The following is a 68,190-nucleotide window of genomic DNA, read 5'->3' as shown; positions in this document are numbered from 1 at the left end:
TGATTGAACTTTGAGTAATAGAGGAAAATTCATATTTATGGTCAGGGTCAGAGCAGGTATTGTTAATTGGTTGGGTGAGGGGATCTCATCTAGTAATATCAGTAGTGGCCTGAACATGACTATAATTTTCCTTTTAAGATAAATTTCCTAAGAGTCAACCAATTAGAGCTTGGAGTGGATAAATCCAGTCAAGTAACCCAGAAGTACTAGACATAGGTAATTGGCCACAAACCCAACAATTGGACGGATTTTTAAAACTAGCACATAGGATCATGCCTATGATAGAAAAACATTTGATTCATATGCAAAGGTCCAAGAAGTCGAGAAAACATTATAGATGAGCATATGAGTCAGGTCCAGAATCTTGGGTAAGCTCTCTACTTCTGATGTTGTCTTTTTCTCATCCTGGTGTGGGTGTAGCTTCTCCTCTGTTTGAGCGTTGTTTTAAGGTGATTTTGAGGTCACCAGTCCTCTCTATAGGCCAGTCCAGTGCAGGGGCCCTTTGTGAGTGGAAATTAATCCAAGAGTGAATTCCCTTTAGTTTTACTGTGTATGAGCTAGTTAAGAGTACCTGATAAGGGTCCTTCCATCCAGTTTGGAGATAGTCCTTTAAAGTATGTCTTTTCCAGTATATATAATCCCCTGGTTGTAGGTCGTGGGCCATCTGATCTTCATCCAAAGATAGATTACTGAGATAAGCTTTAGAAACAAACTTAGAGTGTCCTTTAATAATGCAATTAAACTTTTTAGCAATATAACATAACAGCAAGGAACTATCTGGGAAGTGAGTCTTGGTAAACACAGACCTTAATTAACAAAACTAGAATTTAATATTCAGTAAAACATAATTTTTTTACTTCACTGTGAGGGCATTAACCCTGCAGCCAGGGAAGGCTTTATCCCATCAAATAAAAAATGAGGTTTGTCATGGAGCCGGAAAAAGCCAAGCAGCTGTCTTGGATTTTCCATAGCCCTGTTTGATTGACAGCTAATGTTTACCCATTTTAAATTCCCTGATTTAGGAGTAGACTGTTGTCATGTTTTAAGGACATCAGGATGGCAAAAGTCTGACACTGAGGGGTTAATTTTTGTAGAAGCAGAATGAACTTTACCTACATGTGCCATAATCTTCATAGATCATTGTGAAATAATACTTATTTACTTTACCAAAGTAACAAAAGATTTTAAAAGCAAATGTAAATCACTTAAAGGCAAAGAAATTTACATAGTCTGTTATTGAAGCAGCATTCCAAGAAAAGTCTGTTCTCTTAACAGAGAGGGAGAACCAAATTTCAGACTGGTCTCAATAAACTTGGCCTGATGATTTATATAACTGTAATTGATCATATAGGCTTTTTGCTTGCTGAAACTTTTATAAGGAATCTCAGACTGAACTTTTAAAAGACCTCTCAGGAAAGTCACACTAAGGGCTTGTCACAGATTTCGCTTACCAGATCTAGGTGAATTCCTCCCTTTTCAAGGTCTCAAAAATACCTTGAGATTTCTGTACCTGTTAGTGAGGTAGCCTTCCTAATTTGTCTGATAAAGGTGCTGGGGACCTAAGAGTTTCCAATCTCTGGAGGGAGTAGATAGAGAGAAAAGATAAATGTTTTAATTTTACCCATAGGTGTAAATTACCAAGTTGCTGTAAACCATAAGTAGCTTGAGGAGAAGAGCTTCTTTATATCCAGTTTAGCATTATGGTCTGAAAGTCAGAAACTTGTATTTATCCAAAAGTCCTTTTTATAAATCTTGAAGAGGAAGCATTTTTGCAAAGGCATCAGAGTGAAACTGTAAGTGTCTATAATGACAAAAGACTTAAGGCAAGTTTAAAATCTGATTACAATGTAATTAACAAGGTAACTTGGTTACTGTTGTAACATATGACACTTAAGATAATAACTAGAATTATGACTGATAACATTTTATCAGGACATATTAGAATTTTTTTTTGAAACTCCATATAATTTCTAGAATATTTATATTAGTAACAATTATCATACAATATAACCTAAGAAGATTTATATCCCACATGCCACGGAGCAGCTGGGCCCGTGAGCCATGGCCACTGGGCCTGCGCGTCCGGGGCCTGTACATATCCCACATGCCACGGAGCAGCTGGGCCCGTGAGCCATGGCCACTGGGCCTGCGCGTCCGGAGCCTGTACTCGCAACGGGAGAGGCCACAACAGTGAGGGGCCCGCGTACCGCAAAAAAAAAAAAAAAAAAAAAAAATCAAAAGGGTTTAAAACACTCAGTCAGATAAGATGATACATCACTGTGAAACAATAGTCATTCCCTTAGCCAAAGTAACAATAAAAGATTTTAAAAGGGCCTTCCCTGGTGGCGCAGCGGTTAAGAATCTGCCTGCCAATGCAAGGGACACGGGTTCAAGCCCTGGCCTGGAAAGATCCCACATGCTGTGGAGCAACTAAGCCCGTGCGCCACAACTACTGAGCCTGAGCTCTAGAGCCCGCAAGCCACAACTACTGAGCCCACGTGCCACAACTACTGAAGCTCACACGCCTAGAGCCTGGGGTCCTCAACAAGAGAAGCCACGACAATGAGAAGCCCACACACCGCAACGAACAGTAGCCCCCGCTCACCGCAACTAGAGAAAGCCTGCGCACAGCAACGAAGGCCCAACTCAGCCAAAAATATAAATAAATAAATAAATAAATAAATGAAATTTAAAAAATAAGATTTTAAAGGCAAACATCGAACTGATCACTTAAAAGGTAAAGAAGCTTAAAATCTGTCATCCAAGGCAGCTCAACGTCTTAAGAAAATTTTTACCATGCATAAAACTCCTTTCTCAGGGTCCACTTTCCACAAACTTTTTTATCACTTTCTGTATCCATCACTTTATTTTCCCATTCAGAAACAACCACCTGTAAGTTAGACCTACCTCCTTTTCTCTTAATAAACTGCAATTCCATTCCTCATACCTTCTTTACTAAAAACATACATCCTACTTTCCTTAAGCAACCATGAACTGTCCTTTATATCAGCACTCTGTAGATTGGTAAACATACATCCAAATAATAATTTCTGAAGAATGTGCTTTCTTATAGAAAATATCTCAGTGTGGCACCAAACACATTTTTTAATAGTTCTAAACCTTTTGTTTCTCTGTAAAAGGAAGCCAGTGTTCAGTAATTAATGTTTCAATATCTTATTTTATTTGGAAATGGCTTAGTTATTTAATAAACTTCCACCTTTTAACTTAAGTTAGCACAACTCTAAATTTTCAAGTTGTCGAATATCTGGAGAGATCATTCTTAAGTAAATATTCCTAAAACATAATTTTTCCTAAAAAGTTCACCCATAGCTCTTATCTCATTTGCAATTTTTTTTCTTAAAAGTTTCTTCTTATCGAGTTATTTTCATTGCTGACAAATTTGTAACAAATATAATAAGATCTTATTTAGTTTATCTTAAACCTAGGCACAATGAAAGTATTATACTTAATGTTGATGGCTCGAAAGACATGTCTATATTAATTAGATCAAGAAACTTAAATATTAATACCAGGTATTAGGGACTTCCCTGGTGGCACAGTGATTAAGAATCCACCTTAACGGGTTTGAGCCCTGGTCCAGGAAGATCCCATATGCTGCAGAGCAACTAAGCCAGTGCGCCACAACTACTGAGCCCGCGTGCCTAGAGCCCGTGCTCCACAACAAGAGAAGCCACTGCAATGGGAAACCCGAGCACTGCAATGAACAGTAGCCCCTGCTCACCCCAAATAGAGAAAGCCTGCGCGCAGCAACGAAGACCCAACACAGCCAAAATAAATAAATAAATTTACAAAAAAAAAAATACGAGGTATTAATTTAATATTGAATATTTCCCAGTTCACGTGAACCTGAAATTTATTTAATTTTTCTTGTATTTAGAATTGTTTGATTTGTAAGCGCTTACTTTTCTTTTAAGCCAATTAAATAGAGCTCATTTACAAATTAACCTCAGCAACATTATCCAAAGACAAAAACACATACTGAGACATACACATACATCCAGACAGACAGAGATCTCATAGTTTCCACTTGAGATTTAAAATGTCTCTTTGCCGTTTTTTGTTGTTTTTCTTGGCTTGAAGTTCTACGAATTAACCCAAGGCTGAAGTCTCAGGCAAAGTGGGCTATGTTTGTAGCTCAGGGACATGATAAGAGTTAACTTCAAGCTCTGTCCTAGGCATATTTTTGTTCTCTCAGGGTCAGAATTTTGAAGAAAAGTATTTTAACAAGCTAGCTTTTTCTAATTGCGCATGCAAAAAGAATTCGTTTTGCAATTTTAAGAACGGTTTTATTTTAACCAATTTTCTCCAGAGTCTAAAAAATATTGTGGCCATACTGTCAAAAATCATCTTTCTCTTTCTGTGGTCATGGTTTCATAGCTAAAATTTAAACCAGATAGTGCTCAAATTGGCTCTGATAACAGGGGCAGACGGGCTGATAAAATGTCCCAACAGGGATTGTCCCTCTGGGGAGGTGGGGTCTTAGTTTGATCAGAAGAATCTGAGGAGTGAGGGAACTTGCAGGAGTGGAGGAAGCTTGGTTCCCCTCTTCCCCTGAGAGTTGGGAGAAGTTAGAAGAGGATCATTTAGAATGTCAGGAGAGTTTTTTTTGTTTTTGTTTTTGTTTTTTTCTGATTCCTCAGGCTTTTGATTATGGAGCCACCTAGAGCAGGATTATAATAAAAGGGGCATAAAGTCCTGAATATAAGGGAACCTCAGTCCATTTTTCCCATCCTGTGGCAATAAAGATCTAATTGTAGGAGACCCATTTTCAGGCCATTTTTCTTTGTCATTGGATCATAGCTATTGGTCGATTAGTCATTTAAAATTTTCCGTAAGGGTTCGCAGGTTGGGGTGGAACCTTAGAGGAAGCGCTTCCCATTTTGGCTCCAGCAGTTGGTAACAGACTTTAGACGTTAGGCGTTAGCGCGCTCAAATCAAAACATAAACCTTCACCTCTTCAGCTGTGTCCCCCCTTCTGCCTGGCAGAAAAATAAAGCCATCTTTCTTTTCCTCCAAAATCTCCGTCTCCGTATTTTTGTTCGGCATCGGTGCACAGGGAAGCCGATATTTCGGCAACAACTCTAGTCGGGGTGGTGTAAATAGGAATGGCCTTGGTCTTGAGGATGGGGTTGTTTGAACAAGTTAATTTTCTGATTCTGATAACACCTTTCAAGCCCCAGCTTTAATGAAAGCAGAAATACCTTTTTTTTCCATGCAATTATTTTTCTCAGAATGGGGAATGAAAGCTATCCAAGATTTCAGAAATTAGAAACTGGCTTTATTCCTTTTCAGGCTGCAGACTCACATGAGGCTTAGTTTCAGGGACGAATTCAGGAAATCTGAGAAATAGATAGTGACTTCTGCTTGCTTTGGTTTCTCAGTTTCAACTTCTGCTTCTAGCCACACCTTGTCCCCCTTTTTCAGAAGCATAATTATAGCACCAGAGATATTAACATACTCTTTTTTGGCGATCAGATCCTTTTCCAAAACTTGGCTTTGGTTCATCATTAGCCAAACCTTCACCTTGCAGTGGCGAAGCTCTACATCAAAGTCGAAATAGTAATTTCCAGGAATCCTGCAGGTCCTAGGAGGAACACAGAAGAGTCTATGAGAAACTGATACCTTAGAGGAGCATGTATCCTTCCAAAATGCACTGGTGTGATTTCACACACTGAACTTGAGATGCACTGCTCTGCAGGTTGTTCTGTCTAGACTCTAATATCTAGAGTTTCAATTCCTGTCCTAGCTCCCCTGGTGCTATCAGAGTCCTCAATACAGTGTCCCGTTGAAGGCAATACTTGCTCTATTTTTGTCTGGCATTCCTGGATGCAGATGCTGAACCTTCCCTGGAGCGAAGTCTCGAGGACTGCTATGCTATACTTAGGCCAGTACTGACCACTTCAGGACTGTTTCAGTTTTGTATTTGGTGATCCTTATTCAGAGCTTGGAAACTTGAGCTTGTTATCCACTAGCCACCCCATCCCTGCCCCCCAGGGAACTTCTTTCACTTTTATCTGAGCAAGCTATGCGTCAATCAGAATGTCAATTTTACATTAGCCTTCCTGTGGGGATGAAGATGCTACCTTGGTTAAGAGTGTAAGCTTTGGCTTTTAAAGGAAATAGTGCAGGTCATATCTCATCCCTGGTCAAGTTTCTTAACATTTGTAAGGGTCCATTTTTTTCATCATCCACAAAAGCAAGTCATGATATATACTCTCATTGGTCTGTTCTGAAAAAAAGTTAGCATTAAATATTATGTTTGCCCTTATGATTATAACTGCTGGCCTCTAAGTTTGGGACTGTGATCTATGCTCCTAATAAGATTTTAGGATAATGTCATAATAAAGAGGCAGTGTCAAATCATTTTAATGTACTTCTTCTTTTCCCCTTACTTTATGGGTCTGCAATTTACTTCATGACACTATTCTTTTTTTTTTTTTTTTTTTTTTGTGGTACACGGGCCTCTCACTGTTGTGGCCTCTCCCGTTGCAGAGCACAGGCTCCGGACGCGCAGGCTCAGCGGCCATGGCTCTTGGGCCCAGCCGCTCCGCGGCATGTGGGATCTTCCCGGACCAAGGCACGAACCCATGTCCCCTGCCTCAGCAGGCGGATTCTCAACCACTGTGCCACCAGGGAAGCCCCATGACACTATTCTTGAATCCAAGAGCCTGGGTCTCTTATTTTCAGGAAAAACAAACCTCTGAATCACGAAACCTTAGACATTTGATCCTAGGATAGGGGCCCGTGGATATTCAATGACACTAATGGCCCTATAAGAAATTTTTCAAAATATGTGAGATTCTCTGGGGAATGGGGGAGCCTTTGACTCAGTCTTACTCAGCTGCAAGCTGCAGTTTATAAAGCCTCCCCATTCTGAGTGGTTCTTAAACTTTGGCATGCATCAGATTCACACGGAGGCCTTATTAAAACACAGATTGCTCACCTCCAGAGTTTCTCATAGACTAGATCTGGGGTAGAGACTGAAATTTGATTTTATAAGAATTTCTCATGTGATGCTGGTGCTGCTGGTCTGTGGACAACACTTGGAGAACCTTGACTCTGACTCATCCACTCTGAGCCTACACGGCGAAGCAAGCAGCACACCAGGGACCCCACGTGTAACCAGTGAGAAGGATCTAGAGCATAAGCATACCCAGGGCTTACTGAGTGCCAACTTTCCCATCATATATGGACTTGGTACAGTCTTTGTGATCAAATGCACACCTTCTCATATAGTACTATGTGCTATAAGGTTCCACTAGCTCCTTTTTTTCTCTCTTAACTAGAAAGACTGTCCTGATGCGTGAGTCCACCTCTGCAACTATGAGTTTTCTTGACATCTCCACTACCCTGACTTACCCTTATGGAGCAGTGTTGCCTTAAGTAACAACCTGGGTCTGGACTTAGGTGAGATTCCATAGTCTTCATAAGACCTGTGGTTTGGGCTAACAAACACTCTGCTAAAGAAGCCCTTTGTGCAGTCCATAAGTTTCCCCAGATTCTTTCTAGTCTTACTTGCTATCAATACCATGAAGATTATGACATTTTACCCAAAGAGAAAGGGGGAGGGGAAATTAAGAGACAGAAGAAAAGGCTTTCTTACTTCTAGGACCTGGAACTCCAAGAGGCCCCAGAGGTCCAGGAGGCCCTGGAGGTCCGTAGCATCCAATTTACTCAATGAAAGTATTCGCTATCAGAATAGACATAGTGAATCTCCACACACCTAGAACAAGAAAGCAAAGAGGAGTTATGTGCTCATGCAATCTGTGTGGGTAGAATTAAAGCTTGGTCTGTCAAAATTATACATTGGCTCTGGAATCAGACATACTTGGATCCAAATGACAGCTGTGCCACTTACCAGCTAATTGAGCATGTTAAACTCTACAGTTTAGCTGGCTCTTTATTAATTCCTCTGTTCTGTTATGAACCACCAGACTGAAATCACTACTCATTTACAAATGTTATGTCACTCAATATTATTTATCTCCTTTCTTATCCATCTCTTTATCAACTGAACATAATGAACACTCAATAAATAACATTGGCCTATTATATGAATTATTATTAACAGAGGCTCCTAGGTATTGCCAATTTTGCACAGGGCACAATACAAGAAACAGTATTTTTTAAATCAAATTTCCATTTCAGTTATATAAGAGATTAGTTCTTGGCCCACAATTACAAATAAGAAAATGGAGATTCAGAAAGTTATAATGACCAATCCAAAACCAGAGAGCCAGAAAGAAAAAGGGGTAGGATCTGAATCCTAGTCTGCGCCTGGACCGTTATTTGAATGAGTTAATAAATGAATGAACGCCTATACTATATGGTCCTGCCCTTTCCCGTCCCCAGGTGCTCAGCCTTAGATCCTTTAAAAAAATGTACCCTTATATCCTTTTTGTAAACATGCCTTATATTTAAGCAAATAACAAAAAGCAGCCTGGACTGTTTGTCTTTTATTTATGTATTTTTCCTGTCCCCCAAAGCAGAAGACCCTAGAAATCATATGTAGAAAATTCCATGATCAACATTGGAGGTTTCAGTGCCCTATTAAGTCCAGTTATTCCTAATCCACCCTCTCCTAGGGACCAGGCAACTGGACCATCCCTTCCTGCGGCTTGCATCAGGTCCCTACCAGTGATTCTCAGACAAAGAGACTTAGTTCTTCTTGGGCTGGCTTCTCCCAATGTGAAGGATCTCTGTGTTACTCCAGCTGTTAAATCTGAAGCAGGGGCCCCTGTTAGCACTCCACTGTAGCAAGAACTTCTTAAAGGTTTGAAGTCACCTCTTCAGTATTTAAATATTTTCATGCAATCCAACCTGGGTTCACAATAAGATTAATGTTCAACCACAAGCAGGCTTTGAGGTCACCTACCCTGACTAGCTCCAGAGTTTGGACTAGGAAGATTTTAGAATCCTGGTCACCCCCCGATTTTCTATCAGAGATATCTCTTATGGCAATAGCTGCTGCTACAGGTAAAACCAAACCTCAAGAGTGTGATTTTCCTTGCTCCTTTACTACTTTTTGAATACTTTCTTGCTGTATCTAATCTCAGATCAGGAGGCAGTGAAAGCAAGCTCCTGGATGAGAAATCTGTGCAGGTCAAAGAACTGGGAGCCGTGAGAACTTAATCACCGGGGACAGAAACAACCATTATTTGAAGTCCAATGTGTAGTATACGTAACTTAGGGTCGTTAATGTTAATACGTGAACACCACATAGGAAAAACAATGTCTGTCTAGCTATTATTATTACTCATGCATCATCTCTTGAAATCGCCATTACAATACCATGACTATTTTTTACCTGGCTTTTGTTGATTACCCACTCATCATGCAGGTCACAATATTTCTCTGTTCTCTGTGTACCACTTACACATTAGTGGACGAATCCACAGGCTCAACCAGACTCAGGTTCAATCCTTTTGACAACACTATAGATGGTATTATGTTTCTTTTTGTGATATTAGTAGGTACTGATGCTAGGTGCCCAGATCCATTAATTCATTGCTGTTTCAAAACAGTGTTATTCTGTGTTCTATATGATGTTTTTTCATGTATTAGTTGGAATAACTTGATAAAGACAGTCAACTCTTTGTCTACTTTTTGATTGTCTATTATCTTTTTCATTTGGTAGTTGGAATAATTTGATAATGAGACTCTACTCTTCATCTAGTATTTGGCTACCCAGGGGTATAATTCATATAAGAAAGGCAGAACAAATGCTTGACTGTTTTTCTTTTATTTGCCACTTTTATTGATTGCCTTTCATCCTCCAAAGGTGGTGAATTCATTTTGTTTGGTTTTTATTTTATATTACATTAACCAAAGCCCAAACTTTATTCAGGTTTCCTTATTTTTTTTTTTTCCTAGAGTCATTCTTCTTTTCCAGGACTCCATCCAATATACCACATTGCATCTAATTGTGTGTCTCCTTTAGGTTCCTCTTGGCTGTGGTAGATTCTCAGACTTCTCTTGTTTTTGACAACATTGACAGTTTTCAAGAGTACTGATCAAGTATTTTGTAGAATGTTCCTCAACTGAGATTTGTTTAATGTTTTCCTCATGATTAGAGAGTCTTATGGATTCGGGGCAGGAAGACTACAAAGGTAAAGTGTCATTTTCATCACATCCTATCAAGGATACATATTATCTACATGACTTATTCATAATAAGGAAGTCTGAGGGAATTCCCTGGTGGTCCAGTGGTTAAGACTCTGTGCTTCCACTGCAGGGGGCACGGGTTCGATCCCTGGTCGGGAAACTAAGATGCTGCATACCACGAGGTACGGCCAAAAAAAGGGGGGGGGAGTCTGACTCCATTTTTTGATATTTGCTGATAGTTTTTAAGCCTCATTCCTCCCTTTTCTCTTCCTGCTTCACATCTGGGAAAGCTGATAATAAAGTCCAGATGCTCCTTTCCTCTGGTGCTAGTGGGAGGTACAAACCACATAAGCCTCTCCACATGCAGCCACACTGTCTTGTTTATTGTAGCTTTATAATAAGCCTTGAAGTTGGGTAGCCTGAATCATCCAGCTTTGTTTTGCTTCTTCAGTGGTGTGTTTATCTATGTCTTTCACCTTCTATTACAAACTTTAGATCAGTGTGTTGATACCCAAATGATAGGTTACTGAGATTTGGGTTGGAACTATGTTGAATTATAGATCAAGTTGGGATGAATTGACATCTTAACAATATTGGGTCTACCAATGCATGAACATGGAATATTTCTCCATTTATCTTCTTTGATTTTTTTCATGGCAGTTTTGTAGTTTTCCTGATATATATATATATTATACATATTTTGTCAGATTTAACCTAAGTATCTCATTTTTTGGTACTACTGTAAATTCTACTGTGTGTGTGTTTTTTTTATTTCAAGTTCTGAACGTTCATTGGTGATACAAGGGAAAACAAATTTTTTGTTTTTAAAATGTTATACATACACAAACATGTCTTCTGCTAACAATGACAATTTTACATCTTTCTTCTCATTCTCTATTCCTTTTATTTCCATTTCTTGTCTTAGCATCCAGTTTCTGACCAATAAGTATATTGCTAGCTGTAGGTTTTATAAAGATGTCTTTGATCAAGTGGAGACAGTTTCCCTCTGCTCCTACTCTGGCTCTGATATTTTGTTGATACAGTACTAGAATGTTTGTAGTGAGGAGGCCCCACTTGATGAGTTGAGAAAGTGACCATACAAGGATCACCAGTGACAAAGACCACATGTTCAGAGACTGAACCTTGACCAGTCCAAGTAAATCAGCCAGATGTATATGGATGGTATTGCCTCATTGTGAATATCAACTGCAGCAACTTCTCTCTGGTTAAAAATATAACCAGGACATTGGCCTCAGGAGAGACCAGAAGACCAAATATTTAGGGAAATCAATTCTGCAAATCATCTAATCTCAACTTGAAAATCAAACCAAGTGAGACGAAAACAAGATAGCTGAGAAGCCCATTTTCAGTAGGCTTCCCTCCATAATATCAGAATGACTGGACCAAGAAAAAGCACTCTCTCCATGGGAAATCTTGGTAAGTGTAGCCACTCTTAGTTACAATAATGAATTAAACCTTTTATATTACTTTCCATTACCCTTCTTTCTTTTACATGGAAAATATTATATCAATATATCTACCCTGGGAGACCATATTCTCATAACTTTGTCAAAGGTATAGATTTTATTTCTGCCTTACTACTGGTGAAAGTGGGTAGGAATGGAAGTCAAATGGTGACCGTGAATGATGTCATTATTATTTAATTACTCTCAGTTATGCAAATTAGTACAGAGGACTTATGACAGAATGGCAGGGGGTGAAACATCCCACATATGTACTTTTGAAATATATATTCAACTTTAATACTCTGATGCCCAGAGTCTAAGTCATCAGCATGAGACCTGTCAATACCTGCCAAGACTCTTTCCCTTCCTCTATATTTGCCTCTGATTCTGGCGTTCATGTTTTATCACTATCCAGCTGAGTGTTTCTGTGCTACCTCTTGGGTTTGTTGGTTTGTTTATTTATCCTTTGATTCATCTTTTGTCTCTTTTCTATCTCTCCCTCCCACACAGTTTCTTACTATATTATGTCCATGCTCTCCTTTACCACCCTTACTGTTTTACTAATAATAGTAAGATATTAAAGTTTACTACTGATTTCATTCATTGTATACAATTTAAAAGCCAAAGCTATTGTATATGTTTCATCTCTCTATCCACTATCCCCTCTCTCTCCCCTCTATCTCTGCTTTCACATTAGACCATAGCATATTTGAGTTATCTTACATAAATTAATAGGACAAAGTAGAAAAATATAAGCAGGTAAAAATTAGGAGTAGACAAAAGACAAAAGCAAAACCATAGTAAATGGTCAATTAAAGTGCAGATGTGTGCACCCACCCAGTTTTAAAATTTTAGTTGGAAATATGAATCTGACTTTCCTAGGGGCAAAACAAAACAGAAAACAGGTCCCTTATATAATTCACATTGTCCATAATGGGAAATATGCATTGTCTTTGGGGATTCGCAATATGGATAGGAAAAAATAATTCTCAAAGATTTCATATAGGAACATTGCATGAAATAAATCAACCGATTCTTTAATAACACCTTCCAGTGGTGGTTATATTTTCTAGTCAGCTGAAGTATTATCACAATATGTGCTGAGGACAGTGCTATAACATCTAACAAAAACCTATTAAATTTACTCTTTGTTGTACTAGGCAACCTGTATTGAATGATTTTGTGTGTATGAGAACTTTCTGTTTGAGTGGCGAGTGGGTATATGTCTGTGGATGTTTATTTGGGGGCAGGGGGTGTGGGGTATACTTTAGACTCTGAACATACAAGGTGTTCCCCACTAATCTCCAGTCATGTGAGATCCCAGCCATAATTAAATGAAAGCACAACCACCTAAGAGTAAACAGAAGAATATTCCAGAACAAGTTCCATCCTGTAAAACAGTCTCAAAGGAGTCCAAATACTTCCATTTTTATGGACCTCAATTTCTTCTTCTCTCCAATGAGGAATGTAATATTGAAACTCTCCCAAACTCACAGAGGGGTCTAGAAAATTACAAAAATAAAATGAGGGCTATGCAAGTGCCTGAACACTTGGGATTTTCTCATAATCATCTTAAAATTATTTTAAGATGCCCCAAGGCTTTCATATGAGAAACCATCAATAATTTCTAGTCATAAAGATGCTCAAATATGTACAGTGTTTTCATTAGAACGTAGAGAGTAGGGGCCAGGGGCCAGGAGTTAATATATGGGGACTGTTTGATGTACCATGCATCATGGCAGGCACATTTATTACATCATACTCTTTCACTTCTAAGAAATTCTGTGACTTAAGTTGGAATTCATAGCACCACTGTATAGTTGAGGCTGAAAAAGAGTTTAGTTAATTTCTCCAAGGTTGCACAGTTGGGAAGTGTCACAGCTGGGATGTGTGAAACCTTGTCTGACTTTGAGAAACAAATTCTCGGGACTTCCCTGGTGGTCCAGTGGTTAAGAATCCGCCTTCCAATGCAGGGGACATGGGTTCCATCCCTGGTGGGGGAACTAAGGTCCCACATGCTGCGGGGCAACTAAGCATGCATGACACAACTAGGGAGACTGCATGCCGCAAACTACAGAGCCCATGCACTCTGGAGCCCACATGCCAGAGCTAGAGAGAAGCCCGTGCCCCGAAACGAAAGATCCTGCATGCCACAACTAAGACCTGATGCAGCCAAAAATAAAAATTAATAAAATAAATAAATATTTTTTTAAATTCTCAGATTTTTCTAATAACGATTTTATTGACTTACTTTCATACTTACTTACTTGACTTACCATTTTGTAAGTCATCAATGGGATCAGAAATTAGAGCCAATTTTATTACCAAGGATATGATTGGTGGCTTAGTTGTCTTCTTTTTTTTTTTTTTTTTTTTTTTTTTTTTTTGCGGTACGCAGGCCTCTCACTGTTGTGGCCTCTCCCGTCGCGGAGCACAGGCTCCGGACGCGCAGTCAGCGGCCATGGCTCACGGGGCCAGCCGCTCCGCGGCACGTGGGATCTTCCCGGACCGGGGCACGAACCCATGTCCCCCGCATCGGCAGGCGGACTCTCAACCACTGCGCCACCAGGGAAGCCCTTTAGTTGTCTTTTAAAGCAAGTATTAAGATGATACAAAAATTAAACTTGTAAGGTAACATTTAGGACCACTCTGCTACAATAGGTGATTTATCAGGACAGACAGTGCTTTCAGTCTCTGGGGGACAATTTCCTCTAGAATTTGTATGTATTGGTGACCTATTGTTTTAGATTTAAGTCCATGTCCAAGCTTTGCTTTGTTAATGGGAATAAAAGGATGTCAATCAAGGAAAACTTCTACAACCTAGATATATTCAAAGAAGAGCAAACGTCAGGACAATCTTATATTGGGAGTCAGTCTTGTGCCTTCACTGTGCTAGATACTTTATTATATTATCCCCAAACCCTATGCTACCCTCTTAGATAGGTGTAATTATCCCCCAATGTATAGGTGGGAAAACTGAGAGAAAAAGAAACTAGGCAATTTCTCTATAGACACAACGTTAATGCTTAAGTGAGTGGACTTCAGATACCAAATCATCACAACTAACACCAGGTATTGAATGTGACTGCCAGAGACTATTTCGAGGCCGCAGAGGCGTAAGTTGGAAGAGGCCACACTGGATTCCAATAGGAGAGATCAGCAGGTCCCTTTTGACTTTTCTGTGCCCCATCTGGGGAGGGTTCAATAACATGGAATAATGGCCTTGGAACGTTCCTAACCATCTCTGACCCTAGCCCCAGCATTGGTGTGCATGCCCACAGTAATGGATACTCCTTGGGATTGTGAGGGTTTGCATCCCTTTGACGGGGTGGGAACATGATCCTTCAAGAGCAGCAGCAGCATTTCCCAGTCTATGTGAACTTTTCCCGTTATTCTTCTGCCCTAGGTTTCTGGATTTGGGCCCTGTCCATAACATCAGCCCCAGCTGATCTCAAGACTGAAGGAAATGCTGAACCCTGTGAACCTCGGGGACCCCCCAGGACCCCCAAGCCCTCCAGGCCCTTTGGGAATAGCTGGTTAAAAGAAGGTGAGAGATTGTTTTCTTTTGCTTTTACTGTTCTTTCCTTTCTCTCTTTGATTGTGATGTTCACAGACCCAGTTCGACTCCTAAATGAGCCTGATAAGATTGCTGAAGCAAGACATTTCTTCTTTTCAATGCCTATGAGTTGTTTCTCAACTCTGATTATGCATCAGAATGTCAAAACTTCATCTTACAGTTACTGAATCAGAAACTTGGGAATAGATGCAAATTAGCCATATGTTTAGAAAGCTCTCAGGATATTTGATATACCACTGGAGTGGAGACCCAAAACTATAACTCTGGTTGCTATTCATACACAGCATGCCATGGGGCAAGGACAAAAACATATATTAGGTTCATTCAGTGTATGTATAAAGAAATGTGGGAGGATTCTTATGGGGAAAAGTATCTGTAGCACAAATTCATCCCCATCCTCTCACCACCTTGCTGAGGAGCAAACTGGGTTTGAGGCAGTTGGTTTGTACTTTGAAAAGATCTCCAAGAAACGGATTCCATCTGCATACTACTATTTACAGTAGGTTAAACCATTCAAAATTGCTGTTTCGTGGGGCATAATCAGGGAAGTACTGACACTGTAAACATTTCAATCTAATATACATAGAGAAATTGGCAATGGGACAGGTGACACATAGTCAACTATGCAACAAGAAGTGCTCCCTGAATGAAGAATTAATGTTTGGCTGGAGCTCAGTGGAATTCACACACCAATACTGCAGCTTTTGGCTAGAGACCCAGTGTTTTCCCACTAGTTAGCTCTTCCTCTAGAATTGGAAAAACATAGTAAGCTCTAAATTGAGATACGTTTTGATTCACATGGTAAGAAAGATCACTCAGCTACACACATGCACGTGCACACATGCACACACCCACAAACATGCACACACAATGTGAAAAATAACTCATTTGTAAAACATTTAGAGACAAATCTTTTTTGCTAGATTAGAGAAAATGGTTGAACCTGGTGAATTTAGAGAGCACACCACACAGAACATGCATGAATACTCAGTTTGTTCTTTAATTTTGAAGTTCAGTCATGTATTTGGGAGAGTAAGGTAACTTTGCATTCTAAAAAAGACATCAGTGGTGCTTATATGCTTGGTTATCAGTCAGGATAACTAGCCTGAGAAAATAGCTTGAATAGCACTTAAGTAGATGTACTCTTACAAATATCATTGTTATTTCTGTGCAGTGTGGCAGCACATATTTCACAATGAAGCAGTGATGATTCCCACAAAATCAGGGACAAGGTGGTATCATGAAAAGATACCAACAGGCTCGGGATTAGATCGCCATTCAGCTCTGAACACTCGCTCTGCCACTCGGATACCTGAGGACAACGATTTCCATCAGAATTGACCTGTGTACATCATTAACCTGAGCTCCACATCCAGGGATTCAGATTTAGAAGAAGCAGAGTGCAGCCAGGGCATCAGTGAGCCTTTTGAGCTCCACGGGTGACTGTAACGCTTATGTGGGTTTCAGTACAACTGATCTGTGCTCTTTTAGCTATAGCACAATATGATTTCTGGATTTTTCTGCATCAGTTCCTACAGAAAGTGGTCCTTAGTTATATGGTTTATAATAAAGAAAACATATGGTTCTGCCTTTGGGATAAGTTAAGAAAAACAATTCATGCACTTATGCATTCAGAAAACATACGCTGAATGCTAACTACAAGCTGGGCACTCTACTGAGGCACAGGCATAGTCAAGGACACAAGTGCTTAAGGAAGGGGTTACAATTCAGTGTGGTAAAAGCTACGACGACAAAAGTAAGCACTGGATGCTATTCCCACAGAATAGAGAAAGAAACTTTAAGAGAATCTTTAAGATCATAAGTAAAAAAGGTGGATGGGAGGGAGGGAGACAGAAGTACGCTGGTCATAAAATGCATGAGTTCAAAATTACCTCCTCCCTTTGTCTGTATATCTTGTGTAAAGGTCCTCAAGGTCATCCAGGAAAAATGGGACAAAGAGGGTCACCTGGAGCTATTGAGAGGTGCCCATTGCCACCAAAATCTGCCTTTTTCGTGAAGCTTAGTGAACCTCTCCCAAAGCCCTTCCAGCCCGTTGTTTTCAAGGAAGCCCTGTACAACCAGCAGGACCACTTTAATCTGACCACTGGAGTGTTCAGCTGCACCACCCCTGCTGTGTACAATTTTGCCTTTGACAATGAGCTGTTTCAGAGATCTGTGAAGATAGGACTCATGAAGAATGGCATCCAGGTCAGATGGAAGCAAGCCCAAGCCAAAGACAGTCACAAACATGCTTTGGGAACTGTCATTGTGCAGCTGGAGAAGGAGGACAAGGTCTGGCTGGAATCCAAGCTGAATGAAGCAGAATATGAAAAAGGAACGACTCCAATTATGTTCTTTGGGTATTTGCTTTACGGAAATTAAGATGGCTTGGTGTTAATAGCACTCCTTCCTTCTTCATGTAAGTCTAAATTAATGAGCATAATTTCCCCTCTCACACATTTCCTACAACATCATAGAATGAAGGGAAGTCCATAAAATTGAGTGCCCCAGTAAGAAAAGTGAATTTGACACCAATCAAAGGAACATAAAAACAATCCTTGCCAATGATAAGTAAGTGAGAAAGGCTTCTGAGAAGTCTATTTAAGTGAAGGATCAACTGAATTTACTCTTTGGCTCTTGGCTTTTGCCCTTTGTCCTTCCCTTTTCTTCTTCCTTGGTCTACAGGTATAATAGCAGGAGTTGCAGCAGCCATACTGTGATCATGAGAACTAAAGCTCAATGCTTTTTAAAAAGTAGAGCATATCCTAAATTAAAAGTGCACATAGGGCTTCCCTGGTGGCATAGTGGTTAAGAATCCCCCTGCCAATGCAGGGGACACGGGTTTGAGCCCTGGTCCAGGAAGATCCCACATGCCGTGGAGCAACTAAGCCCATGCGCCACAACTACTGAGCCTGCACTCTAGAGCCCACGAGCTACAACTACTGATCCCCCGTGCCACACTACTGAAGGCCGCGCGCCTAGAGCCTGTGCTCCACAACAAGAGAAGCCACCACGAGAAGCCCGTGCAACGCAAATGAAGAATAGCCCCCCCTCGCTGCAACTAGAGAAAGCCTGTGCACAGCAACGAAGATCCAATGCAGCCAAAAATAAATAAATTAATTGGTTTAAAAAAAAACTGCACATAAAACATCAGTACAGTGTAAACAGTAATAAAATGAATATCTGTGTATCTAACATTCAGGCCAATTTTAGTAGAAATTTTGTTATACACTAGAAGTATCTTATATCCCCCCATTTGCAAGGTGGGCATGAATATAGAGAAAAGTTGCTTCCTTAACAATTACCTTAAGCAGGTGACCCAGCCCTGGACTTCCTTCTTCTAGACATATTGTTATGTGAGACAAATAAACTTCTCATATAACTTCTCATTTAGTTATGCCATTGTAGTGAAATTTCTGCCATACAAAGTCAAATATAATCCTGACTAATTGTGGGCTTGCTTTCCCCTGGGGTTATTACTTTCTCCCTCCAACCCTTCCTTTTTCCTGCTTTGCCTCTGTTCAAAGTCAACAATGAACTAAGCAATGTTCTGTTACTGGGCATATAGGAATTTGCGGAACTCAGTTTCTACCCATGAAGGACTTAAACTAAGTAATATACAATACATAAATATAAACTTTCTCTCATGAGAGCTCTAGAGGAAAAAAATAATTATCCAACAATGATGAGATGAAGCTCAACAATGAGTTTCCACGGGTGGGAGCTGAATGCATGACCTCCCTCTTCTTTCCCATCTCATCTTTTTTCCATTACTCCACTTCCAACAAATACCAAGACCCTCAACCCCGACATGCCAACAGTCTCTTTCTCCCTCACCATGCTTGTCCAATGCAAACCTATTAATTTTACCTTCTAAGGTTCCTATAAAATCAATTTTTCATTTTTCCCATGTTTACAACTAATACCATCTTCTGCTAATACATCCTCCATTCGCATGGGCAACACATAGCCAGACCGTCTGCCAACTACTTCTCAACCTGGCAGTCACAGGAAGCTTTAAATATGCAGCTATAATTACCTTGACACTTGCCTTTACACCTTCAGCGGTTTTCCATTTTTCAAGTTTTTTGGCCACTTTTCCCTCCTCTTCTCCCCTTGGTGGTTGGACTTCAGCTACAAACATTTTACTTTCACACATTGCTGTATTCTCTCCTACTTCATGGTTTTGGATATGCTCTCCCACTCCCTGGAACACCCATACCCCACCACTCCCATCTCTACCACCTCCACCACCATCTATGACTTCTCAGAGGGCTCAGGGGATGCCTTTCTGTGCCAGAGATGATTGGGCTTGATTGGACAACCCTCTTTCTTACATTCTTAATGCACCATGCTCCTCTCCTATGTTATTACAATTTAATTTATATCTCCTAAAAAATTATTAATGTTACTATCCACCTCTAAATTACAACTTCCATGAGAGAAAGACTGCAACTTTTATTTCACCCTGCATTTAAATTCCATAGCCCAGTATTAGACATTAAGGGGCTCAATAACATTTTGAAAGAATGAAACAATTAGAATTTATCATATCCACTAGCACAAAATGACTATTGGCTATTATTATTGCCAATTTTATTGCTACAAATTGATCTCATACTCATACCCATCTAAACTTATAGGTTTCACTTACTTGACATGTTCAGGTCCTTTATTCTTTCATTTATTCGGTAAATAAAACTTACTGAATGAGATAGAAGACATTAATAGAAATAAAGTGACATTTATCAAATATTTTATATGCCAAACATGCCTCCTGGTACTGCCACAATTCACTTATATTATACGTAAGGTGGAGACTTGTCTTAGATGGCTTGGAACAGTCCCAGTTTATGTATACTGTGCTGATGCAATTTCATATTGTAGCATTGCAATTATGACTAGTGTTCCTTTTACACTTAAAATTGCCCCCTTTTATAAGAAAAGTCTATAATCTACACATTTATATTTATATATAAATAATATATATTATTGGAACCATAAAAAGGCAAGAAATATTTAAAGAGAAAAAAATCATTTTGCCATAAATTTTGAGCCCTTTATGAATACAGCAGGTAAGATAGGGGAGATCATATATTCTGTCTTCATATTTTCCAAATTTTTTTTCTAAGCACCAACACCACCCTCAATGATAGTTAACTTCCACAGGAACTTTAAAGTTGCAAAACCCTTCATGAACGTTTTCCTGTGCAACGTTCAGAGCAAGCTTTTGAACAGCTTTTTTTGCTTACTTTCGTATGATAAATTGTTATGTGTCCAGCGATTAGGATGTGGCTATCTTTCGGAGCCATTATTCAGCCTACCCATCCCTCATAGAGACCTTAATCAGTGAAAAAGAGGAAAGAGGGGGAAACCAGGAAGATATATTTCTTCTCATCTCTCTCTCCAATGGATGGTTCTGAGCTGCAGTAGTTTCAAGGCCCCTTTGTGCTCCTGTGGAATCTAACATGAGCTGTGATTACTGTAAAGCTTTGATGGGTATGGGAACGTACCATTATTTGCTCTCCTTCTTTTGCCTAACTTCCAATTTCACGCACAGTTGGTGCCCTGAGGTTGCACCCGCCAGTAAGTTATTCATACATAAAGGTTCTTCCTCAGCCTGGGTTTTCTGGGGATCTGGGATAGACGTTGCCATTAACAAGAGCACTTTTACACAATTCACATGCAGAGAGTTCTTCCATCTTCCCCGAGGAAAACAACGTGAGAATGGAAGCTCTTCTGGTAAGTGATTCCTCAAATGCCCTGTTTTGTCTCACTTGTTTGTTTTTCAAGGTTTTGAGTGAGATGCATTATTAACCAATTTGCTTTATTATCTGCAAGTCTAATCTCTCGCAAGACGATACATGCAAGTTAGAAGGCTTTGCTTCTGTACTAGGGCACATGTCTAGATATCCAATTCTGCTAATTAATGACCATTTATACTGATGATCAGGGATCTTTTATAATATCCCGATTGGGGCTATTTTCCATCTTTGTGTTGCCTAGCTTCCCAATGGTTCCAGGACAATAGTGTGTAAGAACAGAAAGACACCTTGAATATTGCACTCCACCCCGATAAACTAACAGATGGAGAGGGTGAGGCTTAAGAAGGAAGTGAGTTCCCACATTTAGATAGCCTCTTATAATCCCTTCCTGCATTCCCTTTATCCAAATAACTACTATCCTAAAATTTGCATTATATTTTTTTCTTTTATTTGTAAATAAAGTTACTAAGTACATATTTGTGTATTTTCATAGTGGACCCAGGCACTCATCTTGTATGCACTCATCTTTCTTGTGTATAATATACCTAAGAGTGAAATTACTGGGTCATAGGGTGGGCATATATTCAGCTGCAGTAGTAATTGCTAAATTAGTTTCCAAAGGGGTTATACTATTCTATACTGTTACCAGCAATGTATGAGAATTCAGATTGTTTCACATTGCCACCATCATTTGGCATTAATATTTTAAAACTTGGCTATTTTGGTAAGTGTGAAGTGATATATCATTGTCATTTTAATTTGCATTTATCTGAAGAGTAATTACTTGAGCACCTTTTACTATCCTTCCTGGCCATGTGGATACCCTCTTCTGAGAATGAGCTGTTTGTCCATTTTTAAATTGGGTTATCTTTTTCTCACTGATTTCAGGAAATCTTTATGTTTTACTATTACATGTTTTATCAGATACATATAAATTTTAAATTTCTTCTCTAATTCTCTGGATTAGCTATGTACTCTGTTAATGGTATATCTTGAACAGATCTTCATTTAAATGAAAGTCTAATTTATCTTCTTTTATAGTTAGTGGGTTTGTGTCCTACTTAAAACAGTTGCCTAATTCAAATTAGAAATAAATTCCTCTATGCTTTCTTTGATAAACTTTACTGTTTTAACGTTCTCACTCTGAGAAAGATATTTCATCCTTTTCTTTCAGAAATAGATATAAATGTTCTGATTTCTGGTAAGTTAATAACTCTTGCTAATTATCCAAGGTGTAACGATCCTGAAGTGGGTCTTATTACACCTTCCTCATTATTACCCACCATAATCCCCTCTCTCCCCTATCTTCTGACCCCTCACACTCTTCCCCTCTACATTCAGGAAATTTGTTGTTCTTCAGGTTTATTTAGTGACGGGAATGATGTGGAACTTTAAAAGAGTTGAGTATGAGAAAGAACTGGAGATTAAATATTTGAAGATAAATTTTATATTAAAATTGCATTCTGTGGTTCACTGTGCTTGGATAAGTTCTTCTCTCCCTTCTTCTGATAATTGAACAGGATACGTTGCCTAGATGGTCCAAGAAGGTAGTTCAGGCACCATATTTAGTGATTTCCTTGGCCCTGAGTCTTTGGCCTCTTCAGAATTCACTAGAGATTCAGTTATTGTCCCATTGAATGTACTCCCAGCTGACTACCCATGCTCAGGAACAGAAAGGATTTTTTTTTTTTCTGAATCCTGTGTGGCTCTTTGTCTTCAGATCTCGCTGGGGGTTGGATATATAAGCAGCCAGAAAAGTGCGTTGGTAGGGAGGAGTGGGTTAAGAAAAGCTGGATCCTCCATCGCTTGTTCCGTCCGCCCACATCTCACTTTGTTCCTGGCACATTTCACGTGCACCAGCAACTGAATGATGAGAAAAATCTATCTTCTCTCAAGTGGAACAAATCCCTCTATTGTCCCTAGAGGGTGCTCAGAATCCACCAATCTACCCTCAAGCAGCTTCCGGACCTAAAGTGAAGAACACTGGAGAGCCAGAGAGAGAAAGAATGCAAAGCAGGAGCAGAGAGAGCTACAAAAGGACAGAGCAAAATCCTCCTCTCCTTGGGGAAAGAATCAGTGACCAATGATTCTCTGACTTGCTGGGCCCCCATATTTCAATTAGCATTTGGCCTTCACCCAACAGGTATCTTTGGAGACAGAACTGATCCATGTATTCCTTAATGCCAGACTCCAAAGGGATCGCAATATATATATGCATATGGAATAAATATAACTACCGTTACATGTACATCCATTTTGTGTGTTACTTTGTTCACGATGCTTTACCCACACACTATAACTTATCCTCGCAGCGACACAATAGGATACATTTTATTCCATTCGTTTTGTAGATGTGGAAGTTGAGTTGTAGAGAAGACAAAAAGCTTGGCCAAAACGAACACAGCCTATTGGTATTGTAACAAATTTCAAATCCATGTTTTCTCTAATACACCATCCAGATCTTTCCTCAGGCTCTCAGGAAGTCCAAAATTGACTTAAGGAGCAATGATTTTCACACATAATGCAAAATAGCAATGTGTGATACAAACTGTTAAATGCCGTGTATAGAAGTTTATAAAATAGAATTTCAGGGCTAAACCTGACCTCAGAGGCCATTCAGTCCAAAGCACAAATCAATGAGTCAATCTTCATCATACGTTGAAGGGTCCTCTCCAGCTTCTACCTGAATGCCTCAAAGAGAAGGAATCCCCTACTTTGCAAATACATCCTTCCACTGATAAACTACCATCAGAAAGATTTTCCTTGTGTGAACCCAAGTCTGTTCCAGCTGTATCCTAAAGGCATCTTTTGTGTCCACACAGTACAAGACCACTATTCATTTTATATAACAACATCTCACATATTGCATGTCCATTAATCTGGCCCTATTCCTAGGATTTTTCATCTCCAGGTTTTAAAGAAAATCCAAGTTCCTCCTCTATTACCTTATGTGTTGCAGGTTTGAGGTTTACCCATAATTCTAGTTGTCTTATTCTGGACACATTCATAAAGATGGGCCCTAGAATGAGCAAATATCTATTCATCACACACCAAAAAAACCTCACATATGTCCCATCTACTGCAACTCTTTCCCAGACATCTCTTACAATGAGTTAATTATACACTTCTCAGAACCACTCCTCTTTCTAAAGATATAATGGCATGTAACATTTCTGGGTTGTGATTTTATGTTCATATCTTTAACAAGAATTTGAAGGCAGGAACTATATTCATCTTTACAACCTCACAGAGTATGTGGTACATATTGGATGCTCAAACAAATGTTTCAGTTCTCTTCAGAGATTTTGTTCACTGATGTGTACCCAACACCTAACCAGAGCCTGGCTCTAGTTCTCAAAAAATATTTGCTCAGTGAATGCATGCATAACTCAACGCAGTGTTCCAGAAAAAACATTAAATCATGCATTATTTTAAACAGTATCTGCTGAGCACATACTACGTGCCTGGCATTATTCTATCCAAAAATATTCTATAAATGTAATCCAAAGTGTCATTTTATGATTTTGACAACTCAGTATGTTCCAACAGTCTAACGTTGTTTACCATAAAGGCAAGACCTTAGTCTTTTTTCAGAGCCTGCTATTAAGCCATCCCTCCCACTAACCCTCACTATAGCGTTTGAAGGTTTAGAGGCAATGTTTTAGATTTATTTCTAGCACAATTCAACTTGCTCTTTTCTTCCCTTCATGCCAGGCTATTGATAGTTTTCTGAATCCTGATTCTATTATGGAATCCATTTGTTCTTCCTCTCAGCCTTGGTGCATCCTCAGATTTGATTAGAGGACCATAAATGCTCTCATATGAAACATTGATAAAAATGTGGAACTGGACAAGACCAAAGCCAGAACTCCTCAACAGAGACCTTTGTTCCAGGTTGTCATTAATCCATTAGTCAGCAATCTCAGGACACAGCCATTCAGATTTGATACCACTCAGCAGTAATGCCATCAATATTTGGTCATTTGTTCACAAAGGCATAATGAGATTTTGGAAAATGCCACACTAAAATCCACATGCCCATGTCTCTAGTCATCTTCCCAATAATTCATGTATAAACAAACCAACAAAGAAGGTGAGTATGGCTTGTTCTTAGTAAACCTCTGATCCTTCTTTGTAACCACTGTTTTATCGTCCAAGTCTTCATGTGCCATCTTCTTGGCATTCTTATCTAGAAACTCTCCCAGAATTTCCACCAAGCTCACCAACTATAGTTCATGACTTCCATTTTCCTCCTCTGTTTGAAAATGGAAACATTCTCCCATATCCCCAGGAATTGTCTCCATACCTCCAAGATCCCTAAAGCTATTCAAACAAATTAAGCTCCCGGTGAACTCTTACATGTTAAAAAATAATAGGGAGAAACCGGTAGGAGCCTGCGACGGCGTGCAGTTGTCTGAAGATTCTTCAATCACTATGTCAAGTGACACAGATGTTTCTCTTTCTTCATACGATGAAGATCAGGGATCTAAACTTATCCGAAAAGCTAGAGAGGCACCATTTGTCCCCATTGGAATGGCAGGTTTTGCAGCAATCGTTGCATATGGATTATATAAATTGAAGAGTAGGGGCAATACTAAAATGTCCGTTCACCTGATCCACATGCGCGTGGCAGCCCAAGGCTTTGTTGTAGGAGCAATGACTCTTGGTATGGGCTATTCCATGTATCAAGAATTCTGGGCAAAACCTAAACCTTAGAAGAGGAGATGCTGTCTTGGTCTTGGTGGTGCTTGCTTTAGTTAGACATCTCATATTGAGGTTATATGTTTATGTTGAAAATAAATTCTGTGGGTCGGACAATAACATGGTAATTTGAATACTGGCTTCCTTTCTTGCAGGCTTGATTTGCCTAGTGACTAGTTCACTAGCTAGGTCATTCAGGGGAGTCAGATTAGCACAAATGCATGTCACTTTTAAATGCACCTGATAGTGGTACAATGTCCACCTTCTTAAACTCTTCTGATAAAATTAGTTGTAAAGAGGACAACATGCCAAACCTGAAAATGCTCCCAGTTGCTGCAGAATATCATATGCTTTTGATGTAATGTAGGAATCCTATTTATCCCAGTTAATTCAACTCTTTCTGACTGCCTTGTGGACTGAGTACTGTTTTTAAGGTCTGGTTGGCTCTTGAAGAACACTTTGAGAACAGTGCACGGAATACAACATTATAAACCTCCCAGCAACTATGTGTGTGTTTTTAAACCAAACCTAAAGAGCTGGTAACAGCTGCTTTGAAGTAGTATCTGTTTCAGAATCATAGTTGTAAGCATGAGAATAACTTAACTGCAGATCCCCGTTTAGCTGTTTTGTAATTGCAGAATTATAGTTTGCTGCTGTTATATTAGAATAATTTTTAAATGGCATTTTGAAATAGAAGTGTGTATTTTAAGTGCTAATGCAAAGGTAAATGAAAAATACTTTTTAAATGTGTGCAGTCTGTTTATTTTCTCTGAAAGAATCTTAAATGTTAAACTAAATAAATTGCCTATAATGGAAGTGATTTATGAGCAAGCTGGTTTGGTCAGACATTATACAAACTTTGGTATACTACAGAATGCTTTGTTGTACTTGTGAAATTCTCTTGTCTAACCTGAATTTACATTCCATGGTGATAACATGGTAAATGTAGTGTTATTAAAGTAAGTGAACACACACACACACACACAAAAAAAAAAATAATAGGGGTAACCTGAGAAAATTACGTACAATATGTATGACCAAGGGTGCTGTATGTGTCCTTTGTCCAACATCTCTTACTCCAAAGATCTGCACCAGACCATCTGTTGGCAACTCACTGCCATTTGTCCCTTCTATATGCTTCTCTGTGTCATAGAGGCCAAGAAACTGAATGCAAACCTTATCTCCCAGAGTGCCTGACAACTAGTTTGCTAATGTGAGGAGTTTTCACAAGATTTGGAAGATAGGGATACACAGGCAGATAGATAGGCAGGTTGATAGGTAGATGATAGTCACTGCTCCTTTAGAAACAGAAAGAAGGTATGTGGGTTTGAACTCATGACCCTGGGATGAAGAGTTCCATGTTCTACTGACTGAGATACGTAATCTGAGGTACTGTTACTACCCCCATTTTAAGGAAGAGGCACTGAGGCACATGGTTATGTGATTTTCCCAAAGACATAAATTAGTAAGATGGAGAATCAGGTTTTGAATCAGAGTACAGGTCGTGTCTGAGTGCACACTATGTTATTATCCCCACTAAACAACTGGGAGAAAAAAAAAAAAAGGCGTAGGGAAGTTAAGTAACTCTCCCAAACTAGCAAGTCATAGAAATAGTTGTGTGACTCCGGGCAAGTCACTTATCCTCTTTGGCCTCAAATTCATCAGCGGTAAAATGGTTAAATAATACTACCTACACAATAAGTGTGGGGTGATAATTAAATGGCATAAATTCATATAAAGCTCAATGCCAAGTTCCTGCCACAAAGTTAGTGCTCAAAATAGTCCCTCTCAACAGTCTGAGAGGTTTAGAATGAGCACACATTCCTTTAAAACCCACAAAACAATAAAAACATTCCCATTTTGAAATGAATCTTCACATGCCATTTGTCTGAGCCATGCGACTTGAATGTATTTAACAGAGCAAGACACTCTCTCACCATCTTTCCTTCTCTCTTGGATTTTTATTTTTTTATTTCCTCCAACCAACTTCAGCTTCCATGCTCCTGACTCAATGATTAATTTTCCTGGCAGGGAGGGTGGAGGCGAGGAACACTCAGGTTACAGCTTATACATCTTTCGTCGGCTTCTCGTACCAAACTAAAAACAAAGTAGCCATTTCACCAACCTGGAGGTTTTTTAAGCTTTCTTTCCCAACTCTCTTCAAAGGGGTTTCAGCCCGCTCACCCCACCTGCCACCTTTGGGACACATTCTCTTTCTGTTTTAACTCTCAGGAGAGCTCACAAAGCAGGCACACTGACCTCTTTAGACAACAGCCCTCCTCCCCTCTCTACTTCCTTCCTCACCAGGACCCTTTGTACCTTTTAACCAGGATTTCATTTTTGAAAAGGGCTTTTTCTGGTACCCGCTGCCCATGTGTTTGTTTCGTTTGTAACCCCAGCATTCCCTGAGAGCATCCCGCACTGTTTCCAGGACCCCTGCTACCACCACCAGCGACAATAACAATCGCTTCCATCCTGCCAGCACTCAGTGTGTGGCAGTCACCATGCTCCGTACTCTGCATGCATGATCTCATTTAATCCCCTAGCAACTCTGGGATGAGGATTCTGTTATTATCCTCCATAAACAACTGAAGAAAAGCTGAGGCTTAGTGAGGTTACCCAAAGCCACAGAATGAGCACGTGGCACAATTGTCCACTTTTCTCTATACCCACCTCCATCTCCCCATCAAGGATGCCACTCTATCCCCTGGACTGGGTCACCAGCCTCCCAACTGGGCTGCTTGCCTCTGGCCTTGACTCTCTGCAATCTTTTCTTTACCCGGGCAAAATGAAGTTATAACAACATAAGTCATGGTACTTCTTTGCTTAAACCCTTCAGTGACACCTCATTTCTTTTATGATCATGTGCTAAGTCCTTATAGGGTTTTGAACTATCTGGATTTGCCTGAAGTTTCCAGCCTTAAGTTACTTCCCCTCAATCCCTTCCCCGTAGTTTATTGGCAGTCCAGCTCTATCTGACTTCATTTGTCCCTGGGCCTTGCACTGTTTGTTCCCTTAGCCTGAAAACTGTTCCTTGTCTTCCACTTAATTCCCTGGGAGAAAATGAAGGTATCTCTCTTGCTTCACTGCCTCACACTTCCTTCAAAAGCATATGAATTCCCAGGTAATTTAATACATTTATAAGGTTTCTATTGCATCATTTAATTCCTTTCCAACCCTCCACAGATGAGCAAGCTGACCTCAAGCAACCTGCTCAAAATCCGAGTTCTAGCAAGAGAACAAGTTGGGTTATGAACACGTCTGTCTGACTTCAGACACTGTGATCTTTCCTCTGAGCTTTGTTGCTATGATGTTGTTTGAGGTTAAAAACAACAGCAGGTAAACGTGGCTTGGGGGTTGGGATTGTGTATGAGGCTGAAATTAATCCAATGAATGGGGAGAAAAGGAATCTTAGCCTATGCCCTTGTGGGTAGGAAGGTCAGTCACTGGGCTCCAGCTAGAGAGTGGTTTTCTCTGTTTTTTGAATCAGAGTAATTTCTTTGCCTACCTTTGTGTGGCTATAATCACAGGAACTGTTTTATTAATGCCCTTGGCAAAGCCCAGCAAGATGATCTGTGCTTAGCAACGAAGAGGTAGCTGAAGTCAGGTCTACAGAGCCGGAGGCTCAGCAGGGCACTTGCAGGGGAACAGAAAGGAAATCTGCTAAGGAGACAGGGATCCCAAGAAACCAGGTTTTCAGAAATGGGCTCTAAAGAGTTCTCAGCAACTCTCCCTTACCCCTTCTCCACCCAGCACTCACCTACTCACTTGAAAACTCACTAGGGTAGGGTTGGTTCTTCGTGTCTGACAAAAGTCTTTGAGTTCCTGCTCTGCTGTGTCACTTTCTCCATGTCCTTTCACCTACCCAGCTTCAGTTTCACCATTTGTAAAATATAATAAAAGTACTACCTACTGCACAGGGTTGTTTGTGATTTTATTGAAACCATTGTATGTAACAGGGACTCATACAGTGCCTGACGCATAGAGAGATTTTTTAATAGTTATCTTTGTAGTCACTGCCCTATACTTAGAAAAATGAAATTAAGAAAAATGCACGAGACTCCTGCGTAGAACGGCTCCCCTCTTGCCTGCAGCTTTTGGCCTAAACACCCACCCGATTGCCTGAAAGACCAAACCTGATCTGAGTTCAGCCTCCTCTCCTTCCTGAGCATCAATCAGCTCCCTGTCACTGAATTCCCTGCTATTTGCCAGGCACTGAGAAAAACAGAGATCAAAGCATCTGCTCCTTGCCTACAGCCCAGCAGACGGACAACTCTGTCCTTCTCATCCACTAAGGCTGTTTCATCAATTAAGCTCCGTGATAACAGTATCTAAGATCTACAAGCTTTCCAAGGGCCTAGGGAAATCTTTGAGATCTCAAATACAAAATCGTTGGTCCTGAAATATGAAAGCAGTAAAATTAAATTAATAGGTGTTTCATTTAGTGTGTCTACAAAATGCATCATATCAACTTTTATAACTTGTTTACAACTTATAATTTTTACAATTTATCATGTGTAAATTCCATTTATCATGGGATGTAGGGGGCATTTTAACATGTCTGAGTGAGGAACCAAAATGAGAAAGCCTAAAGCTAATGAGGGCCTTAAAGCAGCCTGTACTAGCACCACACAACAGACAAATTCCATCTGCTTCCTGATAGATCTTCACTCAGAGTTTTCCTTTTCCCAAAATGACTCCTCCCCTCTGTGCAGCTGGTGCTGACTGGCAACTAGGCAGGGCCCTCTACCTCCTCAGAGGCTGTCCTCTCTGTGGTTTCAACATCCCTCTATCACTCTCTGTCTCTATGGTACAGCCTTACTACCCCTGATTGTTAGGGTCTCCCTTTGTCAAAGAGAGAGAGCTTCTACGTCCCTAAGACCTCACTGTGAAGCAGGGAGGCGAACAAATCCACATAAAAGCACAGTGTTAAGCCAGCTTTCCAAGGTACGGCAGATTTCCTCTGGCTTTCTCTGCCTTGAGAATTACATGAATTTGTAGGACCTCTTATTAAAGTTCTAGGACCTCTCTTAGCTGGACCCAGGCCCTCAGAAGCTGTCATGATTAGGGCATTTCTATGTAAGGTCCTCTGTTGTGGGGGGAAATCAGGGAAGTTTGATAATAGCTACAACCAGCTCCTCCTAATTAATAATCCGGTTGCAAAGGGAACTGGTGTCTAGTGTGTGATAAAAGGCTCGATGCCTTGCCCCTGTCTTTGGCCTGATCCTGTTCAGCTTTTTTTAAAAACATGCCAAACATACATGGTACAGCTTTACCTTTATACAAGCCTTCTTTTTTTAGCAGAGCTTTTTTGTTTATCTCTGCCTCACATGGAATTTTCCCCTTTGTTGTTTTTATTATCTAAGCAAAGCATATTTATTATGAAAGAATTAGAACAACAGATAAACAATGACTCAAACCACCATCCCTTTGGCATTGTGACTGAGGATCAAATCTGCCACTACAGCAGAATGCCAAAAGCCTCCTGCCAGATGGTAAACAACTTGAGCAGAAGAGCCACGTCTGCAGCCAGGCACTGTAGGAAAGCGTGGATTGGGGAGTCGCCCCGATTTGGACTTGGACTTGGACCCCAGCTCCCTGCCTTGCTGGCTGTGCAGAAATCCTTACTCAGACTGATAGGAACAATAAGGACATCCATTGGTCTCTATCTGAATCACAATTAGGATGAGTACCTACTGAGCACCGACTGTGGTTACAAATGACAAATGTGCAATTTAGATAAGCTTAGATGGAAAAAGAGAAGAATCTATAGGACCACATAATCTGATTGGTGGTTATATAGTATTTGCTTTATGAGAATTTTAATAGTAGATAATATATTATATAGATTTTCTTCCGTCTTCTGTATGCATATGTTCTATTCATCTTCTGTATGTGTGATATCTTAATTTTTACTTATTTTATTTTTAAATCTTCAAAACAAAAGCCTGAAGGCAAAAAATCTTATTAAGGAGAAAATCATAAAACTAAATGAAGCCTCATGGTACTTGAGAATATTAAAATATGTAACTAAATTTTAACATTTCCTTTAAATGTGGTTTAAAATGCAATGTCATAAATATTTTTTAAATGGTTGAAAGACATTTTGGAAATGCTGACTACGGTAAATATATGAGATGATGAGCACAATAGAAATAGAATTTCCACTTTAGGAATTATTCAGTATCTTACTCTCGGTATTAGAACTGGTTTCTCAGTTGAGTGGCCCCCATCACTGTGTGTGAATTATTTGTCTTTCAATTATGGGGAGACTCCAGGATGGTAACCAATCCTGAATTATTCTTGCTGTCTGGAGAAAACTGTGTGGATGTTTAAATGTTAAATCATTGGAAGAAAATGAATTTTGAACCTCTCTGGTCATTTCATACTGACCTCTTTCTCAGTAAAACTTTAAAAAAAAATTTTACTGGAGTATAGCTGATTTACAATGTTGTGTTAGTTTCAGGTGTACAGCAAAGCGATTCAGTTATACATATACATATATTCATTCTTTTTTAGATTCTTTTCTCATACTGGTTATCACAGAATATTGAGTAGGGTTCCTGGTGCTATAGTAGGTCCTTGTTGGTCATCTGTCTTATATATAGTAGTTCGTGTATGTTCATCCCAAGCTCCTGATTTATCCCTCCCCGCCCCCCATTTCCCCTTTGGTAACCGTAAGTTTGTTTTCTATATCTGTCTGTTTCTGTTTTGTAAATAATTTCATTTGTATCATTTTCTAAAAATTAGATTCCACATATAAGTGATATCATATGATATTTGTCTTTCTCTGTCTGACTTAATTCACTTAGTATGATAATCTCCAGGTCCATTCATGTTGCTGCAAATGGCATTATTTCATTCTTTTTAGTGGCTGAGTAATACTCCATTGTATATATGTACCACATCTTCTTTATCCATTCACCTGTTGATGGACATTTAGGTTGCTTCCATGTCCTGGCTATTGTAAATAGTGCTGCAATGAACATTGGGCTGCTTGTATCTTTTGACTGAGGTGGGGAAAATCTAGTAACAGAACTGAATTCCCACTGAAGCCCACTTGGAATGTTGTGGTCTATTCCTCATTCTGAGCTATTAATACTTGCGTGTATCATTCAATCAGGGATTAGCAAAAGAGTCTGTGCTGCTGGTCATCTTCTTGTTGTCCACATCTTCTTTTCACACCCTCATGTGGTAGACAATGAGTCCTTGAAGGGACCTTGTCTCTTTCTCCTCTGTATCCCCAGCTGTTTCCCAGATGCCTGGCACAGTGGTGGTGCCAGAGCAGTGGGTGCCAATGGAGCCTGTCTCAGTCGAACAAAGGCTGCTGAGGGCCATCTCAGAATTTCATTCTCCATCTTTAACATCCCACACCTGCCAGCTGGGACCTGAGAATGAGCTTGGAGACCTGGCACTTGGGGAGTTGCTCAGATAAACTGAAAGAATGCCAAAGCCAGAGGAAAACTTGAAAATCATCTGGGCTTACATGTTTATTTTGCAACTGAGAAAAAGGAGACCCACAGTGGTGGAGGGTGTTACCTGACCTGACATACCTGGTAAGCAGTTAAGCTGGGACTAAACCTCATGTCACCTGGCTTCCGGCCCAAGCACCTCTTCCTTTGTCATCAGGCTTCCCCTGCTCAGAGGGGTGTGTGCCTCTCCTTTTACACTGGCACAGAAAGTTTCCAGGCTATGAAGCACCATGCCATCTCCAGGAAGAGGAGCCTACTGCCAACCTATCTTAGGGGAACTCATTTTTCAGGCTTACAGCTCTTGGCATAAACAACTCAGACTCAAGGGGGATGTTTCTTACAAGGAGCAGCCATGCAGCGATTGCTCCACTCTAAGAGCTGACTCACCCCTGCCTCAGCCTCTGGGTTTATTTTAGCCCCATGTTTCTGGAGGAGGAAATGAGAACATAATCAAGGATCCTGTGGGAAGAGGCTGGGGCCCTGGAATTCTCACTGGGGGACTCAGGCAGCACCTCACAGCTCCAGCTGCTTTAGAAACTCACAGCCAAGGGCTCCTACTGAATTAGGGCTGCCAGCCTGGCCTGGTTATGGTGTGCCCTGCTTTAAGAAAATCCACCATCTGGAAATGAGAATTAGGTAAAAGGATTAAATTTTGAGGTTGATTATTGACCTAGCAAAGAGTTTCTTCCCTTTCTTCAATAAATGTGGAATAGTTGAACAAGTAAGGCTGTTGGATTCCCAGCTTCCATTATTGAGCTATAAAACCTTGGGTTTGGGATTAACCCTGCTGAGATTGGGAAGTTAGGGGGTGGGCAGGGGAAGAGTTTTGGGCTGGGTCTTGAAAGACAAGTGAGAAAAGGCAAAGGGCATTACAGACAGAGGAAGCGGCATGTGTAAATTCCTGGAGGTGTGAAAGTGCAGGGAAATGGCTGAAGAAAAGGAAGGGGGAAGCCCGGCAGGGTACTCAGCAGCCTCCTTACTCTTCCTGCAAGACATCTTCACATTTTGCATATTCCTGCCCACACACTTTTCCTTAGATCAATCCTCTTACCTGAAGGCTTTCCCTTTTCTCTCCAGCTACCCAACTCTACCATCCATCACCAGCACGTAGTCCATTTCCCACTGTCCCAGGCCACAGGTCCCTCGAGTGGCCTCTGTCAGCACTTTCCATCAGTGCTCCTTTCAGCCTTTAGCCTTTGCACTGTGTGACCAGTAATCTTTTTATCTAGAACCGCAACAAAAATGATCCATCTATGAGCTTTCATATCTTATCTGTCCTCCCTTTCCCTCTGTGTTAGTTTTCTATTTTAGTTGCAGGTAACCATTTACTGCAAACTTAGAGGTTTAAGACAGCATCCACTTACTAGCTCACAATTCTCTACGTCAGATGTCCAGCGACAGCATGGCTGGGGTCGCTTCTCAAGGTCTCACAAGACTGACATCAGGTGTCAGCCAGGCTTTGCTCCTTTTTGGGATGTTTTGGGGAAAGAATCCACTTCCAAGCTCATTGAAGTTGTTGGTCAAAATCAGTTCCTGTAGTTGTGGGACTGAGGTCCCCGTTTCCTTATCAAAGCCTTCTCTTAGCTCTTAGAGGTCACCTACATTCCTTGCCACGTGGCCCCCATAGATGGTTCACAACATCTTGCTTCTTACAGGTCAGCAGGACCACACCTCTCTCGCTTCTTCCTAGTGACCAACAAGAGAAAACCCTCTGCTTTGGTCTGTTTTAGTTTGTTTGCTTTGCCATGTGGTTTATTTTTTTAAAAAATAATGCACATTATAAATATAAACAAATGCATATTATATATTTATATAGATTACAATTTGAAAATTGTAAATTATATATACATTAATTTTAATAGCTATTCAATGATTTGTTTCTAAAAAAGTTAAAGCAATTCCTAACACCATCAGCAACGTTTGAGAGGATGTTTCTCCCCACATGCAAACTAACAATTAAAGATGAGGGTTTTAACTGAGTTATTTGTAGTGAGGTGGATGGACCTAGAGTCTGTCATACAGAGTGAAGTGAGTCAGAAAGAGAAAAGCAAATACCGTATGCTACTACCAAACATAAAATAGATAGCTAGTGGGAAGCAGCTGCATAGCACAGGGAGATCAGCTTGGTGCTTTGTGACCACCTAGAGGGGTGGGATAGGGAGGGTGGGAGGGAGGGAGATGCAAGAGGGAAGAGATATGGGGATGTATGTATATGTATAGCTGATTCACTTTGTTATACAGCAGAAACTAACACAACATTGTAAAGCAATTATACACCAATAAAGATATTATAAAAAAAAAAAGAAGGCCTATCCTATTTTCCCCCTATTTCATTGGTTAAAATTTGTTATTATTGATAATTGTTAAATTTTATTCATCTTCAAAACTTGTTGATGTACTGGTGACAAACTTCTGGCCATCAAAAAAAAAAAAAGATGAGGGTTTAAAAATTTTTTCGTCTGTTTGGAGAAAAGTGACTGTATTATTATTATTTTAATATGCATTTCCATATTTCTGTGAAATTTATTATTTTCACATGTTTCTTGGTTATTTGCACTTATTTAAATTGCCTATTCATATCTTTTACTCATTTTCCTTTTGGGTTATTTATCTTTTTTGTCTACTTTTTAGAGTTCATTTTTTATTATATATATTAATCACTGAAGTATCATTATGTGACCATATTTTTTTCAACTTATCTTTGGTTTTATTGCCATGAGATTTTAATTTTAAAGGCTCACATATATTTACATGTTTTTAATAACTTCTGGGTTTCCAATCTTGGTTAAGATCTTTCCTGCCTGAGATTGTACTCATAGTCTCTTAGATTGTACTATAAGACAATGATTATTACCAAACTTATGTGTATAATATGCCTAGAAGGTTTCTTTTAATGATTTAAGAGCAGGATCCAATTTTGCTCTTGCATTTGGATAGCTAGTAGTGTCAGCATCATGTATTAAATTACTCAGCCTTTTTCATTTGGTAAAATCACAACTTTAGTCAAATATTAAATTGCCATATATACTAGGACCTACTTTTGGATGCTACATTCTATTCCCCGACTAATAAATAAATCTGTCCATAGCTATGCCCATGTCATATTTGTGAAAACCCTCCGCTTTTAAAGTGCTCACTTGATTAGGTCAAGCTCCCCTGGAATGATCTCCCTTTGTTAAAGTCAGTATGCATGTAACAAAACCTGATCACAGGAGTAAAATCCAGCATGCTAACAGTCCCAGGCGTTATCCAGGGCATGTACCCCAAGAGGCGGGGATCCTATGGGACATCTTAGAATTCTGTCTACCACACCCTCCAAGCTTCTCTCTATGAAGGAAGAATTTTTGCTTTCAGGGTCAGTTTCTGAACTCTCTTTTGTAATCTGAGGACTGGACAGATTCCACCCCAAAGTGGTGAGAGCTAGAATTACACTTCCTCTCCCAGCAGGTGGCAAGATGTGGAGCAGGCCAGGAGCATGAGCTTTCTGGAAGGCAGTGGGGCCTGTGAACATCAAGACTGGAGGAAGAGGAAGCCATAGGAAACAGTTTATGCATTAAGGGATGGGCAGATGAGAGAGGCAAGGTTTGGGCCTACTGCACGAGTGGGAAATTGGGAGAAGAGGCAGGAAAGAATCACAAGGTTTATTTCAGGTAAAGATTTGATAGGAAGATGAGAATGAGACAGGGAATTGAAGGAATAGGGAAAACAGATTTTAAGAAGCACTGCTTTGAGCTGTAAGTTGCATCCTCTGGAACACTCTTTAAGAGAAGCCAGTACGGGACTTCCCTGGTGGCGCAGTGGTTAAGAATCTGCCTGCCAATGCAGGGGACATGGGTTCAATCCCTGGTCTGGGAAGATCCCACATACCACAGAGCAACTAAGTCCACGTGCCACAACTACTGAAGCCCGTGTGCCTAGAGCCTGTGCTCTGCAACAAGAGAAGCCACTGCAATGAGAAGCCCGTGCACCACAACAAACCTGCTCGCCACAACTAGAGAAAGCCCACGCGCAGCAACAAAGACCCAGTGCAGCCAAAAATAAATAAATAAAAAAGAGAAGCCAGTAAAAACATAAATTTGCTGTTACTAATGTTAGTTACTTGCCTGTCTTTCCTTGGATATGACTCTGTGCAGACCTGGTGACATATATTCCAGTTGCATATAAAGGTACCTTATATAACTAGATAAGCTGTAAGCAGGGTTGCCCTATAATATCAACAGAAATACTGAGCATCAAGGTAAAAGAGAAGCATAGATCCTTATAGAAATGTTCCATCTAACATCATGAGACATCTTTTTTATTTAGCAAACAAACTACATAACATCTCATTCCCAAAGACCTATACCAACGCCAGACATCTACAATTCTACCTGGGAATGCTTCAAGGTCAGGGGCTGTCTTGATCATATCTATATTTCCTAGTCCCTAGCACAGAGTAGATATATGAGAAAATATGCTTTGCAATCAAACCTATTTGATTAATAAATATAGTAGCTAACATTGATAAAGCACTTAGAAAATTTCAAACAACATTACAAAATATTGTGTTTTTTCCCTGTTTTGATGATAGAAACTAAGGTACAGAGAGGTTAAGTGACTTGCTCAAGTTTACACAGCTAGTAACTTCTAATGTCAGGAATTTAACATAGGCATTCTGAGTTTTTAGCCCATGGACTTGTCCATAAGCTGTGAACCTCTTTTAAGGGACAATGGGATTAATATGCTATATGTCTTCTTCCTTGAAGAAAGAAATAAGACCCAGGATGGGTGTGGAAGGAGTTATATAGAAGCTCCCTGGGCACCATCTGTTTCCTACAAGCACTGGAGAACTTGCCCTGAGTTCTAAGTCCTTGTTACTAAAGAGTGGCTGGTAAATAAGAAGCACTGATGCCAACAGGGAGATTATTAGGAATGTAGAATATTAGGCACCACCTTCAGACCTAATGAATCCAAATCTGCTTGTGACAAGATCCCCAAGTGATTCACATGCACATTCGAGTTTGGGTAGCTTGAGTCATATTATCTAAGCCAGCACAGTCCAATAAAGCTTTCTGCAATGATAGAAATGTTTTACATCTGCACTGATCAATAGAGTAACCACTAGCCACATGTAGCTATTAAGCACATGCAGCTAGTATGATCGAAGAAGTGAATTTTTTATTTTACGTAATTTTGATCAATTTAGATTTAAATAGCTACATGGACAGCACAGATTCTAGACTTGTTCCCCTGTGTTTATTTCCCTATGATCCAATCACCCTTTGCAAAGTTTCATTAAGAGAGTCTTATCTTAAAACAGTCTCGTCAGGGAACACAGTGGAGGACTTTGTGTTTCCTCTCAGGTTGGGTCGGAGCATTAAAGAAGGCAAGGAATCATAGCACACAAGGCATTCTGTGGTCTGGCTGATCCTGCTGCCTGCCTGACATGCCTATGTACTTCTTCAACAGTCCGTGCATTCTCCTATGGTCACACATATAGTATTATCTTCTGGTTACTTAACTGTATTCACCACCTAATGCAAGCTCTCCGAAGACAAAAACCAAGCCTAATTATTAGGCAACATCTATAGCCATCAGGATGCCCTCCGCTATAAGTAACAGAAAAAACTATTCATTGGAAACACCCCTTGCCAACTTTTTTATTTTAAATTACCACCCTCCTGCTCCACACTCCTTATTTTTCTCCATACCATTTATTCCCATTCATCACACGTAGGAAAGGAAAAAAGCCTTTTTCCTCTACTCTCCTAGGTTCTCTAGGAGGCCATGCAGACTAAACTGACAAAAGACAGATTAACAGGAGAAAAATAAACAGATTTTGTTAACACGTGGAGCATGTACGCATGTGGGAGAAACCCAGTGATGAGTAACTCAAAGGGGTGGGTAGAACTTGGGCTTATATAGCATCTTAACAAATAACAGTAAATGTGCAGAGAAGTGATAAGACAAAGAAAAAGGCTTAGGCTTCCAAGAGCAGTACAGTGTGGGAAAGGAAACAGAATATTTAGGGGAACTAACGGAGGAGGCTTTTTTTGTGCAGATGCATCTCATTGCTTACTTTCTGTCTTCTTCATGACTATGAACCTTCCCTGGGAGAGGGGATTGATTTATGGCAGTCATTTCTCAGAAGTCTCTGCTCTTAGTCAGATATGGGAAGCTCCTAGAAAGAGTCCTTCTGCAGCTGTTGATTGTCATTTGCCTCCAGCACAAAATAATCTGTATGTCAAAGTGACATTTTGGGGGAGGGATATTTTGACCCTCTACACATGCTATACATTTTCCTTGCTTATTTGTGTATGGTCTCACTTCAACAAAAGCTTTATGAAGGCAAATGTTAAGTGCTAGGGATAGAAAAATGAAAAATACATTCCAAGGGTTTCATATATCTAGTTATCTATAATAGCTACCATATAATTGTTTGTCACTATGCCAGGACTACTTGAAGCAGTTGACAGACATCATGTCATTTAATTTTTACAGTAACCCTGAGAGAGCATAGCATTATGCTCACTATTTTAGATGAAGAAACTGACAGAATAAGTGCATTCACCTTCCTCTTACTTGACCTAAACTCTTAATTCTTGAGTTAGCTAGAGCCATATTAGAAATAATTGGGATAACAAAAGATGTTATCCTAATGCTCCTAATGCTCAGATCTAGAGAAAATGAACTAATTCTCTTGGATAGAGGTGCCTTAAGAGGCTATTTAGATACAGCACTCCTCACTGACTTATGCTTTTCTTGGAAAAAAAATCACATTAAGCTTGAGTATCTCTTTTGCTGTTCCCTTCCTCCATATTAATGGTTTAATCTATGTGGTATGTGTTGGATGTGCACCTTGGGGCTGTTTACAGCAACTTGTGAAGTACTTAACATTCTAAAGAAATTAACTGTCCAGTGTACAGCACGCCAAAGAACAGAGGAGCAAAAGATAGATAGGATGTCTGATAATTCTGGTGTTCTTCTGGACAGAGGATAAATGAAGTAGTTTTCTCCTGGCTCTCCTCCAAACTCGCTGAGTTTTCTCATTTTCTTTTTCTGTTACTTCTTTCTTTGCCGACCCCTTAAATGTAGATGTTCCCAAGGTTTATCTTTGGCCGTCCCTTCCACCAGTGCCGTGTTCGCTCCGTGGACCATCTTATCCATCCAGTGTCTCAGGAGGCAAGGTAAGGGGGCCCTGGTAAGGGGCCTAAAGAACATAAGATACCCAGGACTAGTATTTAAGCACATACTTCTTATTTCTTTCTGTTTTTGTTGGAAATGCTGGAATTCCAGTACCATTAACTTCAGGAGAATTTTTAGGGGGTGGCCCAGCCTTACCCAGAGTAGAACCAGAGCCAGTTAGCACCAGAAAAAGAACTGTGACTTGAATGTGGCCAATCATCCCACTGAATGGACCCAGATACTTTCAAAACCCCGAAGATATTCTGGAAGGCTCCAAACCAAATGAGTCCAGAAGTGTCAGGAGAGTTCTTCTGGGGATGCCCTGGCCACGCCCAGCACAGGTCCTGAAACTATGTCTTCTGAGTCAGGACAGATGGATAAAATATCACAAGTAAGAGATTGATTGAGAATAAGCTGCTACCATCTAGGAAAAAGAAAAAAAAACTTGCCTGGAATAAAGCCAACATACAGAAAGAAGCAGAGCAAAGAGACAGAATGAGCTAAAGACTTGATCACATCATTGGGATCCTTGGATCCAGCCATATGTGAAGCAAAACTATTCTAGGACTTTCCAATGATATTGTTAATAGAATTCAAAGCCCCGTCTTTTTTACTATTTTGTTTTAAGGTAGCTTGAATTAGACTTTCCATCAATTACCATCAAATGAGTTCTAACAAATTCTCCACCTAAATGTAGATGACCTACAGCTTGATATTTTCTGACCAAATGTCTTTCCTGAGCCTCAGACTCAGATATTCAATGAGCTACTTTTCTGGATACTTCTCTGGAGATCCTCACAGGTCCCTCAGCTGAACATGGCACCAGTTAATCTGCCATCCATCCTCCCCTGCCCTTTCCCCTCTTCTATCCATACTCCCCGAGACCAGCTTTTTTGTCAGTCTTCATTGTCTCAGCTCCTGCAGACCTAGTTCCTGGGAGACCCCAGGAAACTAGGGGTCTCCACCCCTCTTTATCATCCCTCTTTTTCATCCCTCATACCCAATCATTCATTAAACTTTCCTCCAAAATAGTTTCAGAATTCATTCTCTCCTCTCCAGTCCTACTTGTAGCTCCTTGACACAGTCTATCATCATGTCTTACTTGGCAATAGCCTCCTAATTAGTCTCCCACTCTAACTTTTCTTTACTAAATGTAACCTGCAATCATTCTACATTACAGTTAAAAAGTTATGTCTGTCTGTCCCCACCCTACCACTTTAAAAGTCTCTGTGTCACCCCATAACTCTCGAGATGAATTTCAAACCCTTCAGTGTGGTATTCAAAATCACTTATGACTTTCCCGGTCCCCACTGCTCCTCACCCCAACCCTCGGTGCTCCTGTGGCTTTGCAGTTCCCAGGATATTCCGTGCAGGTTGATACCTCTGTGCCTTTGCACAGGTAAAACTGCACCTGTCACCAGCACTTTCTCTCTGACCACACTCTGAGACAGAATTAATTGTTCCCTGCATGAGCCCCAAAACAATTTATATGAAACATCCTTCATAGAACCTTTCCCACTGCATTAAAATTAATTTCTGTCCTATGTTTATCTCTTTCAGTAGATTTCTGAGAGCTTCTTGAGCAACTGGACCAGGACTTATTCACCTTTGTATTCATGAACTGAACACAGGGCCTGGCACATAATAGATGCTCAATAAAAGCTTATTGATTTAAATTGAGGTAGAAAAGCCACTGACACCTTCTCTCAGCTTGTATCTCTCATGTTCCCCCTTTACAATCACCTCTCATTTATATGCCTGTCTCTGGATTAGGACATAAACCTGTTTGTAAAATTGTAATGCACTATATATATATATATATGAGAGAGTCATAATTATAACTCATAAGCAATAGAAAAAAACAGACTGATCAACTGAGCATTATTTGAGCCCATTCTTAGATCCCTGCCAGAGCACAAGGAGTACTGAATACTCTTTAGTTCCTGTCCCATATTTACTACTTACTAGCTGTAGTAGATTGTAAAAACAGACAAAAATCTTCCTATCCCTGAATTCTTGCCCCTTTTGGGGTGACCTTGCAGTTCCTCTCATCAAAAGGGTGAGACAATTCCCTAACTCCTTGACTATAACCTTGACCATGTGATTTGCATTGACCAACAAGAACAATAAAAATGATGCAGGTGCAGATTGAAAAGTACTTGAACATCAGTATTTGACTTTGTGGCTCTTGGAAATTCTGTGACAACTTCTATATGAATAAGCCCAGGTTAGTCTACTGAAGACATATGGCCCCCAAATCTCCATCACCCCTGCTAACAGCCAGCCCCAACTATGGGACATATGAGTAAGATCATTATAAGAAAACTAGTCCTCAACTGACCTGTCAGCTGACAGCAGCTGCATGAATAAGCCCAAGCAAGACCAGCAGAAGAAGTGCCCAAGGGATCTCAAGTCACATTTGCAGACCCACAGGAACATTAGCTAATAAATGACTGTTGTTTTAAACCACTAAGTATTGGGATGGTTATTATGCAGCAAACACTAACCGATTAGCTGTGTGACCTTGAGAAAGTCATGTTACCTCTCTAGGCATCAGATTCCTTATAAATAGAAGGGGATAGCATCTCTATCCTGGAACAAAGGACTGTCATGAAGGTCAGCTGAAATATGATTTTAAAATCCCTTTCTAAGTTGGCATCAATTTATAAACATGACACTTATTCTGATATATATATATATAATTAATGTACATATTCAGCACTGTTTCAGGCTGTCTCTGCAGACTATCTATGCATAGTGTCCCTGGTCTTAGACTGTCCTTAGAGTGTTCCTAGAAGCTGTGGCCAGTTTTTTTATTTACTCAATAATGCACACAGTCTGAAGAATTAAGACTAAGACCCATTATTAAGTGAATATGACACTAATGATGAGGTTCAGAGTACCTGAGGTCACTGGACTCCAACGGCATGTCTGGAATTTTTTTTTTTTTTTTTTGTGGTACGCGGGCCTCTCACTGCTGTGGCCTCTCCCGTTGCGGAGCACAGGCTCCGGAAGCACAGGCTCCGGACGCGCAGGCTCAGCGGCCATGGCTCACGGGCCCAGCCGCTCCGCGGCATGTGGGATCTTCCCGGACCGGATCATGAACCCACGTCCCCTGCATCGGCAGGCGGACTCTCAACCACTGCACCACCAGGGAAGCCCCTAAGGAATTTTTTTAAAGACTACCAAGAGCCACAGAGCAAGTGCCAACATCCAAGTGCTTTTCAATCTGCAGTTGCACCGTATTTACTACTCTCTCATTGGTCAATGCGAATCACATGGTCAAGCTTATAGTCAAGGAGTAAGAGAATTGCCTCCACCTTTTGATCGGGGGAAGCTGCAAGGTTGCCTTGCAAAGAGGTGAGAATACAAAGAGAAAAAATGCGTGTTCAAATACATTTTGAATACTAAATAACTAATAAACAGTGTAGTAAATGACTTCCACGTCTACTGTCTCACCAACCTTGAGAAATCGGGTACTGTCCCCATTTTACAAGTGAGGAAATAAAACTCAGAGCAGGACAGGAGTGGAAAAGTGGGGACTCGTTCCAAAAGAACCTACAGATTTATCCTGTGTCTAGATGCAGAGAGTAAAGCTCCCACAGCTGCTGAGTGGGAGCAGGCCCCAGTGATCTTTGGGGAACGGGGGGGGGGGTCCCAGCTGGACTACCACGCCCCTGAACTCACTGCCAGGAAGGTCCTGAATTAGTCATGAGCACTCTGGTATCAGGCACATTGGTAGGTCTATTTAAAGCTAAAGAACGCGGGGTGAGCTGAGGACTGCAAAAGAACACAGCTGGGACGGGCAGGCACTTCGTGGGGAGTAAATGATGGCTGAAGCCACATCTTGTTCTCCTCTGTAATCTCAACATCTCACACAGGGCCGGACATAGATGGAAGCACACAGTGAATGAGTGTGAGCTGGGATAACGCATTCTTCCTTTCACTCACCATTTCTGCCTTCATCACTGAACGAGCATTTGTATGCACCGCTGAGATGCCAGGCAGTGACAGTACACAAACATATAAAACCGAGTGCTGTAGGTTGAATTGTGTCCCCCCCAAATATGGTATTTTGAAGTCCTATCCCTCCCCCAACCTGAAACTGTGACCTAATGTGGAAATAGAGTCTTTGTAGATGTAATCAAGCTTAAATGAGGTCATATTGCAGTAAGGTGGGCCCTAATCTTGTGAGTGGTGCCTTATGAGAAAGAAGAGAGAGATCTGGACACAGAGACACAGAGAAGGCCATGTGACAACAGAGAAAGAGATTGGAGTGATGAACCTGCAAGACAAGGATTAGCAAGGATTGCCTGAAATCACCAGGAGCTAGGAAGAGCCAGGAAGGATTCTTCTCTAGAGCCCTCAGGGGGAGCATGGCCCTACAGACACCTTAATTTCAGACTTCTAGCTTCCGGGACTGTTAGAGAATAATTCCTGTTGTTTTAAGCCAGTTTGTGGTACTTTGTTATGGCAGCCCTGGTAACTGGCTGAGTCTTTCTCCTCTGTTGAAGAAGACAGATGCATTAACAGATCATTGTAATACAACACGCCAATTACAATACAATGGAGGTATGTGCAAAGTGTTGAAAGAGCAAAGGGGAGGGAGTAATAAACTCTTTCTGAAGAAAACAGGGAAGTCCTCATAAATGAAGTGATGTCTGAGTGGATCTTGAAGAATGGATGAGAGCTCATTAAGCAAAAAAAGTGGAAAAAGGCATTTCAGGCAGAGTTGACAGCACATGCAAAGGACTTGAGGCTTGGACCTGAATGGTGTTTGGGGGGAATGGCAAATAATTTTGAAAGATTACAGCTAAGGGTGGGCTGGATGTGAGGTTGGGAAGTTCCACTGAGACTGGAGTGTGAAGTCCATAGAAGCCTGATTACCAGCGGGAGCTTTGAGAGGAATGTCATCATCAGATCACAGCTTGACAGAACTGGAGCTGAGACTGGAAGCAGGGCCCCGGCTGGGAGACTGCTGTGTGCGATAGTCCACACAGCACATGAGGAGCCTCTCCACCAGGACGGTGGAGAGGAAGGCTTGATTTGACCAAAGAGCCAGTCCGATAATGACCCGGATATGCCACAGCCTTCTCCCTAACTCTCCATCTTCCACATCAGAATAGCTACAACCATTCAGGGACAGTGTCTTCTCTGATCCTTCAGCTTCAGATGAGCTGTGAGAGTCACTTTTATTGCAGAGCTATATTGATGATGCTCTGAAATAGTTCTAGTTTTTTTTTTTTTTTTTTTTGCGGTACGCAGGCCTCTCACTGTTGTGGCCTCTCCCGTCGCGGAGTACAGGCTCCGGACGCGCAGGCTCAGCGGCCATGGCTCATGGGCCCAGCCGCTCCGCGGCATGTGGGATCTTCCCGGACCAAGGCACGAACCCGTGTCCCCTGCATCAGCAGGCGGATTCTCAACCACTGAGCCACCAGGGAAGCCCTAGTTATATCTTTATGCCATATGACAAAGAAAGAGCCCACTCTCCCGGGCTTAGAATAAACACTCTATTTGTTACAAAGTTAGGCAGCCAGAACGTAGGTAGATCACTCCACCCACTGTTCCACATAGTACTTGCCCATGACCCACTAGAATGATTCCCCAAACCACCTCTACAGCCCCTGAGAAGCTGGATCTTGGGCCAGTGAAACTTCTCTATTTATTCATTTGTTGAAGAAAAGAGAAAAGATAAAACCCTGTTTACAACTCTCTTATTAAAGATTTAGAAGGAGAGCATAAAGAATATTTCTGCTAGGGACTCAGGAGACTGGATTTTCTGAGATTTGGCTCTGGGAATAAAATGCTATAGTGGACAGGGGGAGGAAAACGTCAAAGGAGCAGAAGAGATTAAAAAATCAACTTGGAACCTTTACGAGGTGCCAGGCAACTGTCAAGTCATCAAACCCCTAGACTCCTACAGCATATCTCCAAGGTTGGTGTTACCACCTTCACTGCAGGGACACAGAAACAAAGGTTCAGAGACATTCAACCACTCCCCAGAGCCACACAACACTGAAGGGGCAGACCTGGGATTTGAATCCATGCCTCTCAAAGTCTTTCCCTTCACCCCACTAGAGCTTGGAACCTGGCCCAGGCCAAGGATGGGATGGCTCTGGCCCGGTCTTCTCCATCCAGGCACATCTGGGCTCCCTTCTGGGCATCAGATAAGTAGACCTGGAGCAGAGTCCGAGGACAGAGAGCAGATGCCGGATATATGTGTTGTATGAGGAATGAGAGCAGGAACTGGGGAAGAGAACACTCTGGGGATGTGGCAGCTGTCTTCAAGTATTTGAAGGGCTGTCATGAGGAAGAAAGATTAGACTTATACTGAAAGGCCTCCAGGGGGGTAGAAATAAAGGTGATGGATGGCAATGACAGGCAGTCAGATGTCAGCTCAGTACACGAGAGACTCTTCCACCAGGCAGAACTAGAAAGATGGGAAGACGAGAGCTCCCTGTCGCCAGGGTGTCCAAGAACAGGCAAGTTGACTCTCTGATGGCAATGCTGAGGAAGGAATTCAAGGACTGATGAGCAAGAAGACTCAATTCTCTTAAAGGCCTCTGATGGCTCAGAGAATCCAATTTTGTGGTCTGTTTATACTCTCAGTGACCAAATATGACTTGAAATAACTATGCAATTAGTAACTCTAGCCCCATAGTTATATTCTGTGCCCCTAAATAACTTCACTGGAAGTCAAACCCATAGCCTTTACACTGTCCCACAAGGCCCTACATGCAATGGCTCCACCTCTGTCATTCTACTCCAGACACAGCGGTTTCCTTGCTGTTCTTTGAACAGACCAGATGCACTCCTCCTGTCGGACCCTTCCAGTGGCTGTTCCCTCTCTAAACACACTCTTCACCCAAATAACCCTGTGGTTATTTCCCTGGCTCTTTCACATAGTTTCCCAAATGCCCTATTCTCAATAAAAGCCTTCCTGAGAATTCTGTTTAAAATTATTTCCCAACTCTACATCCCACACCTCTAATCCCCCTGTTAAGTGTGCTCAGTTTTCTTCATAGTGTTTATAATTTTCTAACATACTGAATAATTTGCATATTTATTATGTTTTTATTGCCCATCTCTGCCCCACCCTGCCACTAAGATGCAAGCTCCACCAAGGCAGGAGTTTTTTTTGTTTTTTTGTTTTTGACCATTTTGTTAACAGTTGACTGCCAAGCACAGCACACAGTGTCTGACACAAGTTAAGTACTCAATAAATATTTTTGGAAAATGAATGAGGTCTCCTTTCATTCACATTCTTCTGCTTGCAGGGAGGTTCTCTGGTAAACCTAAGTGAAGAGGCAGAAACTGCCCAGCATGATAGCACATCGACATTCAGCTGTGAAATAGGGTCAAAGTCAGCAGGAAGAGTTGTTTTAACAGATATTCCGTTCCGCAGAAAATGGAAGACATTGTCTCCTCCAGTGATCTTAAGGATCTTAAGGACTTGTGATTTCTCAAGTTAGAACCAGAGTACCTTATGGAGGACTGAGGGATTAGTGAGGAAGTAGATGGAGAGGAATCAGAAAAATGAGGAAATTCCTAGACGCTCAGCCACAGTGCATTCAGAATGGATGATAACAGTCATTACCCATTTACTGAGAACTTAATATATGGCAGGCACTCTTTTAAACACTTTATAATGGCTAGCTCTCTCTTTAGTCAACCCTATGAGATAGGTCCTATAATTATTCCCATTTTATAGATGAGAAAAATGAGACATGGCAAATTAATTAATGTACCCAAAGTCACACAGCTGCTAAATCCTAAATCCCAAATCTTAAATCCTCTAGCAGTCGGGGATTCAAAGCCTGGTAGTCTGGTTCAGGAGCCTGCACTCTTAGCTATTAAGATCCACTACCTGAAAAAATAAACAATTAAGCTCTAATCTCTGAATTTTGTGTGTTACTGTGATTGGCTGAGAGTAAGACATCTCTCCGCTATCGGCTGTACACACTCTGCCAGCAAGATGGGCTTCCCCACCTACTTAACAAAGTCGTCCTGCTTTCTACAACATGGGTACTTTCTGATGGAGTGGCATTCAGCCTGAGACAGATTTCCCACTGGCACAGACAAGACAAAAACCCGAACATTTGGACGGTGTTTTAAAACTTATAAATAGAAATATTTTAGTTTGATTCTGACAGCAAATATGTGAAGTGTTATAAGCAATCTCCTTTAAAGAGGTGAAATCTAACGCACACAGCTAATGAGCTATAGAGTGGGGACTCCAAGCCCAGTCATCTGGTCCAAAGTCCAATGCTTTTCCCCGTTACACCATGCTGCCTTCACCACACATGGTTGTCTACACCACTCCAAACTCTAGTATCCCCACTAGTCCTTTGAAAATTGGATATTGTCTCTGTACCACTGATCTTAGATTAGAGAGGAGCTGAGTATGATGCAACTATGCTTAGGCCTTAATTTCCAAGGCTCAAATGTAAAGCTGGTGAAAGATGTTTATGTGGGTCTGTTTATTCAAAGGATATTTGATGATTGTATACAATGTGTTAGGCCTTTGCTGTCCAATGCAGTAGCCACTGGCCACATGTGGTTTTTGAGCAGTTGATTTAGGACTAGGATCACTGAGGAACTAAGTTTTTAATATTATTTAATTTTTATTACTTTTTAAAAATGTTAAATGGAAACATAAAATATTTTTCTATTAACAGAGCTTTACAGTTTTGGTAGAAGTACATTTCACTTTAGCTTTTGCATTGCATAAGATAGTACTATTGTATAGTAATGCACTTACATGCATGCATTGTTTCCACTAATACACATAAACACATCACTGATCTAGCTGGAGTTGATGGATTGATTCAGTTTGAATGATATTTTTCTATACATGCAACATTGTAGGGTGTTTCTTGGAATACTTTTTTTTTTTTTTTTTTTTGCGGTACGCGGGCCTCTCACTGTTGTGGCCTCTCCCGTTGCGGAGCACAGGCTCTGGACGCGCAGGCTCAGCGGCCATGGCCCATGGGCCTAGCCGCTCCATGGCATGTGGGATCCTCCCGGACCGGGGCACGAACCCGTGTTCCCTGCATCTGCAGGCTGACCCTCAACCACTGCGCCACCAGGGAAGCCCTCTTGGAATACTTTATTCTGACAGCTCCAGTTACTGTGACAACTATGTAAATCTTAATCGATAATTAAATTGAAATACTTGCTAATATTTTAATTATAATACAATGAAATTATTTTTTAGTATAAAAATAAGTATGGACAAATTTTAAGATTTAAAACAAAAGCAGACTACTGATGCAGGATTAAGTGGAGATGGCAAAGTTAATACTATGATCAGAATAGAAAAGAAAAGAAGAGATTGGAAGAAAAATATTTTAAACTTTATAGCGAATGGCAACTGCAATTTACCGCAGAATAAAACAAAGATTTCTGTTTTGTTAAAAAAAAAGATAACAAACAAACATTAGAGACATTTATAGCAAATATGATGGATTTGATAAGAAGTTCCTTCTCTACAGTCAAAAAATAATTGACTAAATTAGTCACCTGATATCAGAATTAAACAACAATCAATAAAAAATTTTAAAGATTTTTAACAGAATCTGTGCTTTTAATTTTGGCCAGCTATGAAATGACTTAGATTCTTACACACACATACATAGAACCATTTTTTGATAGATAATAAAATGAATTATTATTTCACTTATGAACATTTTAAAGAAAATTATGAGGGAACTACTAAAAGTGCAAAAAGTGGAAGATTTTCAATTTCCTAGCCAATATCACACTACGTATGAATAAGCCAAACTTTAAGCTTCATAGAAAGAAAAAGCTTATTTGTGACCCAGCAAGATTGGTATGAGAATTTGCTGAAATTAAAAATTCTATTACACAGATTAATAATAATAATTTACACATTTTTCTAATGGGAATCAATATGAAGATTTTAATTGAAATTGAAAGAATTATGTACCTTGGCTGCAAAAATGACAGGAAAATAATTGAAGACCTTTTTTTGGGAGTAAATTTAGAGTTGCTTTTCAATTTATACAATACCCTTTTGCACCCAATGCTAATACTGAGTTTACTAAGAGTTAATGTATCTATTATGAATAGACATAGTTTTGAAATGGATATGCTTTAGCTTCAAAGCCAAATTAATTGTTCTAAAAATAATGGGTCAGTTTTGCCTATGTGAATTTGAATGTTAAAGGAAAATGATATTTTTGGTATTTAATTCCAATTTTAGAAAACTTTTAAGTATGTTTGGAGCACAGTGTGAGCATATGACTATACTTTTTTGAGAAGAAATTTTGTAAACTCTAAGTGTAGATCAAGTACTTCTGATGAAACTTTGGTTTCTGAGTTGAGATGTGCTGTAAGCATAAAATACCTACCAAATTTTGAAGACTTGGTGTGATAAAAAGAATGTAAAATTTAAAATTACATGTGTGGCTTACATTATATTTCTATTGGACAATGCTGAGTTAGGCAAAGAGGATAGAGAGGTGAATAAGACCTAGTTCCTTCCCTCAAGAAGAAAACTAAGCTTAGACATCCCACTGTAAAATAGTGTGGAAGTCAAGTGATGGAATCTAAAAGATGTGGAAGAAGTATCAAGGAGAGAATCTAACTCAGATTGAGGAAAACAAGGAAGACTTCTTGCAGGAGATGTTAACAGGATATGGCCTTAAAAGAGAAGTAGGGATTAATAAATGAGAAAAAATAAAAACAGCTTTCCAATGGAGTGGTTATTATCAGCAAAGGCCTGAAGGGGTGAAATTGAATGCTCATGTAGGGAATAAAAGCAGATCTGGTTTTCCAGGGTGTAAACTGTGAGGAGAGTATGGTCAGGGATCAGTTGGAGAGGTAGTTGGATCATAATAGGTCTAGTAGACCATGCTAGCATGGGACTTATTCTGTAGATGATGGCAAATGGATTAAGTTGGACACTCAGGCAGTAAACTCTGTAAACTCTAGTTCCAAGAAGTTTTTCTTTCCTAATATGTTTCACTGGGGAGTGGGATCACTGATAATTTTCACTGGTTGGATAAACAGAGTTAGTTGCATGGACCTTTCTTGAGAGATGAACTGCTATATTGTATGGCAGCTGGTTTCATGTCACTAGATTCAGGTCTTCCCCATATAATATAGTTCAAACACAGCTGATTAATTTCAGAGCCTGAAGTTTTAAATTTCAGCATTTATTGATTCCACTGATTACTGTCTGATATAATATTATATATTCATTTGTAGTTCAGATTTCCCCACTGGAATATAAGTTTCATGAAGCAGAGACTCTGCCTTGTTCATGACTGTATCCTTAGCACCTACAATAGAGCCTTACATATAGTATGTGCTCAGTAAATATTTTTGAATAAATAACACATTAGATAAGATGGTGATACCTACTGGTAACATATAGTATTGCAACCTAGCTCTATTGCAGTCTGTAGAAACCTAGATAAGACACCTAAGGAAGCCAAATTCCACCAACATGGCATCATTATCTTTGAATCATGCTGACTTAACTGGGTCAAAAAAATTAAAGTGGAAAGTCAAAGGAGGAAAATGCATACCTAGAAAATGAGGCAGCCTAACATAATGGAAGAATAAAGACTTCATACTGAGACCAACATGGATTTCAATTCTCTACTCAGATTTTTACTTGCTGTGTGACACTGTGCAAAGTAACTCACATCTCTGAGCCTCAATTTCTTCATCCTTAAAATGGGGCAGTCAAACCAGCAGTGTTTTGATATTGGCAATAATATATTTGGAGTGTGTGCTATAAAGGATAGCTAGTATTAGCATCTATGTAAGGTTATAAGAGGTAAGAAAATGGGGTTTGCTTGTCTGTTTCCAACTTTTCCTCCTCACTTTGGTCTAGAAGGAGACTTGCAATCATTCTCTGCATGTGGTTTTTCAAAGAAGGTAGTTTCTTTGCTCATGGCATTATAGGCTATTTCCTGGCCTTGTATGGTGAGTGAATAAGGTAACACTTGGATTGCCCAGCTGCTGAGATCAGAAGCCTCTCTCCAGAGGTTTTCCAGGCACTAGGAAATCAATATCCATTGTCAAGCAGCTTCAAAGCTGATTACCTTGAAATGAATGGTAATGCCTCCTTTTTAGGTCTCCATCCTCCCCTTGTTCAAAGGATTGGCTGCAATACATTAGGTCCCTGATTAAGAAGGATGGTGCCCAGCAAATGACTCCTTTGAGCAGAATGCTAAACCACTGGAAAAGTCTTGAAGCAGGTCTTCTGGAATCCACAACGAGGGAGCATATGTGAATAGAGTTGATGCTGCTTTAATTAGTAGTAGTGTAGGGATTATATTTCACCACTCTGCTGGGAGTAATAAAGGCTGACGTTATAATCAGTGTGGCAGTAAAGAAATGGAAGCTTAGAATCTGAGCTGCTCTGCTATCCAGCTAGAGCCAATGAAAAGGAAATGGATACTGCCTCAGCTGTTTGAAAATACAGACCTTTCACCTAACAATAAAAATACCCTGGGCAAGATGAAACCAGACCCTACATCTAATAATAATAATATTTCTGGAGTGAAGCCAACCTTAATTCAAGTTCTTTATCATTTTCTACCCACTTAGCCTAAAACATATTGCTTAGCCTTTCTGATATTTGGTTTCAACATTTATCAAATGGGATTATGAAAAATGTTAATAATTTATCATAACTGGCAAAGCTTCTGGCACAGAGAAAGCTCGCAAACCATGTCACTTTCTCTCTTCTCTTTTCCTACTATTCGAAATGTCTTTGTATTTTTCAGAAGTTACCAACCTGAGGTTTGTATGGACATGAGGGTCTTTACTGATAAGCATGTCTACGTTTTCAGCAGATTCCCTAAGGGGGTTTTAAACCCCCAAACAAGGCTATCACTTGTAAAATCTTGTAAAAAGATCACGGGTCTGTATCTTTCTTTTATGGTCTGGTTCCTGTCTCCCTCTATACCTTCACTAACTACCATTTTCCTCCTCATTCATTGTACTACAGCTAATCTAACCCTCTCTGTTCCCAAACACACCATGCTTATTCCTGCCTCAGAGGTGTTTTGCTTATCATCCTCTCTGCTCTCTAGCTCTTCACATGATAAACTCAGATCAAATGTCACTTCTTCATATGGTCTTTCCCAGATCTCCCAATTTAAACAGTCATCCCTAGTCACTTTCTATCATATGTGTAATTAGTCTACTCCGGCTGTTACAGATTGCTGCACAAAGTGGGCTGCTTAAACAACAGACATTTATTCCTCACAGTTCTGGAGGTTGGGAAGTCCAAAATCATGGTGCCGGCCAATTCAGTTTCTGGTGAGAACCCTTGGTTTGCTGATGACTATCTTCTTACTGTGTCCTCACATCGTGGAAGAATAGTGATCTCTTGCTCTTCCTCTTCTTATAAAGCCACTAATCCTATCATGAAGCACCCCACCCTCACGACCTCATCTAACCCTACTTATCTCTTAAAGGTCCCATCTCCAAATACCATCACATTGAAGGTTAGGCCTTCAATATATGAATTTTAGGGGGACACAATCCAGACCATAGCAGTACCACTATATTTTATTGACCTCAGAGCATTTATCCATACCTTGCTTACTGATTTATTCCCTTATTTATTTATTATTTATCCAATGCTTCATGGGGCATGGAAGAATGTACCCTCCATGAACACAGAGACTTAGTTTTATTCACTGCTAATTCACAATAATTAGAACAATGATTGGCACATAGTATGTATGCCAATTACTGCGAGTGGATAAACAGATGGATGGATGGATGGATGGGTGGATGAGTGGACGGATGGATGGATTGAAGATGTCTAAGTGTATATTTGTGAGGGATGGAAGAAAAATATTTCCCCCATTTTTACACATGGGGAAACTGAAACTTGGACAAGTTCAGCGCCTTGGAAGAGGTTTATGCACAGTGATTAAGAGCAGTCTCTTGCATTTGACCACTTGAGTTCTAATCCCAGCTTCTCTGCTTTCCGAACTATGTAACTTTGGGCAACTTACTTAACCTCTCTGTTCTTCAGTTTCCTCCTCTATAAAATGCTGATAATAATAGTATATTATGGAAGCCTTAGAGCTATTCACCAATATTCTCGTTCTCCTCTTGCAGGTAGATAATAAGACATCTCTTCCATGCTCACTCAAAGTTAGGTATTGCCATAAAATGGGAGTTCTATGACTGTGTCATTTCCATCTCGAAGCTTTTAAGAGCCAATGTGTGATGTCTTTTCCTTTTCCCTGACATGAAATCTGAAACATTCCAGATGGAGGCTTCTTTATTAGCCTGGATCCTGGGGTAAAGACAGTATGTTACGGAATCCCCATGGACTCACAATGAACATAGAGTATGAGTGAGAAACAAACCACTGACATTTGGTAGTGATTTGTTATCACATCATAACCTAACTTAGCCTGACTAATACATATGCCAAATCCTTATGCTCTTGTGATGATTAAATCAGTCATTGAAAGTGTCATGTAAAGAACAGTGTCTGTCACATAGCAGGCACTATATAAGCGGCTGCAATTATCATTACTCAGTTAATGTCAATGTAGGGACTGGAGCCCAGGTTTCCTAGCTATAATTACAATGTAATTTTCACTGCATTTTGTTATTCCAAAATCTGCCAAGGAACACTTGAGAGGAAGAGGGGAGAAGATAAACAGAAGTCTCACCCTCACATGCCTAAGAATCCCCAGCACTGGGAGGGATGATTGCTCTTGAAACAAGTTTCTGAACACATGCAAGAGCAGAGTCACTGGCCAATGATTTCGTTGTCTGGGGAGAAGGGCAATGATCTATGTTCACTCAGCAGAGCATCCTTGCCCCTCTTTTCCTTTCTTTCTTTCCTTGGGGCCCAGAATAAAATTGTGCCTTGAGGGGAAATTTCCAAGTAGCACTAAATGGCTGGGCTCTTCACAACAGAGTGGACAGACAGTTCAAGGTTTAAAAGGAGGAAAAGGCCATTTCTTGCCAATTCATTTTGTGAAGAAACTGGGTTTGTTAACTGTGTTGATGTCTCAGGAAAGCTTGTCGAGGCTTGAAAGAAAATTACAGTGTATGATCCAGTCAAGTCTGTATTATCCCTAATATAACAATGAGAAATTAATTAGCATCAAAATAATAAAGATTGTGGGTAATAAGAGTGATAACTAGCTACTGTGGAGTGCTGTTAATAAATATGCCAGGCCCTGCTCTGAGTGATTTGTGTACTTTAACCCTCACATTTAATCCTCACTGCACTATTAGGAAGCTAATAGTATTACCATCCTCATTGTATAGATGAGAAACTGAAGCACAAAGAAGCCAGGGAACTTGCCACTGGCCACCATTCAAATCCAAGCAGTCTGGCTCCGGGGTCCGTGCTTCCAATAACTGTGCTGTACTGTCTCCCATCTATTTTGTGCTAATCAGTTCCACATTTCTAAGCCTTGGCACATGCTGTTCCCTCTGAATTTTTAAAACTTAGATCCAGGGCCATCTCATTGTGGAGACTGCCCTGACCTCTCCTCCCACACTCCCCTTTGTCTTTCTCTTTCTCTTTCTGTGACCGTCTCTGCCTTTATGACAGTGAATTTCAAGGGACTTCCCTGGTGGTCCAGTGGTTAGGACTCTGTGCTTTCACTGCCAAGGGCGCAGGTTCAATCTGTGGTTGGGTAACTAAGATTTTCCAAGACCAAACCACGCTGTGTGGCCAAAAAAAAGAAAAAAAGAAAAAAACCCAACAACGAATTTCACACTAAGCCATGAGTACTTTAGGGGAAGAGATTACATGTTAATAATCTAATAATCTTAGCATCCTTTGTGTCTCACACAGTCCCTGGCACAAAAAAAGGGTAATTCAGTGTTACTGAATTGATATCTAAGGATTTGAAAACTATGAGTACATAGAAAGCAGCAGAACATAGACAAAGCGAGCATTGGCTCTGAAGTCAGACTACCTGGCTTCAAATCCCAGCCACCAACTTTCATAACTAACAGGTATGACCATGGCATGTTTATTTACTTTTATGTGCCTCAGTTTGCTCATCTATACAATGGGGATGAAAACAGTACATACCTCATTGAGTCATTGCATGGATTAAATGACATGATGTAGCAAAAAACTTAGCCAGGGTCCTGACACATAGTAAATACTTAATAAATGTTAGCTCCTCCTTCCTGAGCATTCTGGTACATTTCACACTGAATATGTATTATAGCTATGCCTATCACTGACTAATGAGTAAAGAGCTCATTAAGACCTAGGCCAAATGATGATAACATGGCAGACTGAGAGGTATAAAACAATTTACCTGTAAAGCTGCTGTACTTTAGTAATTTAGTCCATGCCCAACAGCAATCAGCACATGCTTAACATTTTTTCCACTCAGATGGATGGAGGTTGAGCGGTCAAAAATGGGGAAAAAGGAACAACCCTGAGAAAACTGATTACACCATTACCAGTTATTTTCTGGGAACAGAATAATGCAGCTTTCATTATTTCTTTTATATGCCAGTCTCCTACTGCAAATTGAAAATAGTACATGCACTTCAGATATCTGTGAAAAGAAGCTTAGTTTTGAAAAAAAATGGAAACAAAACAGTGGTGTATAAGCACATCCATTCTGATTAGACATGAATTACAGTTTATTATACTCAGACTGCAAGTGGAATTTCAAGTGAAGAATATTCAGTATTCAAGTTTAGACTACTGACCCAATAAACAAAATGGACTGTCAAAATTATTTTAATAACTAGATCAGAGGTGAAGGCAGTAAACCAAAAGGCATAACACATTCTAATCTCTGCATTAAGATTAATGATAAAATATACATAGCATGTGTTCAGGCTTTACATCCTAAGTGTCCTAATTGGAAAAGGAAAGAAAAAAACATCCCTTCTCTTCCTATCCCCTCAAGGAAAAAGATTAAAATTTTGGAAATTTATCTTGTTCCTTGTCAGGCTCTTACAGCTCAATATTGGAAGAAGATTTTTAACATAAAACTCTCTTTGAGCCACTACCTTCTCATCTACAGAAAATATTCCTTCCACATCCAGCCTGCCTTCTATATCACCAATAGTGGAAAATCAAAAGTATTGAGAAGCAGCAAAGTGTTGTGCTTAAGGGTCCAGATTTTGACTATAGATAACCTAGTTTCAAATCTTAGTTCTAAAACTGCTATGTGGCCCTGGGAAGGTTACTTAAGCTCTCTATGAGGTTCCTCACTTTACAATAGAAATAATAATAGTACCTAGATCATGGTACTGTCCTAAGGAAATAGGCAATTAATATGTCTCATACAGAATAAGCTCTCAATACATTTTAATCATTATTATGTGTCTTGGATATATTATTCATAAATATCCTTAACAAAATTGAAAGAAGTAATAATAACAATAATACACAGCACTTTCAATACTACAGATTCAGTTTTTAGCATTTTTCTTTTGTATATTAACTCCTTTGATCCTATAATAACCCTTTGAGGTAGTCCTACTGGGCAGAGGTGAAATGACTTCCAGGTCACACAGCTAGTGAGTAGCACTAGCGTTCACATCGTAGCACACTACGATGTGAACCCTGATAGTCTGATTCCAGAGCTCTCATGTTTTTTGTTTTGTTTTTTTTTTTGCTGTACGCGGGCCTCTCACTGTTGTGGCCTCTCCCGTTGCGGAGCACAGGCTCCGGACGCGCAGGCTCAGCGGCCATGGCTCACGGGCCCAGCCGCTCCGCGGCATGTGGGATCTTCCCGGACCGGGGCACGAACCCGTGTCCCCTGCATCGGCAGGTGGACTCTCAACCACTGCGCCGCCAAGGAAGTCCCAGAGTTCTCATTCTTAAACATTAAATCTATATTCACTTCTTTTGAGCACTATAACAACTTACTTGCCATTCACTTAAAAAAAAATTCTTTGAGAAGCTACTCAGGGTCAAGTAACATTCTGGCATTTGAGATATATTACTAAAGAAGAGAGACAAAAGGTCTTTCCCTTACAAAACCTTAATATAGTTAATAAATATTTATATAGTTATACTGTTTCTTTTAAGCTTGTCCATGTCCATTTCATTCATAGGCATATTGATGAATACTATTTGCCAGGTCTATAGGTCTTTATGAAGTCTAAACATTTGGCTTTGTTTCTTTTACCTTTTCTTCTCCAGACCAATGTATCCACATTTGGAACCCTAATAGCTTATACAATTCAGCACCAGGGACAGCAGAGAAGAGCTACTGACACCAGGAACATACCTGAAGTTTTTATCTCAAAATTCATGAAGATCTGGTACTTTAGAATACACACACACACACACACACACACACACACACACACACACACAATCAGGTATTCAAAAAGATCTTAGGAAGACTCCTAAAATTACTAAACACAAGTACCTCGAACAGAGAGGGAAATTTGCATCCACAGAGCCACACAGCTGAAGTCAAGAACTAAATTCCTGAAACTAGTATATTTATAATTCACCCCATCTCAAGTGCACTGTCACCATCAAGCAGAAGAATTGTGTGTACATTCAGTGACATGGGTGTGGGGTATGGTGACAGTTCCCTAAATAGGAATCAAGGAAGAAGTCAGGTACTCTGATTTAAGCTCCAGAGGTATTCTTACTTAGTCAGTTAGGAAGATTTATTTCCTAATATTATTATTTATTATTTCCTATTTCCTGTATATTTCCTAATGTATTTGAAAGCATAGGTGAAAAGAAGTTTCAAGGTTCATTAGAGGAGAAACAGATCTAAGTTACTACTGACCCTGCCTTAGACACTGCATTTCTTTGACCTCACTGAGTACATTAGAATTCTTTCCAGCCTATCAATGTTTATCAGATTTGACGCTGCCTAATTCTGACATCCCAAAGGAAGGTGACTCACTCACAGGAAGCATGTTAGTTTCTAAAGACACGTCTAATCTGGATGACATCACCTTGTCTGGAAGATACATTTTTGGTGGAGAGTCCCCAGAGCTCATGAAAGGAAAACTTTCCATTTACTGTGCTTCTCTAATCCCATCCAGTGAAAGCAGCTATGAGAGGCTAAAAGAGAATGTGATTCTGTGAAGGAATATGGAATTATAGATTTAATCACTCAAGACTATAATTATTATAATAGTGCAAAGTTCTTCAAGGAAGTCTCTATAGATATAAATAAGGATCACTATAAATCGTTCCCCTCCAAGATCTTTTCAACAATTATTCAAGTTCTACTAATCATGGAAATGTTACTTTCCATGTAATCATGGAAAGTTACTAAAGTTCTCTGAGCCTCAGTCACCTCTTCTTTTTTTTTTTTTTTTTTTTGCGGTGTGGTACGCGGGCCTCTCACTGTTGTGGCCTCTCCCGTTGCAGAGCACAGGCTCCGGACGGGCAGGCCCAGCGGCCATGGTTCACGGGCTCACGGGCCCAGCCGCTCCGCGGCATGTGGGATCTTCCCGGACCGGGGCACGAACCCGTGTCCCCTGCATCGGCAGGCGGACTCTCAACCACTGCGCCACCAGGGAAGCCCCAGTCACCTCTTCTGAATAATGAGGACTGTTTTACTTACGGCTCCTCATTGGGGCATTATGAGGAATAATGAGATAATTTGCAACCACAGAATAGTGCAGAATAGTGGCAAGCAGAAGAGGAAATGAGGCCCAGTTGACTAACTCACCTAAGGGAACTAAAATACATTTTTTGAGAAAAAGAATGAAGGAAATCTCCTTAAAGATTGGCACAAGGCTTTTCCTTTTCAAGGCCAATGAAATTCTTCAACGACCCAAATGTTAAAAAGCTATGCAATTTGAAGTAAGAACTGACCTCAAATTCCATCCCTATCACGTATTAGCTATCATACCAACCACCTTCCCAAACTTTTATTTCTCCAGGCTAAAAAATATAATTCTTTTACTGGAATATGGTTATCACTATATTTTGGTAAAGAATCCAACTAGCTACTTGGATTAAAAGGTAGAGAAGCAGTGCTGCATAGTGGTTAATAGTGCAGGCTCTGGCAGTGGTTTGGGTTTAAATTCTGATACCACCACTCACATATTAAGTGACTTTGGACAATTTCTTAATGTCTCTGAGCCTGAATTTAGTCACCATTAAAATGGGAATAATATCAACAACCGTTTTATGAGGATGTTAATGATGATTAAAAATGTTAATAGGTGTCAAGCACTCAGGGCAGTATCTGGCACATAATAAGAACTCAATAAATGTCAGATATATGGAAAACATGCCAGACCAAATATAAAGTAGTCCAGGCCTTTGTGGTAGGTACCTCCCTTTACATACTTCCTGGACAGAGGACTAAAGATCAAAAAACCTTTCTTCTCTGCAGAGCTGCTTATTGTGAAACCATGTCTTATTTTTCATTTATTTATTTTTCTTAAGGCTATTCCTTGCTCAGATGATAACTCAAATTGTGATCATGATCATGGTGGGGGGGAATCACATCAAAGATAATTTACGTTACAATGATGCACGAAAGAGTGGAATTCTATGGAAGGAAAGAAGAGATGAACGTGGGTCCCGGTGAAGAATCAAGAGACCAGGCTATAAAGAAGAGTAAGGAAGAAGACACAGTACAAGCTACGCTCTCTCCTCCTAGCATTTACTAATGCTAGACCTCTGCTAATTCAGCCAATTCACCCTCTTTCCTGTTGACATCAGTTCAGAGCATAGAAACACAACATGAATCACCAGAATGAGCAGATAATGGACCTGGGAGAGCTTAAGATGAGAAAGGGAATGAGACCCAGGAAGGAAGCTCCTAGTTAGAAGAGACAGGAAGTCTGAATGCCCTCCTGGTGCTGTGGGAGGGTTACAGGAATACTATTACAGTGGCTGTTTATAGGACTATGATCTGCAGGACAGATGATAACCCCAAATATACATTTGAAGGAGACAAGATTTACTAGTGTGTCTATGTTCCCAGCCTGCATATTCTCTACCCCACCTCCATTAAAACATTTTTTTTAACTTGTCCAGCAATTAGTAGAGTTTTGGCCTGCTAGTCCAGTTATTAGGGTTTTGTGATGAAATTCAGAATACAAAGAAAATGAATGGAGAGACAGGCCTAGAGATCCAAAAGAAAGAGAAAGAGGAAGTAAAAAATAAAACTGTCAAAGGTTGGGTGTTAGAGTCTGAGGGATTTCATAAGCGTGAGCTCAGGAGCATAAATGGGATGAGAAAGAGTGGAGAGAAAGACTAAACGGGATTTTAAAAAGTTGTTCTAGTTTATAAAATAGACTCCTTTTATTGGTCTTCAAGAGAGCCAGGCACAGTTTAAAACTCCTTTTGATTGCTAGTTTGGACTTTTAAAAATATGACTTTATTTAGAGACTGATTCGGGGTCCAGTAATCAGGGTTATGTATTGCACTCTGAACTTTGAACTTCAGCCCCACTCACTAAAGACATGGATTGGGACATGCAAGCCCCTTGACTCTATTAAAGGCAAGTTCCTTTGCTCTCCTAAGGAATTGTTGGTGAAGGCAAATGAGAAAACGTCAGCAAGTTTATTTAAACTTTGGGAATAATGTTTAAAGGAAACAGAAGAAAACCCTCAGTCTTTTCCTGAGCAGAAATAGGTGGCATTTCTCTCCTGCCCCTATTTCCTATGGGGAAGAAGAGCCAGTCAACAGATGACCTGTTTAAATTGGATAAGCGCTGACATGATGTTCCCATCATCAGGGAAATTACCAATTCTAATGATAGGAAACTTATATCCCTTGAGAGAGCTGCAGGAGAAATTGGTTTCCTCCCTTGCCCAGAAATGTCTGTGCTGAGGATTTACCGGGGGCGGAGTGCAGCTGCAGTGGGGGCCAGCCCTGGGGTTTCATAGAGCAGTGTTTGACAGCCAGGACTGAACAGCCTTGGCTCTCATGAGCTGGGTCCAAGAATTGATGAGAAAGAATCTTGGGGCTACTTGCTGTGGCCTGGGGTAGATGATGCTGTGACTTAGAGCTGGGACAGAAAGAGTCAGAGCTGGCTTAATGAGAGGATGAGACTGGGCCAGGCTGAGAAGTGGTCCACCACCCACTATACCTACCAATCTGAACTGTATATAAGAATCTCTAGGGACTTCTCTGGTGGCACAGTGGTTAAGAATCCACCTGCCAATGCATGGGATGCAGGTTCGAGCCCTGGTCTGGGAAGATCCCACATGCGGCGGAGGAACTAAGCCTGTGTGCCACAACCACTGAGCCTGTGCTCTAGAGCCTGCAAGCCACAACTACTGAGCCCAGGTGCCACAACTACTGAAGCCCACGCGCCTAGAGCCCATGCTCCACAACGAGAAGCCACTGCAATGAGAAGCCTGCGCACTGCAATGAAGAGTAGCGCCCGCTCGCCGCAACTAGAGAAAGCCCGCGCACAGCAACGAAGACCCAATGCAGCCAAAAAAATAATAATATTAATAATAATAATTAATAAATAAATTTTAAAAATAAATAGATAAAAAATCTCCAGGGAATAGTTTTGGAAATAAACGTTCCTGTACCTTACCTGTGGAGACCCTGATTCAGAAGATATCATGTGAGGCTTGGGCATAACTTCTTCATAAGCTTCTCAGATGATTCTGGTGAAGCTTACCCAACTACTGAACCTGCGCTCTAGAGCCCGCGAGCCACAACTACTGAGCCCAGGTGCCACAACTACTGAAGCCCACGCGCCTAGAGCCCATGCTCCACAACGAGAAGCCACTGCAATGAGAAGCCTGCGCACTGCAATGAAGAGTAGCGCCCGCTCGCCGCAACTAGAGAAAGCCCGCGCACAGCAACGAAGACCCAATGCAGCCAAAAAAATAATAATATTAATAATAATAATTAATAAATAAATTTTAAAAATAAATAGATAAAAAATCTCCAGGGAATAGTTTTGGAAATAAACGTTCCTGTACCTTACCTGTGGAGACCCTGATTCAGAAGATATCATGTGAGGCTTGGGCATAACTTCTTCATAAGCTTCTCAGATGATTCTGGTGAAGCTTACCCCCAACCCGGAATTTGAGAACTACCAGTTAAGGCAGTTTCCGACCAATCGATTAAGAAACTGATTCCACTCACCACAAGCTAGTCAATCAGGGACTTTTTTCTTTCATTTCCACAGTAAACTCTTTCCAGGACAAAATGAATAAAAGTCTCCATAGCCTGTCTTAAAAGACCATGCAGTCTTCTTCTTCTTTTTTAAAAATCTCACATCAAACACCAAACAGCTTTAGCATGTATACAGCTTACATTAAAACATAAATGCACTTTGCGTTCTAGGTGTCTTCAAGCAGATCTTGAGAGATGTTCTTATAGATCCAGGAATGCAGTGTTATGGCCATGAGGGTGTCGTGAGTGTTGGGGAGAGTTCAGAGAGGTTGAAATTAGAAACAAACATCTCACTCAATGTCAAGTAGAGATTTCCCCTTAGGGTTTGGGCTATGAAGGACCTGTATTGCTCCAAGGTCAATTCAGAGGATCCTAGCAGGGTCAGAAATTCAGGGTCACTCACTGCTCACGGACAGTGAGTCCAGGGACTTAAAGGTCCCAAGAGACAAGAATCAAGAATAGTCAGTGTAGGGCTTCCCTGGTGGCGCAGTGGTTGAGAGTCCGCCTGCCGATGCAGGGGACACGGGTTTGTGCCCCGGTCTGGGAGGATCCCACATGCCGTGGAGCGGCTGGGCCCGTGAGCCATGGCCGCTGAGCCTGCGCGTCTGGAGCCTGTGCTCCTTGAGCCTGTGCTCCGCAACGGGAGAGGCCACAACAGTGAGAGGCCCACGTACCGCAAAAAAAAAAAAAAAAAAAGAATAGTCAGTGTAAGAAGGTTGGGGTCTTGATCTCAGTGGGACAATCAAAGAGATGTCCTCTCTGATTGGCATATAGCGCTTCCCAAATACTGGCCCCTGGACATCAGAAGTAGTCAAGGAACTAGTTTAAAATACAGATTCCCAGGCCCCACACCACTTCTGATCCTTGCCACCTTCAGTCTTATTTAGGCTAATCATTTTGGTCAGTCCATAAACATGTATAAAGTGCCTACTATGTGCCTACCAGGCTGTTCACTGTATGAGAATAGGGATTGCATCTGTCTCCTTCTGCCTCAGTATCTAACACAGTGACTGAAAACAACATCCATGCATTCAAAAAATGTGGTGAGTACTTACTATCCACCAGGCTGAGCTAGGCACTGAGACAAAGTGGTTAATAAATACGCTCCCTATACCAAGTTTAGTGGGACAGACATCCCAGAGGTCTGTTTCACAGCAACATGACTAGTGCTTGAAAAACACGTGTAAACATCTGTTATCTTCTGAATCCAATGCACACAGGAGCCAGGAAGACTTTCCTAAAACACCGAATCCAGCCACGGTATTTCCTCAAGACAGTCAATAGTTTTCTATGGCTCCGCTTCCCAAAGAGGCATCTGTAGACTCCATGTAGATAGATGTCTGGGAAAGAAGTTTTCATGGTCAAATAACTTTGGAAGGCTCTGGGATAAATTAAATAAAATAATTCAAGTTCCTTTAATGTAGGAATTCTCAAACGAGCCTCGTAACTCTCCAAAAGGGGAGGGAGTGCTATTCAGCACCTTCTCAGTCTTCTTTCCCTGTGGCCGCTTCTGGCACACCTTGAAGAATTCGTTCTCAGAGAGCAGATTTTGGGAAATTCCAGCTGACCGCATCGTGCCCAAGCTCCATAGTATGCCTCCCCTGGGGCCCCCAAGATCTGCCCCCCAGCCTCTGCTCCCCACTCTCATCCTTGCACTTTAACAAAACCGCACCCCTTCCCACTTCCGAGCCTTTGCTCGTGCTGTTCGTCCTCCCCTCACGTTCCCCAAGCCCTACAACTTCTCCCAGGACACACAGAATTAGCCTGAAGAGCATATGCGTCCTTGAAACACCAGCTCAGACACTGGTTCCGCCAGAAGCCTCTGCTGTCCAGGGCCTCTTCGCTCTGCCTCACAGCGCTCTCTCCAGCTCCTGCACAGCACTCGTGTGCCTTGTTATCATGGTTATCAAAGCTCTGGACCAAGAGCTTCTGGAGGGAAGGAGCCTTTACAAGGCCTTGTTTCTCTCTGATCTCTGACACCGGAGTTTCTCAGCCTTGGCACTACTGACATTTGGGGCTGGATCACTCTTTGCTGTGGGAGGCTGGCCCTGGTACTGTAGGATGTTTAGCAGCATCCTTCTGCTGTACCCACTAGATGACTACAGCACCACCATCACTTTCCCCTGCTCCTCCAGGGTGTGAGAACCAATGTCTCCGGACATTGTTTGATATTCCCTGGGGAACAAAATCATCCCTCACTGAGAACCAGTGTCTTGCATCTAGCACAGTGCCAGGCATTCATCAAACAAATATTTACTGAACACGTACTAGTTCAGGCTCTGTGCCAGGCACAGGTAATATAACTATGAGCAATCACATGCTCCTGCCTTCAAGGTATTTATCTAGTTACAGGAACTGAGAAGTAAACGGACATTATTAAGAATGTAATAATAGTCACAGCTCCATGAAGACTTGCTTATTTTTATATCCCCAGCTCATAGGACCATGCCTCATACATACTAAGTGCTCAATAAATACCTGTTGATATACCATATTAACTAAAATTTACAGAGTACTTATTATGTGCCAGAAACTGTTCTACACACTTTATGTATATTAAATAGCTTTAGCTCCTTTGAGGATCTATTATTATACTCATTTTACAGGTAAGCAAACGAAATCATAGAAACTGTAGGTAACTTGACAATGATCATGTAGTGAGTGCAAGGCAGAGCCTGGAATTGAACCCAAGCAGCCCAGTCCAAGCTCAAGTACCCCACGTGTTATTTCCAAGGATGAACAACATCGATCGAACCTTGCTTTGTGCTAGGCATAACGACAACACCATAAGCTGTTTATTTTATTCTCATCCTTATCAGCATTTTATAAATGGGAAATTTATAAATTACCCATTTGGGAAAGCTTGAAGCAGAGAAAGGTTAAGAAACCTGCAATCTCCCGTGAGTGCTAAGTGCTGAGCTGCTCTGTCTGACTGGGGGGGATTGTGCCCTTAACTACCATGCTATACTGCCTCGAATAGGGAGGAGTAATAAGTAACTGTTAGATGGTTGAGGAACAGTGTCTAAATGCTTTCTGCATCTTCCACCAAGCAGAGGGCCTGATACCTAGATGGTGCCCCATTCATGAGTTTTGAAACGATCAGATCACATCTGATTTGTCCTCCTGGCTCTGCCTCAGAGGTGTTGTGTGACCTTGAAGACTTCACTCCCACCCAAACAGGCCTCGCAAAATGAGAGATTTCAGATTTCCTGAGTTCCCTACAGCTCTGATGCTGATTCCAGCAGCCACAGTCCTGAGTCGACCCAGAGAGCCTTCTTTCTATCTTGGAGGCCAACCAGGTAAAGCTCCTCCTCTGACTGTCCTGATTGGTTTGTTTGTCTCCTGATGCAGGTGCTGTTTTGGTTGCCTGGCAACACGGTGACGGAGACTGCCAGTTCCCAGAGGAGCAGTAAATGAATGAGCAGAGATATTCATGCTGGGAGCAGTGGTCATAGCCAGAGCAGAGCACTGCAGAATTTGTAACTCCACCTGTCCTGAATGTGCTTTTCCTATCATGCTGCTAGAGCAGCCTACTGGGGAATATTTGTTTGGGGAGCGGAGAGAAAGAATCTTCATCCTGGAAGTGGCAAAAATCCCTTATGCACAATCTTGGGGGATTGTGTATAATCCCTTGTGCACAATCCTATCTGCCCACGAGGAGGTGACCCTATCACAAAAATCACAAACACAAGTGTATATTTTAGTATCACCAATAAAAGCTCTTCTGCTCTCTTCCATGTACAAAACTACTGCTTCCTCTCTTCCACCTGCTTTTAAATGTACAACCCAGGTTCTGAATTAAAGGACAGGTCATATAAATTGGCCCAACTGATCCCCATGATCACCCTGCAAAACAGGCAGAACTGAAATCGGCAGATAGGGAAAACTTTAGAAAGGTTAAGAGCAGTGATTCTGAAATAATGTAGATGTGGGTTCAATTCCTGACTCTTCCACTTATAAAGTGTGCAACTTTGAGTAAGTTTCTTAGCTTCTTTGAGTGTCAGCTTCTCCATCTGTAAAATGGGGATATTAACACCTATCCCAAAGTGTCATTGAAAGTAGTAAGATAAGAGATGTTAAACACTTACACAGAGGCTGGTGCATAAGTACACAATTATTATTATTATTATTGATATTATCACTGCCTAGGGTCACGCACACAACTTAAGTATAAAGCTGGGATTTGAACTCAAATCTCTAGTAATACCCAGGCAAATTTTTGCCATTACTTCCTACCTCCTCTGAAAGGAAAAGTTATAAGAATGAATTCTTTGAACAAATATTTATGTGCCACTATGTGATGGTGATGAAAATTTTACCTTGTATACAGCATTTTATAGACCAAGCAGTGCTTTCAGATGCATCCTCTCTCTTAATATCCTGGTGACTCCTCTAATGTCTGGATGGAGATAGTTTTGGGAAAAGCAATTGTCTGCCTCTGAAAGTTAAACTCTGTTCTTCTTCCAGGGGCTTGAAAGCCAGGAGAGGGAACCCCATCCCCCAGTGCATTGAGCCAAACTAAGGGCATGGAACTCAGCATCCAGGTCACTCAGCAGGTCCTTCTCTCTTCTGTTTGCTCTGACCAACATAAAGGACTCAAAGTCCAGCATGGAGGGACCACCGTGTGGCCAGCTGTCTGGAGTCCGGGCTGAATCTGTTCTTGCTGATGACAAGGGAGAGATATCCAGCCAGCAGCCTCTTTGCTGGCTCCCCAACACACACACTAGGATTTAGATCCAATCATTTAGCTTCTGTTGTTACTTGCTTCTGCTTAGAATAGCTGAGCTGAATGGAATCGTAGAAAGCCTCCCTCCCTCTCTCTCAGTCTCTCTCCCTC

General features: G+C 40.7%; 2 protein-coding genes across 2 annotated transcripts; both read left to right on the top strand.

Moving 5' to 3' along the window:
• The first annotated feature begins 14,071 nt into the window (after nucleotides 1-14,071).
• LOC102980521 (hibernation-associated plasma protein HP-25-like) lies at nucleotides 14,072-17,684 on the top strand. Its single transcript, XM_028490582.2, is given in 3 exon segments — nucleotides 14,072-15,083; nucleotides 15,085-15,127; nucleotides 17,093-17,684. Coding segments are annotated over 3 exon segments (657 nt in total). The 5' UTR covers nucleotides 14,072-14,927; the 3' UTR covers nucleotides 17,551-17,684.
• A 7,632-nt stretch (nucleotides 17,685-25,316) lies between these two features.
• Nucleotides 25,317-26,606, top strand: LOC112065900 (HIG1 domain family member 1A, mitochondrial). The gene has a single exon (XM_024127363.2). It carries the CDS (start codon nucleotides 25,368-25,370, stop codon nucleotides 25,647-25,649), a length of 282 nt encoding a protein of 93 aa, XP_023983131.1. The 5' UTR covers nucleotides 25,317-25,367; the 3' UTR covers nucleotides 25,650-26,606.
• The last annotated feature ends 41,584 nt before the right edge of the window (nucleotides 26,607-68,190 follow it).

The sequence above is a fragment of the Physeter macrocephalus genome, chromosome 6, assembly GCF_002837175.3.
Source record: "Physeter macrocephalus isolate SW-GA chromosome 6, ASM283717v5, whole genome shotgun sequence".
Lineage (NCBI taxonomy): Eukaryota > Metazoa > Chordata > Mammalia > Artiodactyla > Physeteridae > Physeter > Physeter macrocephalus.
Note: the sequence above shows the minus strand (reverse complement) of the source record. Positions and strands in the feature narration are given on the sequence as shown.

Excerpts from the sequence above, each read along its gene's own strand:
- LOC112065900 (XM_024127363.2), top strand. The coding sequence starts at position 25,368 with ATGTCAAGTGACACAGATGTTTCTCTTTCTTCATACGATGAAGATCAG.